The sequence below is a fragment of the Lottia gigantea genome (genome assembly GCF_000327385.1).
Source record: "Lottia gigantea unplaced genomic scaffold LOTGIsca_18, whole genome shotgun sequence".
In the NCBI taxonomy this organism is placed as follows: domain Eukaryota; kingdom Metazoa; phylum Mollusca; class Gastropoda; family Lottiidae; genus Lottia; species Lottia gigantea.
The window spans coordinates 2,297,554-2,369,642 of NW_008708301.1; the positions used below are offsets into that span (position 1 = coordinate 2,297,554).

The following is a 72,089-nucleotide window of genomic DNA, read 5'->3' on the forward strand; positions in this document are numbered from 1 at the left end:
TCAGAAATAATAAGATCTTTAGTGGCTTATTGATTAATTTTCAAATAATCTTAAAATCTTCTATAAGTCAAGGCAAAAACCTGAAACAGTTCAATCATCAACTTCAAACATGAACAATGTCTCGGCGCTGTACACATAAGTCTCTATCGGGCCTAGAAGGCAAATTTGACGCGTTTTACCAAGTCGGGGGCAATAACTCTGAAGCAGTTCATCCGATTAATACTAATTTCGAAATTGACTGAGATCTCATCAATATATGCATGCATATCAAGTTCCATCAAGATCAGATACAAACTGTAGTCTCTATCGTGCTCACAAACCAAATTTGACGCATTTTTAAAAAGCCAAGGGCAATAACTCTGAAAATGTTCATCTGATTATTACCAATTTCGAACTTGATCGAGATCTCATCAATATATATATAATAATATAAGTTTCATCAAGATCGGATAAAAATTATAACCTCTATCGCGCCTAAAAAAAAGGTGAGCGAAGTGACCGACGGACCGACGGCAATATGCGATGGCAATATACGTCCACATTTCCATGTGGGCATAAAAAACAATCAAAATATTGTAAATTTTGTGAATTTTTATATATAATAATCATTCATATGATAATATACTAATCAAATAAGCAGTTAGATGCACAGTAGGAAGGCTTTGTTGTTTTCCTTGCACCAATAGTCCAAATATAGGAACAGTGTCGACAAATCCTACGCATATCATCCGACGCATCGAGTCTAGCTTTAGATTTAATGACTAAAATGTCAAGGTTCGCTTGGGTTCGTCGTGTTGAAGGGCACCAGAAATCCTGAAACCCTATAATTCTTCTCCTACAATAGTTAGTCTACCTCTGGGGGTGGAAAGAAACCCAGACTGCGAACTAGGAATATACAGTATTATAGTTTGGAATTGCATAAAAAAAATCTGCCAAAAGCAGCTTTAAAATGTATATATAAACGAATTGAAGACTACAAGACAGCTGGAAATGCACCCAATGCCGGGTTAAGGTCATAAACACGCATTCCGTATGGTTCACATCATGTATGATTGTTGTCCAAAATGCCTGAAAACCATAGTCATCGATATTAAATATGGCGGATATTTTCCTTCTCTAGGGATATTACCCGCTTTCGAAAGTTAATAGAGAAATTCGATATATTACTGCTCTTCCATATTTGCAGACTGTCTTTAGGATGTACAATTCCTTCATATCCACATTGCCCCATAGTAATAATTGACTTGGCGGTAGAAAGGTACACCAGCGGCTAGTAATTTAATTGTTAAACCAAACGAAATTGCCAGGGCAATGTCGTTGTACAGTAAATCAGAAACTTGTTTTGAATGAATTACAGATGTTAGGCGACCCAATTTCTAGCTAAGTTAGTACACCTTTTATGTATTAAAGGAAGAATGTCGCATACTGAATATTTCGAACCGAAACTTAGATCCAATAGCTGAATGGCTTCTTTTGTTAAAGAATGGCTGCAGGCCTTTATTAGTTTCCTCGGATCAATGTACATGTATAATCATACAGCTTATATATATGTCATGGAAATGTAACAACAGTTTTTGCATAATAGAGACGATAGTGCCATTGGCATTCTGAAGTTCTGTTGTCGATTTGCCGCTCTTGACCATCATCGATCTCGTTACCGTAAATACAAAATAAACACAAGTACCAACAATCCGAACCACAAAACGAAAGTAGAAATCTAGTATAAGAGTTTGTCAGCAAATACACTGTTTATATGAAGAAGAACGCTTTTCATGGATTCCATCTATGCCCTTTTCTGCCGACTGCAATAACATTTAGGAAAAAAACCTGCATACTGGTAATTCGAGATTAGTCATAGACTACGTCGCAGTATTTAGTTAATGACATTCCACCTTCAAATTTATAAAAGTTGTTTAAAGTTTTATTTTTAGTTTGTCAACATTGAATCATTCTACAACGACACACCTTTTCCTTTCTTCCACTCTTATTCATTTTACAGACTTAATAGAAACAGCAAGCCAATTAAAATGAATTTTGGAAATTTAACGAAATCAGGTAAGATTTGTTTATATTTCTTTGACGACAAACTGGTTTCTTTAAGTTGTCAGGGGTTAAGATGGCACGTGTTAGTAAAAAGTACACAGATCGACTTTAAAAATGACGGCGTTAAAAATACTACTTAAACACACAAAAAAAAAACAAACAAGGCCCTTTACTTTTAATACGTACTGGAAACGAACACCCTGTAATGATAATAATATCGCGTATATCAATAAGTGATGATCGGTATATCATCATATGTGTCTATTGTTTTGTAACAAGTGATGATCGGTATATCATCATATGTGTTTATATTGTTTTGGTAATAAGTAATGATCGGTATATCATCATATGTGTCGATTGTTTTGGTGATAAGTGATGCTTTAATTAATGAGTCTTTACTAAGTCGGAGATGTCACCCCGTAAGTAATTATCTCGTTAAGTAAAGGGAGGGAAGGTATTATCTATTGTTTTTACCCAAAGAAGTTATTCAAATGTTTCCTTAATGAGGCGACCATCTGCCGTGGAGTATAAATATGTAAATGTTTTTGGGGATTCATTCTTTGGCTTGGTAAGGAATCACGTCGGAACTTTGATTTAGTATAGACTCCAAGTTAGTGAATGGAAATAAAGAAGTGTTGTATATTTTAACCTGTCTACAATCATTATGGGAAAGAAAATAAATACAACAAGATTACAACCTCAAGAAGGACTTATTACAATCGCTCAAATTTACCATAAGGCAGTCATACAAACGCACAGTACTCTGGACAGCTATATGCTTGTTTGTTCTAGTACTTAAAGAGATTGTAAAGACGTTTTCTATAAAAAAAATTAAATAAAAAATTATGCAAGAACCGCAGATCGCTGCTATCAGTGTCCCCTATACAAACAAACAATTAGGAACCCACTTTACAATCCCTTTAATGTTGTATTCATTCCCGACTTTCACCATAGTGCGCATTTCAAGTTATAGCTTACTCTGGGCATTTAAATATAACTTTTCTTCATCGGTACATAAGAAGTAGGTAGCAGAAGAGAAATAATGTTAAATAGTTCCCTTGAAAACGTCTTATACAATAACTTATCCAACAATAAAACATAATTAATCTTTTCAATAAGGCTTATCATAAAAGGTTCCTTGTTGGAAAAAAGTTTCCAAGGAATAGATCAAATTCTGTGGAAATAAAAGCGATTGCGTTTTGAGCAAGGCCTTCACAATATTGATAAAATATGTACAGCATTTGGTTTCCAATTAGGTATACAAATTGTTATTACATTCAGCAAACATCCTAGCACTTTACCGCCGGGACTAGAAATAACACTAAACAAATAAATTTCCATGAAAGGTAAAACAGAAACCCTTTTCTTAATTAGTAAAAAATTCATCGAGAACAATATTTAATTGCTAAATAATAACTAAATAATTCAGAGACGTAACTAATACTACATCAATATTTGTTTCAGTGGGGAATTCGGTGATGGGTGCATTAGATGATGTCGATAAGAAGGCTGACGAAACAAGTGAGTCTTTGCATGAAACTGGAAAGACAATAGACCAAGCAGCAACAGATAACGCAAATGCAATAGACCAAACTTCCAAGGATGCTGGTACCGCACTTGATAAAACCGCCAAGGATACCGTTTCCACTATTGATCAGAATGCCAATGCAGCCATGTCAGGAATAGATCACAGAGCAAAGGAAGCCAGCTCCGATATAGGCGAGAAGGCGAAGGCAAGTGGAGAAGCTGTTCAAGAGGAAGCAAGTGGTCAATCTTCCTTTTTGGACAACACTTTTGGTCAAATCTCTGATGGTGCGAAGGAAAAGGTCGGAGAAATTGTTGAAGAAGTAAGTAAAGTATGATTATGAATAGTATATCCATGATGTTAATTCAGGAGAATGTTGTTCAGTTTTAACATCCACGTACCACGATGATTATTGCCGTGCCAGAGGAGCGATAGTCCTAATCGTACTTAGTTCCTAAACCAATTTTGGAGTTGTCTCCCGTATTATAGTATTTTGGAATACATTAGACTCACTCCACTAATTCATTTGCCTTCTCTTCCCATGTTAAAACACGAAACTCAACCAGCTACAACTTTTTCAAGAAATCTTGTTGAAAGCTTTCCAATATGTCGAATGAAAGCCTGACCAATCCTTAATGTCTCCTAAAAAATTCAATATAAAACGATGACCTTGAAAATTTTGAGCTAGTCAAATGGAAAGTAGACTACTACAGGTTATACATAACCGCTAGAGTTTGGCACTTCACAAAACGACTTTTTTAGAATTATCCTTCCGTCTTGAAGTCTCTCATTATCTCGCCAATTCTTAAAGATAATGCAATTACAATTGCAATCAAATTGCAAATCTAGACCAAAAATTACTCAAAAATAGGCATGCACAATCATTTGCATGAAATGTTTTAGTGGAGTGAGTCCATGTAGTCTTAAAACTAGACCCGTGAACAAGCCAGCTTGCCAGGGAGTGGGGGGAGGGGGGTATATCAACTGGCTACAGCTAAGCCAACACCTTTGGTGGTTGTGGCTGGCTTGACATAACATAGGCTGGCTATCCGCAGCTTTGAGCAAAAAACACCTTTCGCACCACTAATACTAGACGTTGAATGATTCTCTCCGAATAAGACTGACCGGTTCCACAACCAAGAATCGTAATCTTCTAGTGCAAATTGCTAAATTGGTTGCAAAGGAATTTATCATCTCAAAATTTCAATGCTGAAATTCAACATTTTAATCCAGATCAAGTCAAATACAACTACAAGACAAGTGGGAAGTTGGTCTTAAATGAGATTCAAAATTCTAGAAATACAGACAACAATATTAATTTCAAAATGTGTTTCTCACTTTTATTACACATGTCCATGCTTCTAACCAAAATGCACCAAGTTACAAGACTTGGATGCGCAGTTTGAAAAGTAATTAGGTTCTAAGAAATACAATTTTTAAAGAGTCTTTAGCTGAATATATCTGGACTGCACTTTAACTTACCCAGCAAAAAAATTACAAATATTTGTCGTGAATAAAGACGATCTTGTTCATATTCAGAGCTTTCAAGTGAACTTCGTTTAGCCTTTATAATAAAAACGCCGACGACTGGCTGGAATGTTTAAAAAGCAGACCGGCGGCGGCTTGTGGCAGCAATAGTTGGAGATTTTCGGCAACTTACAGATCTACTCAAAACTATTGAAGATAGCATTGAAGCTTTAAAAAGGTTTCTTGTATTTGTAGGTGAAGGAAAAGGCTTCAGGAGCGCTCCAATCTTTTACGGGATCTGGTGATAAGAATACCAGCGAGACCAAACCTGATACCAAAACTACAACAGATGCCACAGAGTCATCAGACACGAAAGACAAGGACGGATTTGATATTAAGGAAACAATCTCATCTGGAATTAGCAGTTTCTTTTGATTTTGAGTCCATTTGATTGTTCTGGTGTATTAACGTGATGTATAATTAAATGTACAATCTTTAAAATATATTAAGATTTACATATAAATTTCAATGCATGCATAATTCAAATACTATATTAAGATGTAGTAAAATAAATATCTGCAAGAGGTAGCACTTTTCATAATTATAATGATTTGATTGATGCCAAATTGTCAATGCAAATGAAGGCATGATGATCCAGCTTATATGTGGATTGTCGTCACCTCCGTTGACGGTTGTTATTCAGTTACAAATCAATCTGACACTGCACTGGACTCTTCGTTCCGAAAATGATACGATGAGAAAACTTTTTCAAATTGCAATTCTTAGTGAACTGATCAATAGTTTGTGTTATTATTATTATTACTAACTCGTTAAGGTTCACAATATTGTAACTAGAAATACTAAGCAATCAGGTCTAAACGAGTCGGCACATTTCTGAATTATAATGAGTTGTTTATTTGATATTAAATAAATGCAATTTATACTCTTACCTCCCTTGAATCGACTTGAAACAAAGGAGTTACCAAGTAACTAGAGGACTATGGCCTATGATTGAGAAAAGATAGCTAGTTTCAGACATTGAGATCAGAGATCAATTTTAAAAAGTCGAACCTTGACGATATAATTATGATCATCTAACAGGACCTTGGTCCACGAGATCAAAATTGTTGATTCTGTATACAAAATACAGAACTTTTAGTACACAATAATTTGTTGTGTTACAAATATAAGATTGTTTAACACCATGTAAAACATAAAGCCCATGAAGCGGATGAAAAGCCCCTCAAATTTGATGCAAAGAAGAATACTATTTTATTCAAGAAACAAAAACGTCCGATTTTCTATCAATGTGTATAAACCCAATTTCGGCGATAACAACATTACAATGACTCCTAGTCGTGTTATCTGTTTTCACCAGGAATAGGTTTGTTAGGGGGATAAACTTTCGAAGTTGGTTGAAAACTGAACGATACGTCAAGGTACTTGAATTATTATACTCGAGGAAAGTAAAGCGAATTGAGGATCCATTTAGCCAATGAATTCTGGTCTGAGAAGGAATTTCTGATTTAACTCATAGCCAAACCGTAGAATCGATCGTTATATTATTAGCCTCATGCAGTTCATTCTTCCACATTACGTCTGAAAAAAAGAAAGAGTATAACCTACAATCAAGGTTCAACAACATATGAATGTGTTCTAGCCATTCCTTGTAAAGACAAATTTTCCATCATGAGTGACTGGGCTAATAAAAATAAATTTCCCAATCATGTTGTCACATGTGTTATATATATGAAGGACCTACATGACACTAAGTAAATATTCGGTCAACAGAGAGATTTATTGGTTATTAATCCTAGTAATAAAGATTAAATTTTTTATCAGGGATTAAAACTGTCTTCCCACTGGCGAAATGGGATCAGTTCTCGTCTTATAAAGAAGTCCATGTTTCCGGAGATCAACAGAAATTAATATTTCAATATTTGACCGTCAATTCAAAGTAGAGTGTGCAATCGTATGACATATTCATCCATTCTTTACCAACAGATCCAGAGCAACATGACAAGCACCCAGAACAGGTTTAGCCTCACTTTCACTATAATATTTGAATGAAATATGACCCAAAATAGTTACTTTTCGTACAGTAGGTGCGCTGTTCAAGTCAGAATTAGGCTTTAGGTTAGGTAACTATCATTTGCATTGTTTTAGTTGTTTAATTATCAGCCAAATGACGAATTCATATGTGAGGATTTCTAATGGCTAAACAAGAATGTTCGGATGGTTAACCACACACCATAGGAGTCATCGCAAAACCTTAGATCCACCGAGGTTTTTAAACGTAATACCAGGAGCAGAACAGGCAATAGAAACAGGTTAGGAAAAGGCGCAATGTTGAATCGTGCTGACTACACAACTCAGATTATCTAGCCATTGTCCACTTTTGAGTCACAGTATCATCACCAGTATGATCATTGTATGAAAAATAGTTATCTCTACGGGCAGGTAGGTGAAGTATTTCACTGGGTTTTCAAGTACATGTAATTAATAAACTCCTGGTTATAATTATTAAAGGCACTGTTCGACATTTTCGGGGATTGATTTGGGTTTTGAATGTATGTTATTATGTATGTTATTATGTATGTTTTTCAAAAGTACTAATACTGCACGAAAATGGCATACTCCTTTTCAAAAATACTATTAACTAGAAATTTCACTTCTGTCTCAAGAAAAGACGATTATTTTTGACACAGATGGATTTGAAGGCTCAAATTTGGACGATGAGCTGTGAACACTATTACTGATTAGTTTAACTGAAAAAAAATTCTTTCTGAGACAAAGGTTAGATTGGTCAAACGAATGGTGAACGTGTTTTTTTAATATTGTTTTAGTTTCCAAGTCTACACATTTCTAGTTTGGAATCTTTTTGTAGTAATTGTGCGATTTTCGTGCATTTCTAGTTCTTCTGGGGGCTATTTACATATATACAAAACCTAAATCAACCACCCAAACTGAACTCGTTTCAAACAGCAATAGAGAGATTAAAGTAAGCCGGATAAAAGACTTAATCGACTTTTGGACACTAACGTATGAACTCTCATTAACTGTCTTAAATTGGATCAATAAATATATCAGACAGGTCGCTAACCGCTGTGTTGTTAGTAAATTAATTCGGACTGTATACATGACAATCTAGGACAGCCTAATCTAGTTCTCAGTTTATGTTACGTACCAATATCAAACTATATTTTAGATTGATTATCGAATAATAACCATAACCAGGCCTGAATACCTGAACTGTAGCCTAGTATTATTGATAACATATTGGCTCACTTTGTCACTTTTTGTGCTAATCGGTGACTTGAAAAAAAGCCAAATAAATATCTATATATATATGTATGTGTGTACTCTGTTTGTACTGTCTGGTAATTGAGTAGAAATTGCTAAAATTGCGATTCAATACATCAAAAACAATGTGATACAGATCGATAAACTCAGACATTTTGTAACGTATCGTCGAAATTTGCAGACATCGTTCTATAAGTGGTAAGAGAGAACATCTATTTCTATATCGTCCTTCATCAATATTATTACGTTGTTACATTGATCGTTTGTTTTTACATAGTGCCCATAGTCTATGAAAACTTATCAACTCTGACTTATTTCTTTTCTCACATTCCTAGGAGCATGTTGGTGAGCCATACACCATCGTGTTTACTTTATTTTCACTTGACTCTTTCGTCTGCTCTATTTGGACAATGGACCGACCCAAATTCATATAATTTCAAATCTACGAGAGGAGAAAATGGACAAAGTAGATGCTGTATTTTTGTAAAAAAAAATCTTTTATTTTTACTCTAACGTCTTGAAAGCTACGCAGTACGCCGCTTGGTACATTTAACCTATAGCTGACTTATCTGTACTCAGTAAGAAAAAGATTGCTATAGTATTATTGACCCGGTTGTAGTACAATGACCTATTTTTTTCTATATTCAGGTTTAGTGTATAGCTACTTACACGCCAAAGAACATTCTACTATGCCGGTTAATATATAAGATTCGCTTGACTGAAAACATTCTAGACGTTTCATTCATCCTGCTTGACCTGAGGTGACCCCTTAAGAAGATATTTTACGCTGGAATGTCCTGCAGTAATTTAACAGAAGAATTGCATGGAGTTTTATGTCTTGTTAATTAACTCTCATAGTACATACATGCTCAACCTAGAAACTTGTTTTCCAAAGAAGTTCAATTTGGCAACAATTCTAAGTTGTTGACGACATCATTTGTATGCATACACATCAGTACGAATATGACTTCGAACATTGCAAGCGGGAAGGGAATGTATTTACCGCTACTGTGTTTTACCAAAAATTGTTGTTCTTGTAATCATTTTTTAAGTACAGTTGAACTGAAAGAGTAGACAGATAAAGATATCCGCACGAGTGATAAGTAAGGTCAACATTCTATGGAGTGTATTCATATATTATGCAAATAGAAAATTGCTTAAATACAATTGAATATTCGAAAGTACAGATTGGTCAATTTAGATTTAGAATACTGTAATGTTTTCCATTCTGATATATTTCCACAACAAACACTTTCTACTTCCTATTTCCATCAACATCGTACCAATTAATATATTAATGATATATCGCCACCTAATATTGATTGTTGTTAATTCTGGAATTGGAATTAGTCACATTAACCTTTGATACAGAACAGGATGTTACAGAACCTGTATAAAATGATGAGTCATAAATAAACAACTGAACCTGTTTTCAACAACAACCTACTTATAGAGAAGTTATAATGATATGTCATTATATAATATCGACTGTTGTACTTCTAAAGGTGGAATATCATCTCCCTCTTTTACCTCAGGACAACCTCAGTAGCTTTTCTTTGTGTGTTATATTTGGGAGACGGATATTATGGGCGTGTAACAGATTGATCCACATTTCATACATACACAGACATACAATTTATTAAGTTCCTATAGTTTATAAGGATTCAGGGTCATTTGAAATGCAAACTTACAGCATCAATAACAACAGAAAAGAATGTGATACAGACGATCTTCAGATAGATATAGCACAATTATCACAATACGATGGCAGATAGAGCAGCAGAGACTACAAGCTTCGCATTATGCTAGTTGTGAATAGGAGAAACATTGTTGTTAAAGATGGTGAATAAATGCACCGCACGTGTAAGACCTGTCAGAAATGGTATGTTCAAAAATTCAGAATGATAACTGGTTTTCTTTTCAATTTGAATTAGGGTTTCTAACGCTTTCACTTTTGTCTATCTAAATATAAATATTCATAAACTGAAACCAATTCTTGAAATAGAACAACAGCACATTGAATAGTTTGAGCTATCATACGACTATATTGATTTTTATACCAGACAACCACAGTACTGTGGCAATTATTATTAGTCTATGTTCAATATTCATAATAATTAACTTCTAACAACATAATGTAGTGATTGTCTTTTAACTGTTTGTTGATTACACTGGAATGTCTGACTTGAATTTTGGTGCAAATAAATGAAAGTAATAGAAAGTTTTAAGCTGTATAGATGTTTAACTAGAAAAACATAGAAAACACTCAGTGTCTTGGGGACATACTTTTAAAAAGCCATCCAACATTTTTCTTCCTCTTTTCTGGACACAACTCGATCAATTTACGTATTAGCACAGGAATGCGTCGTTTTTAGGTCAAATCCTGCGTTTGGAGGACAAGGTCGCTGTTAGAAGATCTTGCGTACCAATTCAAACCCTAATTCAGATTACGAAGTACATGACAAATAAAGGACAGGTCTGAGCACTATCTCTGTCTTGTAACTCAAGAGTAAGAAGAAGGGCCAGTGATCGATGGTGTTTATCTTACTATTTAAACACAATTAGTGTGACGTTACATACCTTTATAACAGTCTTATTATCTGACTGGTTAAACTAGTCTGCATTCCTCCCATCTCATTCATTCACTTATTTATTCATACATTCTTTGATCCATTCATTCACTCACTCATTCTTGAACATTTTAATATTAATGTTTTCATTCAATACCAATGAAAACGTGTATGTGTCTGTAACGTTAAGCACGTTGTTACGTGTTACAGAAGCAATGACTCAACTACCATTTGGGCACTGTCCTCAGAAAAAAAAAATACAAATTTGAAAAATATACATACCAAAGCAAATTAAGTATGTTAAAGGTTAACACACAATATAAAATGATTCAGAACTTATGCTTGAGCCCTATCAATGGCATTATTATATCATTAAGAAAACGATTTAAGTCGGCTATGACTGCCAATTAGTATCCTTATACTTGAAAATTCTATGCCCTTAGAATCCAGTAGAGCATATATGTTTTACATAATTATATATCTATGGTACCGTATTCTTCGTTATCATCGACGTAGTTTCTGGACTTGTTATTTGAAATTGGTTAGATAGTATAATGGTATAAGACTAGATTATAATGGAGGGAGCAAGCCTTGGTCAAGTTGAGTAATAATTGAACTGTTATATTAAGTTTCAATGATGATTGATAAGGCTCAGACTTATCTTTCATACAATACTAAACCTTGAAAACTGCGACAAAATCAAGACGAATGGAACTGTATATCCTATCGTGTGTATTTCGGGTCTAAGTGATAATACTTGGATAGGTCACAAAACAAGATCTATTCCTAAAATTGAGAAGTTGGAAGCCTTATTAAAAGCATTAACTCCCAACAAGATCAACATGCATATCTATTGTAATGACACTGAACCGGAGTTTTGGGGAATTGTTGGTACAGCAATTGCGAGAAAACTGCCCAGGTTTCGGTATGTTAAGCTACTTTCTACAGCTTGCAAATAATGTATATCAACAAGTCATGTGAGAACGATTTGGTTTGTGAACACAGGTAGACGAAAGGCGCACCACGACACATTTGTGTAGGGGTATTTACGCAGTAAAACTATTGCTGATACATCTTACAGACTCAAAATTAAACGAATGAAAATTCTTTCGTTTATGTCATAAACCTAAAATATCTTGCTTGCCTGGGGCTCAAATCTAAAAATTGCGCTGTAATGAACACTGTGATGCGTTCTCATTGGACAATTCTTTGTCTTATCAAAATAAATGCGCATATTTTCCCCGCCAAATTGGCTTTTAACAAGTGTTTGATATCACACGTAACAGTTACATGTATATTGTTGGAATTGTTTTCATGTGCTCATAATATGAAAAGCTCGGTGAGTGCTGATTTAACTAAATAACTGTCGATATGAATCATAAATTTTATTTTACGCACTATAAATGATATAAATATACTTTCAATAAAAGTTAGTCATTTATAAATAATCTTACGGCATTTTCGCTTCACCGAGATAATAAAAATGTACCTCATATAATAAGACGCAGTAAAATTGACTTATACATTACCTATATTTTACCATAGTCTGATGAAATTCATTGACATCATTTTGCCGCCAACCTTTGTACCTTTGCTTACTTGATTTAAATACTAGAAAGATGCCCCCCTCCCCCTTTACGTTCTCCAAATAAAGGCATACTCTACATACCAATTTAGACTGTTTCAGAATCTGTAATTGATGTACCATAAAATAGTAATTGTCGTTATATAAGTTTACGTTAAAACGACCTTGTTTTAAATTCATTCATATAATTTGTGGCCTAATGTGCATCTTTTCGGCACACAATTATGATGTAAATTATTCTGAATTGAGATTTTCGCGCCCGTTTATGACTTTGCTTATCAGTCTCGCGTGCTTTAATTTGGCAAGGAACTTCCAATGACAAGGGAATGGAATATCTCGGTCTCGATCAATAGGTCAAGTTACAGCGAAGAGGTCTATTCAGGACATTTACCCTTTCTGTACTGTGCTGCTTTATTTTTAACTCGCTCCCAAATCAATACAATGATGCATCATGGGATTACTTAATGCCTAATTTGCATACGGACTATAATATGATTGGGCCATGTATTCTTTATTTAATTAACACATTTTAAAAAACACAATTGAAAATGAATGGACAATAGACCTACATGCTCTATAAGAGCTGTAAGATACAGAGTTTTAATTTATGCAACTAGGACACATTACGCTAATATGAAACAGAATTCGCAATCATCCAGACAGGTCTTGACTATTCGAGAAATACGAGAAAATTCTGGATGTTCGAAAAACAATCACGCGGTTTTTGTAACCGACATTTTATGAATGTGACCTAAGTGTACTAAGCGAGAGGGAGTATTTTAACACGAACGCGAACACAGAGCGTCATTACACGATCTTCTACGAACAGAAAACGTCGAGTTCTCTAACTTGGAATAAATCTCAAAATGCAAGACTTTACTAAATCAGGTTAGTTAACATTTCATTTCTTAAAATACACTTTGAATTTGAAAAATATTTTATTTCCGAAATATGTTTTAGATATGCGGTAAATTATTCTTTTACGTTTGATCAAATTTCGCGCTGCAGCGATACGGTATATTCATTCAACTTTCAGTCATAAATATATTATATTTTGGGTCACAACTTTACGCTAGAGAGTAGTAATACATCGAAAAGAAACAAATATTGCCAAGTCATTGAAATGTTTTAGGAAAGCTTTAAAAATTTATTTGCGTTTCGTTTTAAACAATTTTTTGATAAAACATTTAGGGGCGTATACAAACGTGAGATGGAATTTTCGCTAGTTTTTAAATAGTCTTCGTGTGTAAAACACGTTTTTCGTGAAATGTAGCATATTTGATGATGAAACTGTTCTACATATAAGATGTACCGGTATATAAATAAGATGGAAAGGAATCAGATAGTACGTGACGCTAAGACAAATTGCAACCTATTTGCCAAAGCTTCAGCATGTGGCCTGTTTTAAAATACGAATTCAAAATTTGCGCTAAAATAATTCAGCTTGTTAACGTTAATGTATTGTACATTAAATCTAGAAAGCGTTTTATTGTAGCTGAGCTATATTTTGGGTTTCCAAAGAAATTAGCATTTTCGCACGGAGTATCGATTGTTTTTCAAGTAAATAAACATTTCTAGCTGTATTGTAGTAGGGTTGTCAACACTGCGTCTTGAGTCTGGTAATCAATCACGTTAACGCGGGCAGTAGTAAATCACCAACGTGATGTAAATCGTGAAAAAGTCCCGGATTAATACATGAAAAGTTACATCAAAGGTGATTATTATAGATAAAAAATAATAATGAATAATAATAAGCTTACTTTAGTATGAATAGATAACGTGTTAAAATACCTAAGGCGACAGACACTAGACTTTTAATCACGATTTTTTTAAGAAATGAAAAAAAATCTCATAAAATCAGCTTTAGGGAAAAACAAGTATTTTGTTTTAAAGGCGACATGCCGCACATACCACATGTCTTCTGTTATTTTTCCCGCCAAACTTCACTGGGAGCGTTTTTCTCTTGAAGTTTATATCAACAAATCTGGAATGCGGTAACGCCACCCGTGAAAGACTGATTTCTAATCAAATTTTACAGAGTCCAGAATATTCTTAATTAATTCACTCGAGTTCCACTGGTGTGAGAAAATCAGGTTAATCAGATTGCGGGCGAACATTATTATCCAGACACTTGACAACTTGATTGGATATCTTTATTGATATCTGTCTTGACTGCTAGAGGCTGAAGCAATTTATCTTATTAAATAATTCTGATATCTACTTTCTATAAGCTTTCAGAATCGCGGCATTTTCTTTTAGGACAGTCTTGAATACATAAAGGTTATTGTTTGCCACGAACTATTTTCACATGCGCACATTCTCGGTTTAATGACTTGTAGCCAATTTAGGAAGTGCTCACACATGCGCAGTGACTGCTACAACAAAACGTATAGACGAGACTACGCGTGACTCGCTCGTTGGTTAATCTCAATTGCCCGAAGGATGCGCTCTCGTCTCGTTCAAATACCTTAGTATATCAAGGTATAGAACCACAATTAGGTCGACGTATTATGTGGGCTAGGCTTGTTATCTAAATCTAACAATCCATTGTCTGGCTTTCACTTCTGTACATGGCTATTGTTGATCAAGGTCAAATATTCGATCAATGAATCCAGATGACGACTCGTGGTAGAACATTGGCACTAATAAACTTAAAATAGAAAGGTGACTAGACTGTAGGCTAGGCCATATTGCAGAAAGGTCACTCAAGACTATATTTACGCAAGTTTAAGTGCAGAAAGGTGAAAGGTTATATGGGCAAGATGATAAGTACATAGGCTTATATACTATATACTTACTATACACATAAACTTCTCTTACCTCGGTCTCTCTTTAACTTAACAAAATATATTGCTGCGATTTAAAAAAAAATTATAAAGATTAAATTGATTTTTTTGAACTGGACTAATTTCAAACGATTTGTGTTTTGACTTGACCGTGTCAATCATTATTGTTTTTACTTGCAGCTAAAGAAACAGCCGACAAAAAAGCCGAACAAGCCGGAAAGGTCATCAACGACGCCGGAAGCAAAATCGAAGAAAAATCCAAGGATGCTGGATCCGCAATCAATGACAAATCAAAGGATGCCGGTGAAGCTTTAGGCCATAAAGAAAGTTACTTAGATCAAGCTAAAGATAAAGTTGGTGAAGTTGTTGATGCCGTAAGTGTTCTTATTTGAGATTTTGATGGTGGTTGTAAAGTCGTTCGTTGATTTTCGAAAGTATATTCAATGATTTCATAGTCTACACGTTGACGAAATAGCAATTCAAAAAAAACGATACAACCGTCATTATTATATTATTTCTACACGAGAGGACACTTGTGTCTAATTGGCTAACTATTTTTATTGTCAACCATGTAGTATGAATTATTGAAATTTTTCACGTGAGTCAGAATTGAAATTAATTTTAACCAATTGGTATATCTAGAGATAGATAGATAACGTTCTTCGTATTACTTTAACGACTCTTGCTGTTCATTTTGTTGCCGTTCGACAACATTGACTATCCTCCGCCATTTTTACATCTTACTTTTTTTCTTCTTTCAGGTAAAAGACTCCGCCTCCGGGGCATACGAATCTTTAACTGGGGGAAATAAGAAATAATACGGGACACAAATCTATTCAAATTTCAAACACTGAACCAACCTCCAGGGCAGCAGACTTCTAAAATCCTAAAATAATGTTCTACCTCTCTCAGTATAGAGTCTAAATTTCAATTAGACCGAATATTTTATATTTTTGTTCTTATTACGTTTTGATATTTGTGAAAGAAAGTAGAATTAACTTGATGGTTTTGTAAAATAGTCTCGAGGAAGAGCAGTATTAGTTATTTACATTCGACAACTATGATGAGTTACATGTATTTATTTTCATTTTAAATGAAAGACTTTTTGTTTCGCTTGCCTTGGAGAAAAGTAAAGATGTGATGCACGTAGCCTTGCCAAGCATGTTGATATATACCTTCATCGCTTGAGCCCTTTGAATATATGAAAATTGGCTTCAACCAAGATCCACATTGATGTCATTCGGGTCGGTTTGACAAGAGCCTTTTGCAGTCTGATTTGACAAATTGCATCTGATCAAGTTCGGCATATCATTATTCTATTGAGTTCACGAGCTCAACGTTGTTGAAGGTACCAATAATGTACACGTTCAGTTTGATATATTATAACATTTGATGTTGAACTTCTGAAAGCTTTGTTTATAACGATGATAATTTTGTGGTATATTCTAATGTTTGGCAGGCCGTGTATTAACTTTAGAACTGTTTGTGTTAGTGTTTATATGTTATAATATTTTATTATTATTATTAATTATATCTTATTAGTGCTCAAATTGTTTGTTTTTATCGGCCCTCCCTCGAAGTACTAGAATTGCCACGAGGATGCCATATCATCTGACTCTTCCTTAAATCTTTTATATTTATTTACATGCAAACAATCACTTCAATGAACATGTACATAAACAGAAGACCAAATGAAACTTGACCATGGTTTGAAAATACCCAAGATAAAAACAACACAGTATAAATCAATTGAAATGGTTTTAACAGATTGATAAGTCAGCGAAACCAGAACAACAAATGGCAAACGTATAGCTTCCGGTTATGGCATCAAAGTCGCCCAATGACGGGTTACAGAACCGGGCTGTCAACTTTGCAATGCAAACGGAAAAATGGCCAATATCATTCACATTAGTGCTGTGTGACCACCCAGAGCTTCAATACAGGTGAATTCTCTCCGTTGCACAAAAAGTTAATCGTCTGATTAGGTCACGAGGGTGAGCTCGCCATTTCTCCTTGAGGTCCTCGAAGAGTTCTTGTCGATTGGCCGAAGGACGAGGCATGATGTCTCATAGTTGTTTTATGGGGAACATGTCGGGAGAACTTGTAGGCCACGATAGACAACACGTTAATATTGTTGACTCCAAAGAAGTTGGCTACGATTCTGTCTGTACAGAGTGTGGCGTTACCATGTGGCTGTTGCTGGTGAAATGGTAAGACTGTCGGACTGAGAATTTCATCGATGTAACGCTAGGATGTCAAGTTAACAATAACTAGAGTCTCTCGCCCACAGATACCTCTACACGCCATGACACTTCCTAGTACCACCTCTTAAACGCAACATTCACCCCTTCAGAGATAGACTCTCTGCCTCCCACCATCTCTGAAAAACAGTACCGACTTTCATCTGAAGACGAAACTCAACCAGTATGGACGTAAAAAGAGAGAAAACGGCAATTTTCACTATACAATCAACAACCTTCAACGAAAAAGCCGATCACAGTCACAAAAGTACTTCTTTATCGAACCCAAACTTACTGTACTCGCATGATCGGCAACGGAAGCCAATTACCAATTCGAGCACAAACAATGCAGATACCACTCGACTCGGGTGAGATTTCTTAACCTGTCTTGTCGACATCCAGTTGATCTCTCATACTTCAAAGGGCTGTGAATTATCTGAGATTATTTTAACTACCCATGTTGTTCGATGGGCCCAAATATAGGCCAATTGTTGTCGTTTGGTTTCCCATGAAATTGTGCACGCATCTGAAATTACTTTTCTGGGACAACAGGTAATAGATTAACAGAGTATAATTCGAAAAATAGCTAAATGAAAAAAGGTAAGATTTTAAATATGCAGTGGAAAGTAGGTATTATATTTAGACACTCAAATGAACCCCGACATTAAGAATCATAGCGAAAGCCACAGTCATGTTACCTATAATACATGTAAAGATATTTTAAAATCCACCAATTAAAGAACAACATCTGCCATGCATCAAAAACGATTTTACATAAACAACATTTCTTAAAATTTCTAAAGGTTTTATGAAGCATAGTGAGCTCGTAAATTTTTTAAATTGACAAGTGGAAAATTTTGGAGTTAAATTGACTCGATAGAAATTTTTTAAGAGCGCTGATATATTATTGCTATAGGCAGGTGAAGCAGGGCAATATGCATCTTCCTAGGTCATGGTCTCCTTATACATTTCATGTGTTCAAATGATGAACGTTGATATCCGACAGCTGGAAACCTTATCCTTCTATTGTGTCTGTCTTCTCAAACTGGCAAATGCGATCCTCCACATTCTGTGACATATAAACTGAGTTGGGAGAAACATTTTTTTTCTTGAACATCGACACCACGTTCATCAATGACGTTCACCTGGATTGGACCTGCTATATTTAAAAAAATTATTTAAATATTTGATGGTTTGACGATGGCAGATGTCTGCACTTCAAATATTTGATGGTTTGACGATATCAGTTGTCTATATATTTTTATATATTTGACGGTTTGATGGTTGTCTGTAATTTAATTTTTTGATGGTTTGCCGTTGTCAGCTGTCTACATTTTAAGGTTTTCTTAATTGCCAGATGATTCTGTATTAAAGACGAATTCGTCTAGCCGTGGAAACTTTTGGAAACTGTAAATAACTAGGTATATATTCTGTTATAAAACATAAAACTGGGTTGGCATTAAAAATAGTGAGCCGATTAACTGATAACAACTGAAGCATTTTGAAATCTTTATTTTAAAACAAAATATATCAAATTTTTATTTTGCAACGAAAACTGGAAATTCACAACTTGTATTTGTAGTGGGATCATGCTATTTGTTATGTTTATTTACAGAATAGGGTTTTAAGAACAGGCTGACATAGTAACACAGTTTTAAAAATACAAGACAGTGCACATATATCTGGCCTTTAAATTGTGTTAAACTTCTAAAATTAATTGTAACAAAAAAATAACAAAGCAACTATTTTAAGATTTTGAAATATATATATGATATTCTCTGAAGACCGTATATATTATAAAAGACTCATGCATGGTCAATAACACAACAGTTATGGCTCAATTTAATTCATTTAAATAATAAGAACCTTTTGTAATAATAATTAGAGATAATCAAATCCCCAATCCAGTAATGTTTCTTGTGTTTCAAATAGCGTATTCAATACAGTCGTTGACATACATTATTGGATGTAGAAATCCAAAATAATTGTACTAGTTTTCTAATAACGTTCTTACAATTATTTAAAAAAGTATGTGGAAAACTACCACTTAAAAATAAAAACATGGGAAGGTCATTGTGACTGCACTGACATATAGTGTACATAGTAAATTAAAAGGGTTGTTTTACTTTTTTTTAGAATGAACGTTTCACACATGGATAGATGAGAACAATATTCACTTTATGCAGTCAATTTGGGTGGTTGAGATTGACTGATTTTCAGCCAAATGAAAAAAAAACATTTTAATGAGAATGTAAAAAAGGAAATATTTTCACTGTGCTCAATAAACCATTGTAGAACTATATTGAAATATTACTAAGTAACAACATGGATCAGGTTCTGTTTTAATATTGCTAATCTGAATATACATCATGATTTTGTTTAAGCTTTAGGGGTTTGAAAAACAAAATTGCATTTTGAAATCAATTTGGTTGCAATTGAAGGTTTGTTAAGCAACAATGTTACAATATTCTACAATTTGTAAAGGTGGAATATATGCATTAGGTAGCAATAATTTATTGGATCAGGAAGGTACAATGTCCAAAAATGCCAGCTGGAATCCATGATGATAATATAATGAAAAGTGAAATAGCTATGTGAGTCTAAATTACAAAATGTCTCCTTATTAAAACCGCCCCAATATTTAAATCAAAACACAAATTTATTTTATAATATTTGAAATGCTGAGTAGGTATTGTAAATGATTTGGTTTTGTGATATAAATGTTTAAAGACTAGAAAATGGTTCTATTGCACGTATTTGATTCAATAGCTGAATATTCCATTGCAGTAACTATTGACTTGAAGGCTAATTCAAAAATATCAAACATTTTACATAGCTTTAAATTGTTGTGATCTCATGTCCTTGAAATAAACGATTGCTTCAATGCATTTAACCTTATTTTATCTCCAATATTAAATTGTGAAAAGACAAAAAAAATCTGAAAGTCTTGAATTTGTAAACAACAACTCTTAAATTAGTTTCTGGTTGAAAAAGAGCAATATTCACCACCACACCCTGAATGCATCTAACTAAATAACAACTTATAAATGTACTTAGCTATTAAAGTATATAAATTATAGCTTATGGATCAGTTTAAAATTTCTCTATTATATATACAAAGTATAGAGAATAAAATATTGCACTTGTCCGAATTGCACTGTAGTGTTAAAATAACAACCTGAGAATATCAATAAAGAAATAAATAAAAACAACATAGATTGTAACATACATGTAGTTAATTTAAAAATCAACCTTGATTATAATACCAGACTGTGACTGGGAACAATGCTTACCTTTTCCACATATTTGTAGAATTTTGGAATATACATTTTAGAATGTATTTAGGTTAAAAATGCCCACAAGAAGCCATGAAAGTTCACTTTTGCCAACAGACAAGGGCTCTGATATAGGTCTTTTCCTTTTCTTTATTTGGCATTTAACAAAGTTTCCTGAAAAGCATGATTTTTGATCTATTGTCAACATAAATAATTTTCACTTGCAGAATTAAACTAACCACTCTAATATATTCATGAAGTTTTTTAATGGCATAGCTCTTCAACCAACTGTAGCTCAATATGGACAAATGTAGACCTATAGAATTGTAAAATAACATTGTGAATTCATTTTCTTACATCATGAACAGTAAGAGAGAAAAGTAACAGTAAGATCAGAAACAATGGACCATATAGATCAAGCACTTTTTCCACTAAATTTAACAAAGATGATGCTGGAATAACTTTAAATTTATGCACATCTGCCTGCCAACAGAAACCACATACCACAAAAATAAAAAATGTAAAGAGATCTGCATGGAATCTCACATTAGAGAAATCCAGATCAAATTGTACACAGTTAGCGCTGCAATTACAATTCCATTGTAAACCAAACAATAACATTTGTGAAAGTTTGTGAGGTTAGAAAATGTATTAAATTGATTTGTAACAGAAATTTCATATAAATATACTTTATCTTATGTCACTTTCTTGCAAGCAAAGCTCAAAACATACACAAGATATAAAAAAATGCCCTATTAGGCCACACCTTTATAACAAGGTTTTAAGCTCAATGTATTTAAATTGCCAGCAAAAGTTGTCAGTATCCTTGAACTACATAGAAGAATATAACTCAATTTTCAGTATTCTTAAAAAGGAATTCCACCACAGCAAACCAACTTTACGCCATAATTTCTATTCTATTATGGCTATGACTTCTATACCATTTAAGTCATCATGTGAATATCAGCCTCAGACCTGATATTGAACTCTCATGTATGTATCACAAAGAACTTAACAGACTGGTATGATTGCCATACATCAATGCAAAACACGGAGATTTTTTCACAGGAACTGAATGAAGGGTACTTTTTATCCTAATCAATGGTAGGCCACACACATAATTTTACTGCAAACAATCTTTACCTGTCATTTATGGCATTGTGTTGCCTTTCTTATTTGTCAAAATGTCAACATCTCATTAGTGTTGATGATGAATTAGTTAATAGTAAGATGTCAAAAATCAAACTGTGTAAAAAATCAATCAGATGGAAAGAGTTTTGGAAGCTTAGTGCTGTGAAATTAAAATACTGATTCTCCACTTAATGTAAATATGTCTTCAAACCTCCAAATTTTGGATACAGCTCTAGAGTCAAATATTTCCACCAGATGACTCAGCTTTATGTCGCTTTTTGCTCACCGAATATTTCAACTGAAAACATTTTTCAGGTAACTAATATTACCATCATGCTGGTGAAGATTGTTGAAATGGTTGTATATCTGCCTCTGGTGATGAGGTGTCTATATATTTTATATCCTCTGTGTAATCTGGCGTACCACGATCAACCTGAATACTAGGTACAATATCTAACTGAGCTGGATTGGACAGTTTATTTATCTCTTCTTCACTATCATAATATATCACAGGGATCTGAAATTAGATTGAAGTATGATTGTGGTGAGTTCCATACACACTTTACATGATCAACAGCTATAGACATAATGATATGAATAAACTTCAAGGGAGATAATATTGAGATAAAAAAAAATCTCCTAAATGTAGGTCAAAAACAGTTCAAGGCAGGTAATTAGGTGAAATATTACATTTTTCTAGATGATCCAAACGTATGTATTTCAAATGAGATATTTTGTATGAAAAGTATTAATTTTCTTGATGAAGGTCTGAAATTCAAAGCATGCCACTTTCGAGTTACTTAAAAAGAAATGAAATTGTTTTGATAAAATATAGGTCATTAATATTATTCATTTTCAAGGGAGATAATAATAGTGGTTATTATGTTAACTGTTTGACACCTACCCGGCTTCCCTTATTAATATCATCTGTACTCTGAGATGGATTACCACTAGATGGCGTTCTACCATTGGCTAAATCTGAGTGTTCTGATTGGTTGTTTGAGGAAAATTCACGTAAACTCTCCTGTGTCTGTTCTTTCTCTTGTAATAATCTACGCTCATCCATCAGGGGGGAGGGTTGAGGTGAAAGAGAACTTGGTCGTATTAAGTACCTGAAAAGAAAAGGCGAATCTTTTTCTCTAAAATAATGACAAAATTAAATACATCATACATTGCTTAATATATGACGACATTAACCTTAAAGATTTCCTGAGAAAATTGTTTGAAAGTGCTTTTCCATAATGAAGTCTTTTAATTCTTCATGCTTATTAGATATAATTACTGCAGTCTTTATTTCTATTTTGTTAATAGTATTAAATCAACAGCCTTGATTAATACTTACACTACGTCTCCTAACTCCAGTTTCAGATCATAGTTAGGATTAATAATAGCATAGGATACTGATGTTCTTTTATCACTGGATTCATCTACAATATATATAATATTACAACACTTCTTTATTTCATCTGATGATATATTGTATATTAAACAGTATATGCTTTGAAATGTAATAATGCCTTGTACATATCCTAAATCTTTGAGATCTTATATTATCTTTATCAATAGAATATTAATCTACAATGCACACTTAATTTTATCAATAATCACAATACATAATATTTACATGATGATATCAAAAAATAAAATTCTGAGTTTATATTCAAAATAATTGAATTATTGTGTATTACTTTTCATGACTGTTTTATCATCATGTAAAATAACAGACTGTAATTTAGATTGTGAATTAAAGCAAGCCTGGCAGTTTTATTTATTAAATTTTTCAGTAATTTTCTAGAATTCATTAATTAAACTGACTTCTATAGTCTGGCAATCAAGGAGCTAAACTTGCATCTTCAACTCTCATTCTGCAGAGAATAAGCTGTCTGGGTTAGATTGATCCTACTCTCTAGATGTTGTCATAGACTGTTGATCTGATTTAAAATCGGTGCTTCAGATTTTTAGTTTTACTTTTACTTATTAACAGAATCTTTCTATTAGGCATATAGCAAACAAAAAGAATTTCACAAAATTCAAAATTGTGGGTTATCAAACAGACTTTTACAACTATTCCTCTTCAAATATGTAAGGAATTTGGTTATGTTTTTGGATCTACTGACAAATATCTTAACATTTTTCTATCATGTTATCTAGACTGATGTATATGTTCTTGTGACTTAGCTATGTCATTACCAACAATCTGTGATAGAACTAGTTCTCCACAATGTAACCCTAGTTCACCTAAATAAAGAAGAGTTCATGACCCTAAATGACCACTAGAAAATCCTGTCCACATCATTATATTGTGGTCTCTCATTAAATCAAATACTGACCGCAGGACATAATCAGAACAGAAAGCTTTTCATATCATGTTAATTTCAACTCTAAAGGTCATTTTTCTGCTTGATTAATGTACATGATAACTACTTGGTTAAATACAGTAATAAATACTATGATTTGATTCAATTATTCCCTTATAATTGACAATTAAGCCTTCCTAGCAGTCTGGTTATCATGAACAACAGAAAAAAACTAACCATATTGCAATTAATCTTAAAAGGTATTAGACAGAGTTTCTTAATCTTGAAATTATTTGAATTGGTTTGAACCTAAACAAATGATAAAAATCTGAACAAGCAAAACAATTCCATTTACCAGAAATCTCATCCATAGTATGACAAACTGGGGAGTAATAATTGTATAGTAGTGGACTCTACCTACCATATTCATCAAGAGGCAAACCTTGACTTTGCATTCTACACTTTACCATCTGAATAATCTCCTGCCTCTCTGGTGTTAGGTTAGCACCATTCATATTCATAATGTCATCAGGTTCAGCACCTAGACTTAATGATGCCTGAAAATATAACTTACGGTACTTAGTAATAAACTGGAGAATTTATGATCTGAGGTCTTATTCTTGAAAACGTAACCTCAGATTTTGAGAATGACTATGTCCTTGGTTAATAAAAATAACGTTAGAATCAAAGTGGAGAAAATGCTAAAATCTTGTAATGTTAATTAAATTCTGCAAAAGATATAAGCAACAGTTTCAATTACTATAGTTAAAGTCTGTTACAGATGCCAAACAGCTGATCCAAAGATCAAGGTATTGTTACTTTTGGAAGCATGTCACTGCCTTTGAGAGGTTGTCTTGAATATTCAACTTTATTTCATCTCTTGCCTCAAACTAATATTTGATATTTCTTTTCACTTTTCAACTAATGAATGTAAGTGGATGTTGGTATAATGATACAGCTTTATCATGTGAAAAGCTTACCAAGTAATGTTTTTGTATAACTGTCTACAAGATGTACATTCATTCTGTATGAACTGTACACCTCCTTGATACATCCTAAGCCTAAATTGTCATGGCATCTGTACACAATCTCTATACTTGAGAAATGAATGTGGATAGGGCTTTTTTTTTAATCATCATCTCAGTAATAATGGTTATAGTAAAGAAAAATCATTGAATTGCTGTTATATAATATTATTTAAACAGAGATACTAGGAATTTATAAAGTATGCAGAAGAGTCAAATGAGCTAAATATTGAAACAGGTGCTGTGAAAGTTAAAGTTGTGCTTTACTGTAAGGTACAATTTAAATAGACAACTTCATAATCATCATACATTCGATAAAATATCTGCTGTTATGACAAAAACATTGTGATTGGTTCCATTCAAAATATGGTCAGTTTAGACCAAAAGTGTTACGCAAAAATGTATGATGATGTATAAAGTCTGGAAAACCAGAGAATATAAATTTCAAATTCTTACCAATATATAATCAGTTAAAGTCAGAAGGATGGTTAAGATCTCTTTGAGTTTAAGAAAAACTCAGAACCAATCCGCTAATACACATTTATAATTTTTGTTTGAGAGAAAATTGTTTGAGTTAATCATTCCTATTATCAGAAAATAGTCAAAACTTAAGATGGACAATGACTAAGAATGAAGAGGTAGTAGGATACATTACTAGTTGATCAAGTCTACCAGCTATACTTACAAAGGAATTTCTAAACGCTACATTTAGCGCAGATTGGTCTCTGGATAGGGATGTAGTCTAGGTTATCACATAAATAAATCTATTAGTAAGGGGTGATAAAGTTCGAATGAGTGATATGAATGAATGACAATGAAAGGTGTGTTGAAATGAAGGTGTATGTAGATAATATCATCTTTGGTCCAGAATTTTTATCGTTAAAATTTGATTAAATAGTACATTATTTTATATAAATATACACATCAGTTTAATAAGAAATGAAACCAATTTTCACAAGAAAGAAAGGCACTTGAAGTTAATTACGTAAAGCAGTATTGCAGGGGAAATAACTCCATTATATTATTCAATTAATTGTGAATAAAAAAATCAGAACTTTTATTCCAATGTAGATCAAACATTATTTTCTTTTTTGAGGAATTTCGTAAGAATGATTAATATTTTCAAGAGAAATGAACGCAAATATCTGAGAAAAAAAAATTCTAGCAAGGTTTAAAAAGTAAGCAAGGTAAAGACTTTCAGCAAGCTTGTGAGAAAAATACATCAATCTGTCAAATCAGGTGAATTTGAGGAACAATTTCAGTAAAGCTAGTTTTAATTGTGATCTGCAATATTTTAAATTAGTGATGTAGGCTCAGACAATATCGACCTACAAGATGCTTTTTTCACTGCCTCCTTCATGGAAAGGAAGTACAATTTAATGCTAGTGATGAGTATTTTTATTGAGCATCAAAAGCTCTTTTCATGCAAGAAAGAAAAAACACCCATGTTTAACAAGGATAACTACTTAGGTTCAAAATGATCCTCTCTACCAGCTGATCTTTCCTGATTATCTGTATGTACCCATTTACTGAGTCGACTAGAACACATGACTGGATTAAAACTCATGACCAACATTTGCTTGAAATAACCAACAGGGCTATAATTTTGAGGCAAAAATTCAGTTATCTTAGAAGTCATCACAACTTTTTTGCTAAACGTTAACAACCTTAACCATATATATCAAATTCACGTTTTACATTTATGCTCCTAATTTCAAACAAAATCTTTTACAGGTCAAATTCGACATGAAGCAAATTTGCCTCATTGTCCTATATGAAGATACAGCCCTGACTAAGCACAGATGTCACTTTAAATGAACAAGACTTTTACCAGAATTCACTCTTAAAATTGAAGAATGATATATTACATATGCCTATAGTATGTTATTTGAGGATTTTGTCTGAGCCTAAAGTTGAAGATGGACAAGTGAGAGTGAGAGTGTGATAAAATGATAGGTGAAGGGGTGAGAGTTGCCATCAGGTTAACTCTGGGGCCAAGTGTCAGGGTGAAGGGAAGGGGGCAATTCTGTTTCACTCAGAATACTCACTGCTTTAGCAAGCCTATTAGATGAAGATTTTTTATTCTACAAAATGAATGTATGAAATGATTTGAGGGTATTTAAAAAATGAATGGATTTTGTCTAGCTAAATTACTAAAATCAGAAATTCATTGGCATTGTTTCATGCGAGGAACTAATCTAAGCAAGACAAAGAATGAGGAGCTATGCCTAAAAGCTCTGCAGCACCATAAACCCTGTAAACTTTGCAGGTGAGAAATTCCAAAACTAGCTTTAAGTTAAACAGTATCAGTGCCCACAATCTGTTCATGAAAATGACTTAACCGACTTAGACCTCAATAACAGGCCTTAATATATTGGGGGATATAAATGATTTGTGCATCAGTTACTTTTAAACTAAATGAACTTAATCAAATTAGTGACTACTTGGCAGTCAGAATATAAAGAGACTGTGAACATCTGATCATTAAATATAGAATATAGTAAAGTACAGTAAACATACCGAAGACAATTCAGGACAATGTTGATTCTGGGTTCTATATATACCTATAGGTATCTCACATGTGGTAGAACATAGTTTCTGATACAATCTACCATACGTTCGAATCCACAGATCTTCTTTGGTGATCTTCATCTATAATTATTTATTCTTTCTAAATTTAAAAAATTCTCAAACCCAGGCTAATTTTTCTTTATATAAAGACAAACATTTCCATTTCTAATTTCTAAAAGTTGCAGGAATATTCTTTTATTCTTTATTCTGTGGATCCGGAACCATTGTCTCGACGTGTCTTTTAATGTGCTTTTTGTCAAGTATAATTTCAAATATATCAATATAAATCTTGTCAAATCATATCACAATAAAGTCGCTTCTATTTACAGATGGCTACATTCAAGATATGATATATATAACTAAAGTACATGAAAAACTTACACAAGAAAGGTGTCCAGAACCAACAGCTTGGTCTATTCCTAGTAATAATCTTACAAATGTTATTAAATAATCTTTGACAAACGCCTGTAAAAAACAATTTAATTGATAAATAGTTGTGATTAAATGATTGTGAGTCAGTGATTGTACAACAATCAACTACTTCCATTGTACATCTAGCCATTCCTTACACCACAAGCCAGTCCCTCCTATCACAAGCCAGTCACTCCTATCACAAGCACAAGCCAGTCTCTCCCCCACAAACATGTCCCTCCAACACAAGCCAGTCCCTCTACCACAAGCCAGTCCCTGCACCACTAGCGAGTCTCTCCATAACAAGCCAGTCCCTCTACAACAAGCCAGTCCCTCCAAGGCAGTACCCCCACAACAAGCCAGTCCCTCTACAACAAGCCAGTCCCTCCAAGGCAGTCCCCCACAACAAGCCAGTCCCTCTACAACAAGCCAGTCCCTCCAAGGCAGTCCCCCCCACCACTAGCCAGTACCTCTACAACAAGCCAGTCCCTGCATCACATGCCAGCCCCTCCCCCCAAGTCAGTCACTGCAACCTACCTGATATAACAAGGTATCCAACATACTGGCACTAAACACATTACCAGCGGCAAATGGTAGTCGGAACATATAATAGATATGGGAACCTCGTTGTCTTTCTTTCTGAAATCATAAAATATTCCGTCCATAATACAGGGTGACAAGTAACATTAACATATTCAAAGGAATTACAGTTACTGAATTTTAAGAATATAAATCTACAATTTGACATATTAGACCAATATTTCTTGCCCTACCCCATATTTCAGACATGACATATTAGATGTGATAAGTATAATTCATATATTATAAAAACCCCAAAAAACTGCAGCAAATGTGGTTCAACTGGATTCAACTCCAATTAGAATTCATTCCATACCAACCTTCTCTAGTTTGGAAATAGCTAGAGCCACCAGATCATGTGCCCGGAACTGCATGAATCTCATATTAGATGACTGAGTTAATTCTGTTATTATGTTGGCATTGGGAAATAATCTGGAATAGATAAAATATCATATTATAATGATAACTTTGCATACTGTGAATACTTTCGATGGAAGTTTTGACTATTTAATAATGACTTAAACTGAAACTTAACATTATGAAAAATCAAACAAATTATAAACTTACCTAAATATAGTTTGAACAGAGACAATTGTATTACAATCAGACAGAGTATCTTCTTCTGCTGAATTGGAACTTTCTTTATTTACAACAACCACATTATCAGCAAGGTTGATTCCAGCTCGTAACAGATCCGATAAACTGAAAAACAACAACATCATTATCAGCAAGGTTGATTTTAGCTTTTAACAGATCCGATAAACTGAAAAACAACAACATCATTATCAACAAGGTTGATTTTTAGCTTTTAACAGATCAGATAAACTGAAAAAAAAATCATTATCAGTGAGTTTGAATTTAGCTTTTAACAGATCAGATAAACTGAAAAACAACAACAACAGCATGATAATGCAAAAAATATAACATAACAATATGTAAAAAATATCTACCAGTCTATAGACCCCAACATCCAGTAAATCATAGGAAAATAACAAATAGTCTCTAGAAAACCAATATCAGGCCTGAAATAAATACAATTATAAGAATGTAGATAATAATACAATATAAATCTATGATCTATGCAAATTTGTGAAAATCATATGTTTATAAATCAAAATCATTTACAAAAAAATTGGCGGCTCTTTAAGAAATATAGCAATATCAACTACCCTAGTGATTCCAATATTGGCTGTACATAATATTAAATTTGTACTTACTTTTGTTCAAATAGTAAAACTATAGGATTGAGAGAGTCAGATTCTCTAGCATGAGATCGTAATGGTACAATAAAATTATATAAACCATTACTAGCATAATCAGCAGCTACAATTATAATACGTGAACTCCAACAATATTCTTTGGCACTTGTATAATTACAATGATCACATTTCTACAAGAGAAAAATGATGAAATGAATTGAGTATATCTTTATAAAGTAAATATATCAAAATATATCACAGTTTAAAAGAAAAAGTGGAAATAACATAATATCAAAGTTTTCTTGAAATAGACATTCCCATAAAAATTGTTTGAAGAACAGACAGAAAGTACTTTGTGATGAAATTAAATTTGAATTTGAAATAAATGGACGTTATTCATCTTAAAATTCTGTATATTGCTAGGCTAATGGAAGAGATATAAGAGATAAAAGATAATCAATAAATTGATTTTTTACTGAAATAAAACTGGGTATAAACAGTAGTTAAAGGTATCAATGCCAGGTCAAGTCATAAAATAGAAAATGTTCTTGTTATTACCTGGCAGAGTTCCAGACAACATAAACTACGTTTTTCACGAGACAGATGACAGAGGGTAGGACTTGTACCAACATATGGTGTAACTGGAGGGAAACCTCGTACATATCTACAATAAAACACAAAATGTTTACTTTCAACATTCAAATATTTTTAATACATGTATTTCAATTTCAGTAATTGAATCATCATTTTGTATCATAAAATGCAATTCCTAATAGCTGTCATTGAGAATCATCATAGTAGTCATCACCCAGTAAGAGAATAGCTGAATGGAATAGATAGCTGAAAGTTAAGCTGGTGAAGAAAGAAGTAACAATAGCTATATCCCTTTTGGCAAATGAGTTGGAGGAATGGCATTCACTGCTTTACCTACTGGTATAGTATTATTATCATTATTACTTACTCAGGATTCGAACTGTCATCACTATCTATAGAGCTAGCATCATCATCATCATCAGAATCAGACTGATTATCAGCTAGTATATTAATACTAACATCATTAGTTTCTAATACAGCTGGTACCGGGGCAATACTAGGTCGCTTCTGTAAACTCTGTATATTTAAACCTTTGGGTAAGTTGAGATGGGTGCGTTTACTACCTTGTCTTTCTATATCACTATCACTACTTATCATTCTGGTGTGCTGTAGTTCTAAAGCTACAGTACCTAAAAATAGCAAAAGGCATTAAAAGGATAGTTGCTTGTGTTTTGAAGAATATCCAAAACCAATCACTAATCTGATCAATTATTTTGTTGAGTTCATTTAGCTTACCAAAGTATTTAATTTCTGTGCTTACTAATGGTATATATAGCTTCACAAGGTTTGAAGGGACACTTTGATTGAGGTATAAAATAAAGTAGGAGGTATCGAACATGCCTTCCCTCCACATTCATATACTCCCTGGGGATAACCTAACAGTAATAGATAACATACTCTTTAAATGACATTTAGAAATAGAGGACTGATAATAGATAACATACTCTTTAAATGAAATTTAGAAATAGAGGACTGATAATAGATAGCATACTATTTAAATGACATTTAGAAATAGAGGACTGATAATAGATAACATACTCTTTAAATGACATTTAGAAATAGAGGACTGATAATAGATAACATACTCTTTAAATGAAATTTAGAAATAGAGGACTGATAATAGATAACATACTCTTTAAATGACATTTAGAAATAGAGGACTGATAATAGATAACATACTCTTTAAATGACATTTAGAAATAGAGGACTGATAATAGATAACATACTCTTTAAATGACATTTAGAAATAGAGGACTGATAATAGATAACATACTCTTTAAATGACATTAAGAAATAGAGGACTGATAATAGATAACATACTCTTAAAATGACATTTAGAAATAGAGGACTGATAATAGATAACATACACTTTAAATGACATTAAGAAATAGAGGACTGATAATAGATAACATACACTTTAAATGACATTTAGAAATAGAGGACTGATAATAGATAACATACTCTTAAAATGACATTTAGAAATAGATGTAACATTTGATAAACAAAACACTAATATGAATATACTGCTTCTTCCTATATTTCTTATTTTGTAACCATAAACAATTACGATAAAGATTCCTGTATGTAAATTGAAACGTTGCTAAACTTAAAGGAAGAAGTAGTACATCCATATCATTGTTTTTATTTTCTAAGGCTAACATAAATCATGCTTCTTCACCAGCTACATTGGAAGGGATTTTCATTCCCGTATAGTTTACAATAATACTGTAACAACATTCACAAGTAGCATTAACATCAAATAACAAAATACTACATATATCATATTTACTGAAATTAGAAGGACTAGATCAGCCTAATATAATATTGAACCTACCTATACTTGCTATCATGTTAGCTACCTGGAAGGTGGTACTGTATCTAGTCCAGGCTGTCTATAAAAAAATACCTACCTATAATAGCTATCATGTTAGCTATCCGGCAAGGCGGTTCTGTACCAACATGTATTCTTGTCCAGGCTGTCTATTTTTAAACCTGCCTATACTAGTATCATGATAGCTACCCTGGATGGTGGTATTGTACCAATAGGTATTCATGTCCAGACTGACCACTATTTAACCTACCTATACTTGCTATCATGCTAGCTACCCGACAAGGCGGTTCTGTACCAATGGGTAGTCTAGTCCAGGCTGACTATTTATAAACCTACCTATACTTGCTATCATGCTAGCTACCCGACAAGGCGGTTCTGTACCAATGGGTAGTCTAGTCCAGGCTGACTATTTATAAACCTACCTATACTTGCTATCATGCTAGGTACCCGACAAGGCGGTTCTGTACCAATGGGTAGTCTAGTCCAGGCTGACTATTTATAAACCTACCTATACTTGCTATCATGCTAGCTACCCTAGAAGGCGGTTCTGTACCTGTGGGTAGTCTAGTTCAGGCTGACTATTTATAAACCTACCTATACTTGCTATCATGCTAGCTACCCTAGAAGGCGGTTCTGTACCTGTGGGTAGTCTAGTTCAGGCTGACTATTTATAAACCTACCTATACTTGCTATCATGCTAGCTACCCTAGAAGGCGGTTCTGTACCAATGGGTAGTCTAGTCCAGGCTGACTATTTATAAACCTACCTATACTTGCTATCATGCTAGCTACCCTAGAAGGCGGTTCTGTACCTGTGGGTAGTCTAGGTTGACTGTTGTTATTTTCTTGGTTTGGATGTGCCAATATAAATGCTGAATTCTCTTCCTTTGTTAAATTCATATAAAAACAGCAATCTGACTTCCTCATGATATGTCTTGGACCAGGATTCAGTTGAATAGTGGATCCTATTACATCTTTCTGTACACCTACCAAACTGACACCATATCTGGAAAAGAGGACAACATCTGTAACAATAAGAAACTTTTAGTTACACAACTAAGAAAGCTTAAGACTATATCCTGTCTACCAGATGGTCATTGCTTAAACCACTAGGAAATGGTATTTTACAGATTTTCTGTTTTCATAGAGTTTCTAGCAACATCTACCTCAATATTATTACTTAAGATCAAATTCAAATGTGGTTTCACTTTTTCTGAAGTAGGCAAATTCAAGAAGTCCAAAGAAGTTAAATACATTTGTCATCAACTTACTTTCTATGGGCATGGAATGATGCGTATGTAAAACTCTTTCCGATATATTCTCCAAAAAATTTACTTTCCCCACAACGTATATGATAGATTTCATTTCCTGAACATCTTCCATATAATCTCTGCCATTCATCACCTGACATCTGTCCTTCTCTACAATATGCGAGTATCAATCAAAAAAAATTAAATTATCCATCAAAAACAAATCCATTTGGACAATTAAGAAGATATTTTCACCTAAAGATTTTGAAACTGTTTGTAATTCAAATTCAGATTAAATATTGTCACGTACTTTACTGTTCTGTATTTATCTCTTATCCTGATACTATACAAGTGGTTGCCTAGCATGATATGCCCTCTTTCCTGATAAATTCTCAGAATATCTAAGGTGGTCACCAATCTGTGTCAAGTCAAACCAAAAATCTAATTTATGTAAGATATTATTTAAACAAACACAGAAAATTTAATAAAATTCTGACATAAACTGTCACCTCTATCGTGTTTACAAGCTAACAAATTTTGATGCGTTTTCATAAGTCAAGGGTAATAACTCAAAAAACATTCATTGAAAGATCATCAAATTTGAACATGTCCATGATCTCATCAATATAAATGATCACACCAAATTTCATTAAAATCAGATAAAAACTGTAGTCTCTATTGTGTTCACAATCCAATGCGATGCGACAACAATATACGACCACATTATGATAAAATCTACTTACTGTCCACGAGATGTATGTAATAAGAGAGTAACTAATGTTGATGTTCCTGGACACAAACAATTATTAGCCAACAAGGCATATTTAAACTCATCTTCACATACTACATGATCTATGATTAGAAAATACAAAATACATGATATTTCTTGACTTTATTTCCAGTTATCAAACAAAAAAGAAGAGAGATTTTTGATGTGGACAATTGTTAAAAATCATATCAGCTTGCTGGCAAAAGATGTTATCTCCACCAGGGGTCCTTTAGCAGTCCCTTGAAACCAAGCTGGATGGTAATCACTATATCCTGGGCAGCTATAACCCTGATCAAGACATTTAGTTGTCAAATGTCTGGAGAAATACTTACAGCATAGTTTACTACCACAATAAAAGAAAGCAATAATTGTATTTTCAATTGAATAACTCAAGATGTATGTAATAAAATATACCAGAGATCGAATGTACACAGACACATCTAATTAAAATAAGAGAGATGAGCCCTTCTTAAAAATTAGCAAACAGAATAATTCATCTCACCAGCAAATTTGACATGGAATTTATTTTCAGGGCGGAATATTTGAACATAAAGTGGACATTTTGGTGAGAAATCTTTTATAGCCCAGGATCGTAATATAGTATGTTGATCCTGAAATAAATTAAATATCTGATTATTATAAATTTGATATGTTTGTTGATAGCGCATCAGAACAGAAAAAAAATGAACACAAGATTAGCCCAGAATAGTGTGGCAGTCATGCATTTTATTTAATCACTCAATTATTGAATTCTTGTATGATACTTTGTTATGAATTCAATGACAAAACAGGATGCTTGTTTCATCAACATTTTAATTTCATTAACTATAAGGGCTATGAATGATAAATGAAACTTACTGCTGCTGTTTTATCAGCATAGTTTCTAGCTGCCAGAATAAAACAGGCTTCAGCATCTTGAGCTCTGTAATTAAATAAAAGTTAACAATCAATCTGGAAGTCTTATATATGTGAAGCTACAGAACATTCAAGACTCTTAGTACCAGGAAGAAAAGAAAAACCATTCTTGATACTATTGAGGTACTGCCACAAGGACAATGTAGAAAATCTGGTAATTTCTGGATAGACTCATTAATGGTATAGATACCAAAGTTATGCCAAATTTACTTCTTAGATAAAAGTTCTGTGAAGGTTGGTGGTTTAAAATGTGTAATTACCTGCACCGTGCCAAATCAGCATCTTTTAAAGCTGAACCTTGAACATAAATAACACGTTGAGCCCAGAGAGGAACTTGTAACAACATCTTCATAGTGGGATCTAATTCACATGGTGATAATAACACAACAAAATAGTCCTGTAAATAAACAAAGTACAACCTCATCAAAATTACAATTAACACATCTTGTAAAATCATGTTTTTGAGTTACAAGTGAGTTAAGAAGTCTTCCATAGGGACATCAGAGATTTAATCACAAGGAGAAAACTGACATGTACTGATGCAAATCACAATTAAATGATATGTCCAATAAAATCAAGGGATTAGGCATAAAATGAGTCCATTAACTATCTTTGGAAGGACAAAGACAAGTGACAGTCAAAAAAACAGAAAGTTTAAACTGGATTGACTGACAAGGGTCAATGAAAGTGTGTCTTAAAGTGCTAAAAATTCTTAAATCAACAAACCTGCAGCATGGGATGAGCGTAGAATTCATTTAGAAAGTCCATGATAGTATCAGACTGTAGAGTAGTAGTAACTACTATAACATGTTTTTCTGTCTGGGCACGATGACTACTGTATGTACCTCCCAATTTCTGACGTTCTAACCATGTACATGCTAACTGTTCAAACTGTAATATATTAGAAATATATGTGTATCATTGCTTCTATTTGAAACATTCTGATTTCGTACCCTTATGTGATAGCTGTGATTCCAGGAAAACTTGACCACAATGAAGTCACTATTGCCAAATTGAAAATAAACCCATTTCAGTATAAAAAAAAAGCTGTAGTTAGTAATAGAAGTCAGGGTTTTACTTCAGAACGTGGTCTATTAAAATTCTTTGCATTGTACAAACTGTGTCTTCTGAATTGATGTTTTGATCAGCATGTATCAGACGTGATCATGTAATATTAGTTTTACTAACTATAACAAGGTGTATAATTAAACTGAACATTACAATAAACTTCAGAAAAGAATACAGAATTGTACAACAAATGGTCACTTTCTGACAAAGTGTAAGATGATGTCTGGTGTATTTAAAGAGTGTACAATTATGGCCTCATATTTTGACTCCAGTTACAGTGTACAATTATACATCAGGTCTGTTTGAAGATTCTGCTATTTAGAAAAAGTATTGTATTTCATATCAATAAGAGATGCATAATTGATGATTTCCTTTGACATTCATTTCTAGAAAATTTTCTGTGGATCAATTTACTCTCCAACAGATCAATCTGATGTCAAGCCTGACATTTCATAATTCAAAGAACAAATTACGCAATACAACAGAAAGAAATGGTAATATTAAAAAAAAAAATTCTGGCTCTGAATATGAGATACAAAAAGATCAATATGAATTCATGAATGTTTTAAAACAATGGTAAAGCACAAAAAAATCTAGTCTTCAAGACAATGGGTTTTTTCAATAAGATCTACTAGTATAATAACTCATTCAATTCCACAGATAAAGAAAGCCATCGTGGTTCTGAAAGAAGAACTGGGTTTACTCTTCTGCTCCATAATTGAGTACTGATGTACTGAATTATTGTCATAGACAATTCAAAGAAATAACAAACAATTTGAATTAATAAATGGGTAACTATGAATTCATGAAATGTAAACTTGATTTAAGTGTTATGATCATCATCTGATTGGTTAATAAATATAACTTAAATTAAACTGATTCTAGTAGCCAACTAGATTATTGTATGTCCTAAAATGTGGGTTTATTTTCATTCAAAATGATTATGACAATTCTGAGGTTGGTTATATGTAGAGCATCAATTTCCTGTTGCACAATAATTATTTATATAAATATTTTAAAAAAAAGAGAACAGTTTGGCAATTAAATTGATCAAAGACACACTTTTGCTTTAAAGAAAAATTATGGTAATTTACTTTACAGAATTAAAACAATCTTCTCAGAGACAGAGACTTTAGCTTTGATTATACAAGTCCTTTGAAACGATTCTAATAATGTCAAAAAAGTTTTGTTTTTAGACAATCTGAGAATAGAAATTGTAAAATAAAGGCAGAAATTAGTTAAATCAAGAGTTAAGTATATTCAAAAAACTAAAAAGGCTATTTCCATTCCATTCCGTCTGATAAATTATACTTCTGCTTGACTGATAATTAAAGAAATGTGATGTCTTGTCAATGTCTAATTGAAGAAAGTCCAGGTCATAAGATACAATTATATTCATATACATCTTCTTTGTTTTACATAAAAATAAATTGGTTGTCACGGTAACTAATTATAAAATAGATTAAAAGGTGGTTAAATGCCATTATTACAAGATTGACTTATTTGTAATTTGTGAAAAAGAAAGTCATTTACATTCAAATATTGGCAGAAATGGTCCAAAAATAACTGTAATGTCTCGATAGACAAATGAAAGAGGTAATTTGCTTTTTACAATTTCTGTTACAATTTTTTGCAGTCAGAAGTAATGTATTTTACTCCAGAAAGATAAATATAAGGGTATGTAGGTATTGTTAGACTACATAATTAATGTAATAAAAACTAAAAAATCAATAAATTAGACAAGAAAACAACAAGATACCAGCTCTCAAAAGAGAAAGTCTGCTAGCCAGTTTGACATTACAGCTTGGTACAAGTAAACAACTTTAATAGAGAGTAAACAAAATATTCTTAGTTTAACAGAGAGTTTAAAACAGCCAAACAACTTTAAAGGGCAGTATGCAATATTATAAACATCTTAAATTATACCCGAAAATATTTCTCCAATGTGTTATTTATATCCATGTATCAACTTGATCAAACTGAATTTGTTATTAAAAACTTACTAATTAGTAATTAAGCAGTTTGACTTAGATTGGCTTTATAATGGCTTTTTTTTAATTAAAACTCTCAAAGTTTGTTTGCCAGATTGGTATATACAAACAGCTATAAAAGACATTGGCCAATATGATAGCAAGCTTGACAAGACAACTATAAAAGACAGTGCCCAATCTGCTAATTTGACACCACAGCTTGATTCAGCCACACAGCTTTTATAGATATACTGTTGGATACCACATCTGGATTCAGCCAAACAAGAAACAGGAGTAAATCCAGGAACTCACCTGTGTAGGCAAGACAACAAGGGCACAAATGATCATCACCAACATGAAGAGTTGACTAGGCCAAATATCTGGGTAAACATCACCATATCCAACAGTAGATAATGTGACTACCACTAACCAGAATGATTCGAACACACCAAAATGATGATTGCCCCCTCTCTGTAAGTGTTGAATACCACAGGCACTGAAAAAAAAAACCAAATTGACTGTGACTGTCAGAAGTCTTATGTAAGGCAAGATGTAATTATTTGTTAAAAAAAAAAACCACTTAGCATAACCTAATTCTGACTTGTTCCATTGTTGACTCTGCTGCATATTTCAATTTGATTTAACTCAATATTTTTTTATATATTTTTTAATTATAATTGTGACCCCATCGTGACAATAGTTCACTTTTAAATGTTGACCATAAAAGTTCATGTTTAACAGTAAATATTGAAGAATTTCTCTTTTGTAGTACATGAATCTTTTTTGCAACAGAGAATTTGAGATTGGTTGAATCAATTCAAGATCTAGAAATCGACAAATCTGCTTGCGTAGGCATTTGACACAAAAAAAATGTTCTTTTCTGATGAAAAAACATCAAATTTCACTCAAGTTTTTCATCTGTATTTTTTTTATTGATTATTGTTTCATGTGTCTTTGATAGAATGCAATGCAAAGTTTTTATCATATTAAGATTCCTTTAAATAGAAGTCTGTTTTTGAGAACTCTAATCATGAACACATTTCTTAAAACCTATTTATCGATTAGATTTATCTGCAACCATAGAATATAAAATCTGGAGACAAAAGATTTAGGTTGTTTAATTGTACCTGAAAAAACTCTATATAACAATTAGTCATTAATAATGTTGCAGTTACTCATTGTCAAGACCCTTTCAGATATAAAAATCAATCTTTCGTATATACCACCATTAAATCTTTCACTTGAATAGACGAGTTTTTTCTCAACGATTTCCTGACATGACAATATTCTCTACATTAACTTCTACTCAACTTATTTTAACGACTCTTATTTAACTGATCATGCTCAAAAATTAAAAACATTTTCTAATCGACCTCTACTTTATACAGCTATTAAACAGTCAATAACAGAATCTTTACTTGCTAGTTTGTACTTGACTAGCTACTACAGTTTTTACATCCTTGTGCTATTTACCTCATGGTCAAAATCATGTACATCACACAGGTCTGCATGTATCTAAGCAAACACAATGAAATGGGAGTTTTATATTCTATATAATGTTCTGGACCTCGCTGAACTACTCATGAAGTTTTACATCTTTCTGCATCTTATGTTCCACTGCAAGCAGTCCTACCACTATTAAGTGCTAAAAGGGGAACATCTTTGTTAATGTTAATAACGATAATAGGTCTATTTAGATCTATTTAACAAATCTGTTTATCCAACACAATTAGAATTCAAACCGAAATCAAAATCATTTTTCTTTTTTTTTTACTTTGAATAAATAAACTAAGTACTATGATCCGAACATCTTAGCGAAACCCAAAATCCAAACACCAACAACAAAACATTGGTTGCAGCGAATGAACTTTTGAGGAAGTATGTCAATCATTAGAAAGTATAATTTGACCATTCTTATACAATTTGAAGGGAGTTCATAGCTCAGTTAGACTGAAATCCATCTAACATTGTATACAGTGCTCATGTTAACATATAAACAGACTGAAGACAAATGTGATCAATTGGAGGCAACGTCAACAGTGATGTTTCCATTTTAAGTTGGACAAAATCGAGTAAAGAATCAGATTTCCCAGCTATTGTTGAGAATCTAATCTACTCCTGATACTTGTTTCACTTATGATCGTATTGTTCTTGTCATTTACTTGTTCAGTAATTACAAATCAATTATTAATTTAGCTTTTTGAATTGATTGAAACTCAGTTGAAATTATACAAAAAATATCCCTGAATTGATTATTTTTTTTATTTAGGCAATTTAAAAGCCAAATGCTATAAATATTTATTCTTTTCCAAATAGGGTCACTTTTTAAAGGATATCTACAAATCTAGTAGTAAATTTAGTTGACAGATAGATTTATAGTAACTGTATTGATATAATTAATGGGAAACTATAATATACTGTATCTGTAACAGTGTTGATAAAGAGTTATAATTCTAGATTAGAGAAGAAAGAAGAATAATGGATTCAAGTCAGACTGTTTATCAGAATATAATACACAATAATTCTCTTATATCATAAATAAACTTTACTCAGTATCTCTCAATAGTTTTAATACTGTCTGTGAATTTAAAATAGATGAGAGTTTAACGTCCTAGTTTACATCGCCTGATGGCAAATCTTATGTTTTCCGGTTCAAATTAAATCTTAAAAATGAGTTATTTTCAACTCGTTAACATTTCAAATACGTGCATGGATATCAACTTAGGTTCATGAGGATCCTGCCTACCAGCTGGTCCTTGGCCAAGTCTTTTGGGATTGATCTTTGATCCAAGATTATCCATACTCAACTACAGCTGAGTGACTGAACAATTTGTTCTAAAACTACCATTCTTCCCATCATTAAAATTTCCAAAAATATATTTAAAGTAGCATATCAGTAGTTTATCAATTGTTGAGAATTATTTCCAAAAAAAAAACAAACAAATATACACGTAACACTAATTACTTTAAGGGAATATAATTCAAGAATTCAATTTGAATTTCAAACCAAAATAAGACATACAATAAGTTCAATATTAGAGTTCAATTATATAATAAAGCCCATACTAAATCTTGCTATTTTCTGATTAGAATCTTGATTTAATTCATGGATTTCATAATTGCTTCACACCATTTTAATAACATTTCAAATTTGATTGCTAAATTTTACCTTTTTACTTTGAATTACTTTATATCTAGAGATAATTCATGTAATTACTTCTCTTTTATAAAAATTTCAGAAAAAGCTGTATTGTCCAGAAACAGATAGCTGTTGTTGTTTAATTTAAGAATTTAAAGTGGGATTATGAACCAGTATATTTAACCAAATGAAATTTCATAAAACAAGGATAACTCCCTTCATTGATATTTTTTGCAAAAATCAATATTTTATTTGATATAAGGAGATAGGGCTTAGACATTCATCTCTCTTTTGGCATGTTACTGGCACACACACCCACTTTAATGTCTTTTCCTAATCCATATTTATATTTTTGCGTTATGATTTCCCATTCAAGTCAATGAGCATTTACGAAACTTATAATAGAAACTTACCTGATGAAAACAAGGCACAATAAAGTAGCACAAAGTATTAATAATTGTTGAGCCAGAGCTGACTGATTCTTCTGCATCACTCGATGTAGATCACTCTGAAAAGACAATACATAAATATCATATACTTAATGTTCTTTTACAGTTGAAAGGGCTTGTTATCAGCTACTGGTACTGAAAATTTTCTTATGTCTATTGTTAGCACCAAATATAGTGAATTTATGACAGCTCTTAATTGCAGGTTACTGTATAGATTCTGGTGGCAATGGTAAAAAAAAAAACTGGAGGATAAGCAGTAATTTGAAAAGATAAAAACTTACAAATATTTTCTGCATGGATTGTTTGGCCAGCCAGCAGTTGAAAAATACTGGTATAAATAAATTACGTAATGGTTCAAATAACTGAAAATATATATACAGAATAATACACAAACTAGAATATAACATTCAACTTTTCTACTTGTCATTTAATTTGGGGTAAAAATATAAACAGTGTAAAAGAAAATTTTGCCATCTTTCACAATTACAATATGTAGCCTTTATTCAACTTGGGTAAAAATCAGATAGTACAAACTGAACCTGACCCAGGCTGGCAAGTGTCGTAGTTGCTTGGCAGCACCTTTTTGGTTGAGAATGTGCCATGTGTCATGTGATGTGTCTGTTTAGTAAAGCTAATACAGGCTAATAAAGTTAGTTTGTATTTGTGTCACAAATTGTGTGATTTAACAAAACACTTTCAAATTGAAAAAAAGAGACCATACTGGATCTCTAAAGTGACTTACAGTAAAAATAACTGGTATGGTAGTTACCAATTCTACTAAAAACTCTGTAGATATAATCTGCTGTAAAATATTACCCTGAAATATATCAAATAATATTACCAGGAAGATTGTATTCAAAATGAAGGCTACAAAAATTGACATGGAACAGCGTCTCAGATGGGACAATAAACCAAGGCTCTGTGTGCTACAGGCTGTGCAAGTTATACATCCTTCAACAGTTGGAAATTGAACCTTGCCCTTATTTATTAGCCAATTTGTGAAGAAATGTAGGATGTTTCATTTTGTCAATAGTCTAAATTCAAATATTACAATTTTCATTTTATTCCATGTTAATGTGACATTTTTTAAACTATATTCTGACAATGATAAACGAGGAAATGGCACTAAATGCAATAAACTCTTTTATCATTATCAAGAATAACAAATTTTGTCCAAAACAATTTCATTCTGAAGGTAATACCCATAAAAAGGTAATATTGTGATAAAGAAACAATTTCTACAATAACAATATTATCCTTTATTAAATTTAAAATTCAGAGATTTCATGCAGTTATTTTGTTCAACCATGTTATTGTGTATCCAAACAATCAAATGTGATTTAAGAGCAGTTGTAAAATGATGATGAGAACTCCTGAGAATTCAACACTAATTACCTAAAATAACAGGATATAACACTGGTTTTATTACACAAAAAACAATCTCAGTTACCTTATAACTTAAATATTGAACTAAAATTGTTTCTGCTAAACTAATGATTGCCACGGTAACTTGACAGATCCACACCACAAAATGTCGATCAACCCAAATAATAGCATCCCTGAAAAGTCAATATATTACACAAGATTTTAATCATATTCTATATAAACTACATATTTTAAAACACTGCTTTTAAACTTAATCATATACAAACAAAGAATTTTCCAGAAATCATCTTTAGTAGACCTTCACCCAAATTGTCAAGTAATGAAACATATTTGGTTGTGTTGTCAAACATTTCATATTGAAAGAGAGAATTTCATCTTTCCAATACTGTCTAGTTTTGTTAAGTTTGTCATTAATATTTATGATATGAAATTTGGAACAGAGGGTAATTTTCACCTAATTTAACTTTATCTAATCAGCTGTCTAAGATTTTTTTTCTATTTCCTGCGTCTAACTTTAAAAGGAGACAAATAAAACTAACCAGTTAATTTGAGGGTTGTCATGGAAATCAACCGGGTCTATTTTTCTGTGGGTCGTACCATTTACACAATGTCTTACTCCATATTCGCTGCAAAATATCATAAGTATGGTCAAACCACAACAATTTTCAAACAATTCACTGACTTATATAATCGTTTAGGTTCTTCTGTCTAGTTTTGAACAATAGTGATGGGTCTACCTACAGGGATTGGCTACTCCTTAAATGATGCAGAATTCCTATGCCAAATATAAGAGTGACAGCAATGTGAGCGTGATCCATTAGGGAAAGACAGACAAGACAGTCCTTAAATAGAATGTACAGTTGACAATCCCAGGTGCGGATTGGTGGTATGGTGTACTTACCAGGAATAGGAGTCGTCCATAGAAACACGAACCATATACAAAATACATGTTAATAATTTTATTATTAAATTAAATGTTCTAATACGTAAACCTGAAAAATTCAGAAATAGATTTAATAAATTCTTCATCAATAGCAAAAATAACATTCATCATTCATTACAACTATATCATTGACAGACAGGGGCAACAACTATATCGGTGACAGACAGGGGCAACAACTATATCAGTGACAGACAGGGGCAACAACTATATCGGTGACAGACAGGGGCAACAACTATATCAGTGACAGACAGGGGCATCAACTATATCGGTGACAGACAGGGGCAACAACTATATCAGTGACAGACAGGGGCATCAACTATATCAGTGACAGACAGGGGCAACAACTATATCAGTGACAGACAGGGGCAACAACTATATCAGTGACAGACAGGGGCAACAACTATATCAGAAAGATAGAAAGTATTACAAATTATCACATAATTCATGTTTTTATGTTAAGCAGATAGAAAAACCAAACAAGTTGACAACAATATAAAGTTGCTGCATTTGAATGGCTTTAGGTAGACAGGATGTTTCATGAAAAATAAATAACGAAAGCCTTTGTGGCTTCAGTTTGAATAATATTACATCTCATTCCCAGCCAAATTCATGTGTCATTTATGTGACAATTAACAACCATCCATTATAAAAATATTGAACCCCTAGGTTTAACAGGTTTGTAAGGAAGTACAAAAGTAAGTTGAAAAAGGAATTTTTGACATTTCAAGCAACAGTTTATGGTTTTGTTTGTCTAACACATTGTGACAGCATAAGAGAGTTTTAAAAAATCTTTGTCCAGATTTAACAAAGTAAAGTCATCATAATGCAATCTAAAATACTGTTGCTTAGCCTTAAGGGATAAAACTTATAAAAAGAAACTTACTAGATCGTTGGTTTTTAATAAAATAAAGTTGTAATCTCTCTTTGATGGATTTTTCATTGGTAAAAAACTCTACATGCACTCTGAAATACACACCAATACATGAACATAAATAATTATATTCCTTATAAAAAATTTACATAGAAAATATAAAAAAATATTTGTTTGTAAGCTTCAATTAATGGATGCTCAATTCAGATAAGAATTTAATACATTAATATCACATGTACACATTTGAAATTTTCATAAAGGTTTTTCAATGATATGTGTCATAACAGTAATATGTAATTTTTTCAGTAATACATAATTTCTGCAAGAGTTTTTGTCAGCATGATGTATTATTTCTACAGGTGTAATTTTGAGAGACATGTAATTTTTGTATGTGTAAATTTGAGAAATTTGTAATTTTCATATGTGTAATTTTCACAGCAATATGTAATTTCAATCCTATTAGTTATTTCAAACAGAGATAATGTAAATTCTACAAGTGTAATGTAATTTCTGCCTCACTGATGTGTTATTGATACATGTTAAATTAACAAAGTTAAACCTTTAAAATGTGTGAAAGATTACTATGTGGGCTTAATTTATATTGATACAGACACAGTTAACACTTTCATATTGAATATTACATAATCTTTACACTTGTGTTCTATATAGTAATCAGGTGCAGAAAAGTAGGACGTAAAACTCATTTCTGATATATAGTAATCAGGGAACAAACAGTAGTATATAAGTCTATGTATGTTATTTTGTTAACGTAGATATTAAATTAAATATTCTGACAAATAGCGATGTTATTCAGTCTTTTTGGTATTTCTTTAACTTTTTGAAAATTTGATACTACTATCTGATAGTCTAGAATTTTACATGGGGAAACATGGTATACCTAATTCTGAAGTTGTTTTGTTATTGTTGATGCAATAAGAATCAAGTAATAATACAGAATTTCATGATTCTTTAGCAAAAAGTCTTTTACTTTCAGCAAGCTTGACATTTTTAAAATATACAATATTAACTGTTAATCATAATGAATTAGATCTATAACAACCTTTTTGCACAGGTAGATTTTCTCTCAATTACCCTAAAAATCATACTCACTTTGGTGGAGGAGGTATGGTATCCCGAGCATCATTTAATCCTACCACACCACTAGGACGGTGTTGTGATAGAGCCCGTGCCCCTGGACGCCGTGGTTCTGACCGGGGAGGGTAATATCGATGTCTATAAAACCACAGATATGACATCTTTTAACCTCACATTATCCCAAGCACATATTGATTCACATTGTCTGGTGGTTTTGTCTAGAAATTCAATGTTCGGTTCATTTATATAGGAAACTTCTTATATTGTCAAAATTGATTCAGAAGTGCTTGAAACCTACTAACACAAAAACAATGTTAACATTTAATGTTGAAAATTTATAAGAAGCCATCATGTAGAACTAAAAAACAACTTCTGTATATTCCTTTAAGATAAAACTTTTATATTAAACTTTACAATTTTAAAAATAAGGCCTTGAATCAAATTATCATATGAATGCAACATCAATACACCTAAATCATATATAACACCAATATCTATGAAATTTTATGAAAAACTATGTTATCTACAAACAATTCTACATGAAAATAACTTGATATCTCACACTAATAAAAATTCAGAAAAAAAAAAATTGTGCACTTAAAATAAAATAACAATTCAACTCTTCTGTCACAAAACAAACTTTACTCATATTTTTACTGATAATCTTATTCATGAAGAAATAAAAGCAATCTTATATTTATCTTTTTAGTAGATTCCTATATAATCTTTTTCTCAGGAAAAATATCAAATAGTCAGGTATACTTTCTCCAATGATATCAACAAAATAGAGAACAACAAAATGTTAAATTAGATCATAATAATCATTCAATTATAACAAAAAAATATCACCTGATTCCAACGTTCATAATCGTTTCACCTGAATTAGGAAGCTCATATACAATATAAATCATAAAAGAGAAACTATCAGGTACAACAAAAATATACAAGATAAAGTCCATAAGTTGGTACAAGCACAGTCTAAGAGAAAAGTTCACCTTAATCTTATTCACCTGAATTAGAATTCACAACATAAATCATCAGAAGAAACTATCAGGTTTTCAGCAAAAACAAGAATATCAAAGTCCACAAGCACAATAGAACAAGCACAGTTTAAGAGAAATTCCCCCTAGTTGTACTAAAGTCTAGAGTAGAATACGGCTTGTGTCAGTCCCATGGTAAGCCAGAGATATAAGATGTGTTTAAGTCTGAATGGAACCAATATACTTCAATCTACTCCTCAATTATTGATCACAATCTAATGAACCCAATCAACTTCGTTACGTTTTTTACTGACCGCGTTCGTGATCCTTAATTGAAGAGACCGAAATGTCAGATATACCTGTATCATTCAGTATCGTGCAGATGTTTAAGTATTTGTTTTTCAACAGAATATTTGTCAAACTAATATTAAAGATTCAATTCTATCCAGAGACCAAAATATTAGGTAATGTTATTCCTGCACCATTTAATACCTGTACAATGTAAATTACAATTCTATATTGTTTTTCTTGTTGGTAATCCAAATGAAAGATTCAATTCCAAGTTGGAGAGATTTAACTGTAGATACCAGCCTGATTTGATAACAGCTCAAACATTTTGATGATTTCTAATAACATTATATTTTTCCTTAGTCCGAAACATCCAGCCTCTGATAGATATTTAGACAGTTATTGGCTGGAGTCAGAAAAACTAAGCTCAGTTTTATGGAGATATAGATACCCTTCAGAAGATGCATTTTTTCTAACAAAATATCAAATTACCTTTCTAATGATATTTAAATTTGTGTTGGGCATCACTGTAACTTTTGTTTTGTTAGTATTATGTGATACTTGAATGTTTGGCTGCCCATGCAGCTTTAAATGGCTGACGAGATCAGTTTCAATAAATCAGAATTATGATGGTATGACTGAACTACAAAAATCAATCTTTCCGAATATATACGGGTTTGGCGATCTGTTTTAAATAACGAGGGTTTAAACCCCTGCACCTTTGGAGGTGCGGGAAAATCCTCACAAAACAGTGCCTAGTTTTTCTGTCTCTTCACCAGCTGACAACTTTCAGCTAACTATCAGAGGCTGATGTTTCAGACTAGTTTTGCCTATGTTTTGGTCAAACTATACTGAGTTTAAGATATAGTAGTTTTAGTTCAATTGAATAGAATGTAAATTTTACTTTGTTAACATTTTGCATGAACTTGTTATTTCACAAGCATACTTGCTATTGAACAGAATAATGCCTGTATTATCCGATAATTGCTGACATTTTGTAGAATCCTACTTTTCTCTTTGTATCTTTTAGTTTATATTTTGCTGATGATCAGCATATCAATAAGTTAAATCCTTTATTTAAGAGAATAACACATCAGAATAATTTCATCATTTTCCTGATGCTTTGACATTTGCAGTGAAAATGCACATGGAAAAAAGGAATTTTCATTCATTTCATGAAAGCTTATACTTTCTGTAAAAAGGTTTGAGAGGCTTGGAATGACATTTAATTCATTTGTCACCTGACTAGTTCTCATACTTCAAGACATGTCACATTGTCTAATTTAAAAAAAAAAAAATCATTTACAAGATTAACTCAGACAGTTTGACCTAAAATGATAATAAATTAGATCAATTCCACAATTTTGAAAGTGCGTCAACTTGTCAAGTCAGCAGGTTCTGTACAATTTCTGTAATAAGAAAGTTGAGCAAGTGGCATAGTTAGACAGTACATGATCCTACCAGACTTAATTAGATCACTATTCACTCAAATTGACCTTTCCAATTCTTGACTAAGTTCCCTGTGCAATGATAAAGTGGACATGCAATGGTTTCAATAGCCTATATGTATAGAATTACTGATATATACAAACTTTCAGAATGACATAGGTAATGACTAAAGATTGACTTCAATTTCTTAATGACCAATATTAAAGCCCAATATTTTGATGCTCTTAGCTCTCATGGCAATAAAAACCAATTGATCCTAAATAAAAACCTTATTTGTCTGGTTCCATTGATATCTGACCTGAACTAGAAAGACAGTAGAATACTAACGTTACGCATTTCTTGAGGCATCTTTCACTACTTGATGCATCCTATTTCATTGACTTATCTGTTAAATTTTTTGACATTAACATTGTTTTTTGCATTAATACTAAATAATAATTTTGTGACAGTTCAGAGTTCATCACAGCTTGATTACTTAATTACTTAATCACAATAGAGCAATCTATACTGCAAAATGTGATCAAATATTGCCATTTAGATATACATTCCAGATGGTGGTTTACTATTCTATCGTATAAACCTTCTTAACTATAACTTTTAATATTCATACAATATCAAGGTGTCAAAATCTATACCCAAGTGACATTATTTCATAATAGTCTGGTCATAAACTATCAATTCCCTTCTTGATCTAATATAGACTATTATTTAGTTATTCCATGATGCCCTTCGTGGTCATTTGAGAATTAGGCCAATGCTTCTCTAGTAGAAGTTCTTCCATAAAATCAAATCTTTTTGAATTTGAATTAACATCCACAAAATCACAAAGAAGAAATCAGAAGAAAATATCCAAATCAGAAGATGATTTGCTAAACCAGTAAAAATGAACCTTAAAGTGGTATCGTTGACCAACTAGCTTTATAATTATATCTAGATTAACATTTGAGACAAATTAATAATATTAGTATTGATGAGCTGAATTGTTAACCAACTAAATTGGTAAATTAGTCTACTACTGGAGATGGTAAATTAAGAACTATCCATTTTCAATATACAGTATGATACAACACTATATATTTCACAAATCCACCATATATTGAATATCTCTTCACAACTGTTGATCACATATGAAATGAGGATGAAGAAGTCCCAATATAAAGTACTGACCCAGGTTAGAAATAAAGCAATCTGCTAGATATAAAAAAAACTATCAATGCTCGATTCAATAACATATACACCATATCACATTTTTCCCTCTAAAATCTACAATATTTGGAATTCTCCATCCAATCTGTGGCACTGATAATAAAAAATGATAGCTCAATCATCATTTGATTATTTATAGATGATAATCATAGAACTTCCGCCAGGTGAAATAATTACTGATAGGACCCTGGGGATAAAACCTTTTGACATCTCTGATAATTATAGGTCATCAACTAAATAACACAAACCAAACAGAGTCTAATTAAATCTTAGTTATCTAATAATAATGAGAATAATAAAAATAATAATAATAATACTACCTAAATTAAACAAAGAAATTGTTTCTTCAAGATGAAAAGGTATTAAAAAAAAGCTTATGAAATATAAAAATTTATATAGAAATAGAAATATTAAAACAGAACCTAAAAAAACATGTTGTTACTCAGAGTTTTTCGCTATGCAATCATATATATATAAATATATAAAATCTTAATACCCTTACAATGTTTATGGTTACTCAAATGATGGAAATTTTCAAATTCAAAGAAATACAAAATATCTTTGAAATCCAATACTGAAATAAAGACAGGCTTTAAATGATTCTGTCTGTCTGTAGTACAGTCTTCATTATAATTCCAATCATTATCTCAAAGGTAGTCATAATCCAAATTCACCACACAAAATCCACAGTTCATGTACAACATGTGAACAACTCAAGAAAACTGAGGTCAAATGATACTTTTACAATCTATAGAGGTAGAACTAAAAACTATGTAAATTCAATATACTGAATTTCTGATATTGACATTTTTTTACCAATCTCACAGCTGTGAAACCTAATTTAGTCAAAGCATTCAAAGAAAATGTCATAGTAGATATTCTTATTTAAAGAAATTGACAAATAAATGAAAAATCGAAAAATAGTTTGAAAGTATATTTCTTTACATGATAATCAATACAGTATCTTAGACATCGATGGACTGCAAATTCTGATAAATGATATAGCAAACTCAATAACAGCATTCAGAATACACAACACAGTACCAGTAAATAAATAATTATAATAGAAACAGTTATCCTGTTTGAAAAAGTCCTACAATTCTACACCTCTCCCTAACAAGATAATATCTATGACATCAGTAAATTGGAATTGAGCAAAAAAAAAAAATATGCTTTGGCACACAACTTCCAGAATCAGTAAGTTTGGTTCACTAAGTAGGTGGAAGACAAGAGACCCTGAAAACCTTCCAGACATATGTCACTGATTCTTAGTTCCAACTTCCTGGAAATTCTGTGGAACATGAAACAGCTGTCATTCTGACATTCTCTGATTGGTATCAAATATCATTCTCCAGTGAAAGAAGATCTGTCTAATGACATACATGACATAGACATTTCCTAGCCATCCTATTACCTTTTACAAAACTTGCTCTGAATTTCAAAACAATATGAAAATAGGATTGTGTGGACCCTCACATCTAACAAATTAAATTGTTATATTAAACTTAGAATAGACGTCTTATTTCGATATGCTAAGGTGACAACAAGTTATTCTGCTAGATTTTCTAATTTCATACATCATAATATCAAGTAAACATTATCAGTTCCATATATCATCAAGTAATCATATCAATGACTTTTGCGATCTACAAGAAGCAAAAGATATACTTATTTATACATAAATTAACTCAATGTTTCACATGCTCACACAGAGAAATATACTAAGAGTTGTTAATACAGGTAGCAGAATCATATTATATGAATATATGTAGCTTGAGATTGTCTACCTGGGACATGACAGTAGACTATAAGCAACTGCTTCAAGGCAAGTGATTAAAACACCATTAAACTAATGATTATAACTGATGTTGATTTATAGGATAAAATATATGATCAATATTTTATAAAGTTCCTAACATAGAAAATCTCCACAATAACATTATTCTTGTCAAATGCTCCTAAACAACATGATCACCATCCACACTAGCAAAGCTTTGTAGATTCACTTAACATTTGAAATAAATACATTTTCCTCCTGTGAAATTCCACACGAAATTGATCAATTCAATAATAATCTAAGTATACCTTTCTCAGATCTGATACTACTTGATTGTATTGTACACAATATTCCAATAGTTAAAACTATATATATACACATTTTAAAATATCTAAATCTTTACCAGACACCAGCAAAACTCTACTTCCATGGTCTAATATAAGTAGATCATAGAATATTACACATCATTAAAAGGCTTTTAATAGTGTAATTTGATTTGAAATTAATCAATATCTGAGAACAATATATAATATATTACGTTTTATTAGAAGATAGACCATTAGTTAGTGTCTCAGTATGGATATCTCCCAGTTCTATCCTGGTTACCTAGATTACAGGTGTGACTTAAATCTGTATTCTAATAGCAACTATGAACTGTGTTCCAAAGCTACCTGAATGCAATGCTGAATCCTCTTTTGAACATACCAGATATGTTATTACTGGTGAAAAGTCAAACCATGAAAGTAATACATAATATCCAAAAATATAATCCTTATGATGTTTCCAAATCTGTAAATAATTTCAGATTGAAAGTTTTGATGGTGTAGTAGACCTGAGCAGCCATATCATGTTTTAAGATGTGTCTGATGTTTGATACTGTCATAGGTTCAACTGAAATCTGACTTAAGTATGAACTGAAATTGAATTTGAATTTTGATGGCTGTGAACTTTCAACATATATAAATTGTTAGCCATTGTAGAAGATAAAAAAAGTTATGCCAATGTCGTTACATCCATTCTACATTGCCTTGATAGTCAGCTGTAAGATCTACACTTGGCAGGCAAAGTATATTTTCATTGCTCTAGGATTGTGTTTGTCAAATTGCACATTTTGAGAGTGATTGACTAGTGTTGTTCCATTAATATATCTATTATCCAAAACTATTCTCTTTTTACTACAGTAGACCAATATGAAATCAACCTGTGTAGCAGAGCTTATAAAAAGCAAACTGATAAAGGGAGAGAACTGAGAGTAGTTGTAATTGTATTAACATTGAAATCCTCAATAATTAGTTTTCATATAAATATACTTTAACTAGTGTCATATTCACTGACAAGAAAACCAAATCGTACAGTGGTGCCATGTAACAATTGTGACAAAGCGACATGGCAGCAGATATCAAAACACTTTTTGGTACCACACAATAATGAAATATTGTTCAAAAATTTCATCTGTAACATTGTTCTAAACTCTTTTTCAGGCTATGATACTATCCATATAATTGCACATTTATAATAAAAAATCTCTCATGTTTACCACATAATATACTACATAGCCATTTCTTAGAAAGTAGAAATCTATGGCTGTGAATAATTCATACAATTAATGACTTAGATTAACCTTTGACCTCCAACAACATCTAGAATGATAGGATTGATCAATCACATAATTACAAACAATTGAAATCTGAAATTCATTCCATACGCTGACAGATAAAGATGAATATTTCTCTGGTTTTACACATTACCCTTTTATGGCATATAGATTATAACCATAGATACCAATAACGCCCAGATCACCTTGACTACCAAGTCTGAATTGCTGTGTAGGTCCTATTGTTTATCCTTTTGCAGACTATCCTATTTGCATATTCTAAACATTCATTTCAGATAAGACTCTGGTATGTCTAAAGACCAGGAACAATAAAGATTCCCAGCTGATACGAGATCAAAAACAAAAAATCCAATCATTAAAGGGATTGACTTTCAGCAATTCCAACTGGTTCAAAAGAGTTCTGTAATTTGGAATCACTTTCACAATATTCTTCAGAAGTTAGAGCAGGCCAAGCTTAAAACTACATAGATACTGCAAATCCTTTACATCAAATAGACCATTGTCTTTTAAACATCTGAGTCCACATCTGAATCTATTACGTATTGAACATAAGAAGGTTAACCTCACATTTGGGACAGATATATTACTATTCATGATCTATTTATTTATAAGTGAGTGTAGGTTTCAGGATGATGGGTATCAGTTGCAAGAGGTCTGTCTGTTTTGTGGAAGGGTGTACCACACTGCAATATTTCTCAGATGAAGCCTTGATTCAGTGTTTACATTAAGTTCTATTGGTCTGACAACAAAGGACATAAAGATTACAGTCTAAGCCTAGCCTAGAGTATTTTCTGAACTAGAATGTTGAAAGAGATCTGGAAACAATGAGATGTTATAATAGATCTTTCAACATTAAGAAGTAAAAGAGATCAAAGTAGAATAAATAACTCAGAATTTCCGTCAACATGAAACAAGATCAGTTAATTGGGGTTATAATTAACGAAGTAAGACAATAATTAACTAATTACTGTGACATGTTTATGCCATTACAAATAATGTATCACATGACACCTGTCAATGTGACTTGTCTTTTAGTGACAAACTGGAGAGGGCACATTTAGGAGATGAACTTAAAAATGTCAGTTTATGGATATATTAGGTATTTCAGTGATGGATTCAATCTTTCAACTATGATGTTTATTTAATACTGGAAGTTTTAGTCATAATTTCAAGCAAAGTGTATAATGTAACTGTAGCATTGGAAGGGATGAAATGAAGTGATATCAATGAAGATAATGAATCAATCATGTATATTATTTTGGTTTTGAGTTGAAACTTAAAACATCCTCGTTTGTAAAATAGTAAGTGTTTAAGTAGATTGTTTATGAGAGTGAAGTGCATTAATGCAACATATATGTATGTATTATTATTATCTGTAAACTTTAATAAGGACACAGGCATAGATCAATCAGTTGTCTGAAGACTATGAAACTATCAAATCAAACTCTGACTAGCAACACATTTCAGATTCTTGTTGTTGTATTTCTATAAATTCATAATATCCATTATGTTTGAATGCTATTTTATCTATCACAATAATGTGGAACAGGTATAATGGTATACTAATTCTCCACATTACACAATTCTTGTTTGATATTACACAATTTTTACCATAAATAAAGGACACTCATTGAAATATGACTCTATTTCTATTGATTTCGTTTATTGAATAATAAAAGGTGTATCATATTCCATCATCATAGACATGTCTGTTAGTACATCATACAAGTAGGTTATTGCCAAATATTATGAAATAGCAAACTTTCAGTCTGTGAAATGAGAGAGTCTAGATATTGCTCAACAAAATAAAATGAACTGTTCCTGAATTATAAAGATAGCCTTGCAAAGCAAGATGACAAACACCCACCAGCAGCTTTGATTGCAAGTACAAATCATTGTTTGTTGTTCATTCACATTTGGTTCGTGTTTAGCCTATAGAAAATTTTAAGCAAACTTTATTGTATTGCATCTTGGCTAGTTTTTAACACATATCTTGAACACATTGCAAAACTTTAAACCATTCTTTTCACAAATGTGGGCATATAAAAATCAAAAGAATCCATTAGGAAAAGTGAGCATGAGTTGCACAATATAGCTAATAGAGTGAAAACGCTAAGTCGGACACGATATTTCGGGGAAAAATTATCCGATCATCACGAAAATCGACAGGGATCATCTTCATAATGACATTGAGCCACAAAATAAAAAGCAAAAGAATCTGTACAGAAATGTAGCCTGTAGCGTAAGCACTAGCCAAATGTGAAAAGACCGATGGACCACCAGGGTGATTACAATATACGCCCAAAAAATACTTGTGGGCGTATAAAATGGCTGACATCTAATTATCAGGACCAGCAGTCAGGGCACACATACCTTTTTTTTATCGCGACTTGCACACCTTCTTTCAGAGCTACCGTAATCTATATGTCATCCAGATTGAAAATGAAGTGGCAGAGGGGGAAACTCTTGTACTTTTTTTTATGTGATTATGACAAAGTGATACGTTCCTGGAATTCTATTGGTTGACCTTCAACTTGGTCACAACAATTTATCAGGATCACCAGCACACTTGCCAAAAGGGTACGCCAGGATGTTTTTCGATCAAACATGCCAGATCACTCCTGATTTTGTCCTCAGGCTCTCATGGACCAATGCACACTGGCAGATTTTTGGAACTCTGATATTATCAGCATAAAAATATAGGTAATTGTGCACCAGCCTTAAGACAAATGGATTATTAATCCTTCTACTTTTCTTTTTGCTAATAAGGTGAACTTTTACTCGAATGGTTAATGAAGTGAAAGAAAGTTTAACGTTTTAATTATTCAATGTACAATAAAATTTGGACAAAACACTAGCACTAGCCATCTTAATTTGTTTGTTGTGCAAGAAGCCATCTTAATTTGTTTGTTGTGCAAGAAGCTTTTAATATAATGTGCTATCTTTAATCAACAAAACCAAGTCTTTTTATTCCATCACAGCTATAGATAGATGCATTAAAGAAATATAAACATGTTACATCTATTCTAAGAAAGAATTTCATTGCAGACTTCATAGCATTACCCATCATCATTAGTTGACATAGGTTGAAGGAAAGTGGAACAGTATCAATTCAGTCATACAATAGATGAGCTTTGATAACATGTTTCAATTAATTTCTAATCATCACCAGGTTTAATATTTAATAACCCTCTCACGTATTGCCCTCTTTGAAATGATTTACCCTTATATCAGTGTATTTCAACAGGTATATTATACTCTAGAGAAATGATATACACTGGAATAATATGATATATTGATTATTTTATTATCACCCGGAAACCAGAAATAATAAATCATGAGACCAATATTGACTCTTCAGATACAGATTGAGGACACTTGTTCAGTTATATATTGATAGTTTTTAATGGTATAAAATTGGACATTTGTGCTCCATATAGCAGCAGATACAACATCATCCTGACAATTTGCCTCCTCTTTTTCAATTTATAGCTTTATCACAACTTTGGTGATAGTGGTTGAAAGTCGTCTCTTGGAAGCACTGGCTTTGGCTTCCAAATATTTGAATCTTGAAGAGGATTTAAATCCATGGTAGACAATTAGCTGCAGACTGAGCCATTCCACTGTCACTTTGAAGCTGATTATTTAAAATATTTTTGATCACAACTCTTGCATACAGTTTAAAGGAGCACCTTCACTATCTATTTGACATAGAAAACACTTATATAGAAATAGACAGGGAATTTCTAGTTTGAGGTATATTTGAAGGGATTATGCTAAAATAGTTTAAAAATGCATTATTTTTGTCAGATTTTTAAAAAAGCAGATACTTTAGGTCTTTGGTTAATGAGCTTACTGCATATCACTACGGTACCTTGTCTTTTTTTAGCTGCATCAAGTACAGAAAAGGTTCTATAACCCCATTTTATTTCCTATATTGCCTGATAAATTATTAACTATGTTAACAAATATAACAGTAGACTTGACCCTTCCTTGGCAGTCACAATATCAGTAATAATATTGTCAGTCATTTTCTGTGTAAATTGATTACTTGAATGTGTTTAATCAAATCTTTTCATAACATGTTGATTATTTTTCATCTCAATATCTTATATAAATATTTCCATCAAAATCAATATTCATAACATTATACACAATAGACATTCTAGGTTATTTTTTTATAATTTTATCAAATAACAAGACAATGGATCTGTTTGCTTACTAGTTTAAGTTTCAAACTTGAAAAGTTTTGTGATGTTAAAACAGAGCACCTTACACAGATTGCTGTTATTATTATGTTATATTATTACCTCATACATTAGGATAGTATTTTTAACAACTTACTTACACAAAGTTAAAATTCCCTATGTTTACTCAATTTGATGGGGGCCCTTAGATTCATTAGTATTATAAGTTAGACGATCCAGGTATAAGTGCACTCAAAAGAGACCTCCAGTTCTTTTCTCTAATAAGGATCTGGTATTAGTGAAAGTATTTGGTAATATGATTCTATGTTTACAGTATTAACAATGTTCATGGTAAATACACAATATGTGGTTAATCAATATCAATTAAACATTATTAACGATTTATATATAATATTAATGACGGAAGGTTAATTAGGACAAGGTGATTTTCATTAAAAAAAAAGATCTAAAGTCAAAAGTACTTTCATCAGTACTAAAGAGAAAAGTCATTTAAGGTCAATGGTGGTCGAATCACTGCCATTGCCAAAACTTGCCAAATGATTGGATGCAGCACTGTTGCATGACAACAACAAGTTCGGTGACTTTGGAGTGATTGTCAAATATAATTGACTACACAGTCAGAACAACACATTCAGAACAACACAGTGGAACAGCCCTGAAACATCATCATATAGCATACTATATGTCATGTTACCTCGAGGAGATGTTCTCTGAATTCTGTTCTCAGAGACTGGTGTATTGTAAATCGTTTCATAAAATATTATCAGCACTTAAATCACAACCAACCTTCAATCATTTCCACAGACTTATATCATATTCAGTACCATTTTAGCAGGTGACAAGAAGAACTAATTTTAAAATTTGTAAGAAGAGTTCCATACAAAAAAGTTTTGATAACAGAAAAGAGCACATTTTACCCTGATCTTGTCTAGAACAGGAACAAAACAATTTATTGCAGCCTGCTGAAAGGTGATATACTTCTTAATCTAAAGAATAGTGAAATATATTTTGGATAGTCCACATAATGCTCATTTCAGTTTTTTTATGCCTTCGGGTGTTTTTCTATTGGAACTGCTAAAGCAATAATTAAATCTTAAATAATTAGATTAAATAGTTTCTTCTAGACCTAATATATTTACCAGCTCACTAATAATAAACAATATTAACCTCTTTTCTATTTTTACACCTCAATTCTGTGTAAGTTATTTTCAAGTGAAAAACATAACACTGAATTCTGTATATATTAATAAAATAGTCACACTCTGTTTACTATCTTCTGAAATTAATTATCAGGTTACTGGGAATCATAGACTTGCAAAGTAAAAGTTCTTGAAGTTCTAATCCTCCCCCTCCAAATTAGAGACCAATAACAGCACTTCTGCTACCAAAAAAATGGGTTGTACCCATAATAATTCATCTAACCAAAATTTGTGGTGTTGGGGGGTTTCGGGGTGAACCCTTTTAAATGCTCCATGGAAGGTTTGCACCCGTGTACTTTCACAAAGCTGCAACATTTTGAATCTCAAACTCAAGAGTTGCCTCTCCATTAAGTCAGTCTGCTCCCTATTTCCATCCCAATTGGCACCCACTGCTTAGTACACCTCCCCTACCCCTTTTGCCTGTTTGGAAACTGTGAGGCTACTGCTTTACGGTATGGACTGAACTTTGAAACAAACTTGACACAACAAATTTTGATAACGATATTGGAAAAGGCAAAAGTTTTCTTGAAAAACATATTTGTGACCTCTGCAAGCTAAATTTAAAAAAAGATATAGAACCCACAGAAATAATTTGGTCTTAAAGATCTATTTTGTTCTTTTACTTTGATCTGTTTAAACAGATACCGACTTTGTGTATCTACAATAGATTTTCATCATGTCCGATATTGCTCTCAGGTATTTTCACCTGTTACAGGTAATGGCAAAGTCATCCCAGTCACCGCAATACCTCTTCCGAACCTAATTACACCTGTTAATATGATGTTATCGGTACATACATTTACATTTCGCCAGAGAAGTGTTTTTTGACGTTTAGAACGAGACTAACCAGTTGTCATCACTTTCAGGAATAGCTGGCACCATTGTCAGAAATTAAAATTTAACTCACCTATCATAATCTTGTGGAGCGGTATCACCCAAAATTACGTCTCGGAAACGATATCTGGGGGGGAGGGGTGGAACAATGGTATTGAGGAAGTCATCATCAGACATATTGGTCAAATTTCTTCATACAACAATTAAAATATAGCCCCATTATTCTGGGCAATATACACCATTAAATATGATTTAAAATACGTTCAATAATAGTTGATATTAGCACCGAGCCTCGTTTTAGCACCAATAACCTCGCTTTAAACTATAATATGGCAGACGACACAAGTTTAAAACACGAGCAGTTTGGAAGTATATTATATAGTTTGTGAGTTATTGAGGAGTTAATTATGAGTTATAAGTCATTGTAAGTGGTTATTGCTACATAGATTACTCATAATAATCATTCACAATGCAGGATATTTACGGTAAACGAAATAACAATATTACTAGTGTATAAGAGCTAGTCAGGGCATTATCAACTTGATATACCACACTTCACTACATGATATATTTATACACTCATTCCATTCGTTACAGTAGTTTGTGATACATAGTTATACAACGACCTATATTCCACTGCACGAATATATTAATTGTTTCACCATGTTGACTTGCAGGATTCACTGCACCACAGAATCATTACTGTTTACAAACTTTGATAATTAAGCAGTTAAAGGGGAACAACTCCTTTAAAAATGGCCTTCCTTACTTTCTTTTTATTTGTTACCTGGATTGGGTAAACTTGTTATGACATCAAATACTAAAAGAGATAGTTCAGCAGAATTGTCCACTTTGACCTTATATTGTTTAAATCCAAGTATGAAATTCTACAGGGTAATGTCAATGATGGTAGTAGAGTTGAAAGAAATCACAAAGAATATCTAAAACAACAGATATGATAGTAATTTTCTTTTGACTTAAATCAAACATAATTCTGAAAACAATTTTGTTACTCATTTTGATTTCAAAAGAAATATCAACTCCAATATACTGATTCTCTTTAATCTGATGTGATAGGCCTAGTGATCAGCATGTGATTGGTTTCTGATGAAAACTGTTTTCACAATATTTTGTTGATTGTTGCTTTTTTTTATTCGTTATGTATCTTGAATTAGTACAAAATCATCCAAATTGATTTGCAAATGTATTCAAGTAGAGACTTCTTCTTATCCTTATGTATAATGACAAGATATTGAGTTAATTGGATTTTTATTTGTTTTAGATGATTACTTTGTGAGAGAGTAAGAATAAAGTTAAAACTTATGAACATTCTATTTTCTATATTCAGGTATAAGATAGAAGAATGAAGAGTGAAATAGTAATAGAACTGAAATCTGAATTAAACTATGAAATTGAAAACTCGCCTGGTTGTCATAGGAACACTATTATTTATCTTCATTATATCATACAAGATTTTGGAACCTGAGATTTTCTATGGAGGCAAAAGGGACATTGAGGACATTTTACCATTTGAAGATGAGAAACACAGCAAGGAGAAGATAATTCAGGATCTAGTTAAGAAATTTAAACCTGATTATAACTATAAATTGACAGAGTCCCCATGGAAGATTGCTGCTTCATGGGTCAGTGAGAGACAAATCTTACCAGAAGACACCCCGGAATTGGGTGAGTTGAAAATTTATAGTTTAGAATGAACATACTAATGTAAACAATGTCTTGATTGCTGGTTTGAATTTTGACAACAGACTAAAACTTTATCAAGAGATGAGAAATGCTCACTCTATTTACAGCCTTTTCTTTTAAAACTGAATCTGAACCTAATGTGGGTGTGGGTGAAATTCAGGGGTTGTAGTCTGATTATCAAAACAAGATTTACAATGTCCAGACTATGCTATGTAAATCAGTGCAAACAGCCTATATAAATCTTTGGAACATCCTTATATTTCTAAATCAGCTGATTAAAGTTTATGTGTTATGTTAAAGATTTAAAGGCAGTCTGACCTTTCAGGAGAAAGCCATAAAAATAGACTGGGTATTATTTTACAAGTCTAGAACTCAACTGTGTCTGGAAGTATAAGTCTCAATGGTATCTTTTAATCCTGGGATTAACTTACCATTCATTATAGACTAAAGATAGTTAGAACTATTAAGGGTTAATCACTTGATGTGTCTGAACCAGAAAACCCAGTTTGACTTGAAATTTCTTTGAAATGGAACAGTTTGTGGGAGAATGATGATAATAAGTCTGAGAACTTCAGTTCAAATCTTTATTAATTGTAGATAGACCTGACACCAGAGTTTTGTTTCTTCTTTTAGAAGTGTTAATAGGTAGCTGAAATAAAGTTTTATTGGTTGGATAAGCAAGGCTGGATATGTAATGCCAGTAATCAGTTCCAAAAACCTTAAATTTCTAAGGGTTGATTTTGTTGCCTGTCAAATTATATCCAGCCTTGTAAAAGCAAAAGAGACTTTTGTGGATCATTGCATATCAAGTGCAATAGTGATTTGAAACCTGACCCCCTCTAAAAATTTATACAAAATATATATTAAAGTACAAAGTCTTATATTAACGAATCCGAGATATGTTCATATCAAATTAAAGTGTCAAAATGGAATTATAAATTTTGGTAATTTTCTTGGTTTTCAGATTCATCATACTCACATTTATACTATAAGTACAATTTGATTTTTTAGTAAATTCTCAAGTGTGCCCATGCTTGCACGACAAGATTGATGTTTCGCAGTTTGATAATTGTCTCCGATAGTTTTATCGTCTGCAAGATAGACCGTCATCATCCAAGTAGCTTCCTTTTCCTTTCTTTTGCATGCTCTGCTCGTGATTACAAGGTGGAAAACGACCAACTGGAGATTTTTGTCTTTTCGTGTGCCCGTACCAGTCTTTGAAACTCAAGACAAGACTCTAATTGGCATCAAAAGTCTCCAACCAAGACCGCTTGTATGCCCGCACCTTTAGAGATCTTGGTTTTTGACCTAAAACTAATTTTTAAAGATTCTTTTGTATAAGACTTTGAACTTTAACATTTAACATAACTCGACCATTAGTTTTGATGAAAATACCCAAAAATTCAAAATTATAACTGAAATATCATAAGTTTTCCAGACAGTATCAGATATACCCAGATTGATAGGGTTGTTTATAATAACAATATAGGCTAACTATAAAGTGATCTATAACAACAAATCATGTAAGTGTCTGGTAACCGTTAGTTACTGATGACAGTGATTGAAAACTGGGTAGAAACCAACGGAAATAATTTTTGATTAAAATCTGTCAGCTTTAGTTCCTTCCGCTGGCTAAGATAATTGCTGTGTTTTCATTTTCCTCTAGATTTGTATGGCTTTAAATATAGATTAACCTTTTTGTGTCAGGTTTTAGTCATAGATCAATACCGATGGGAATTGTGTCAATTAAAGAAATCAAACATTTTATGAAATGTTTACTTCAGCACATTCAAATTTCTATGAATAAATATGTCAGCCATGACATGGATTTCATTCATCTTTGCTAATTGAGATGAAAACATAATAAATAGGGTGCCTACATGTTTCGCAATTATACAGTCATAGAAAAATTATGACAATCATGCTAAGAACATCCACTAGAACATTGGGAAAGATTGAATGCAATGTTTGATGCCATATTTCTGCAATTTATCCATTATCCACTTATGCCCATGTACATCAAACAGTCTGATGTTCAATGATAAGTTAATTTCCTGTCGGATGAAATGGCAGGGCTATATTTTATCTAAACTGTTTCTATTAGATGATGGTGTATTGATTTGATCTATTAGAAGCTGAAATTAGGTTAAGTAACCACGTAATAGCAGCAGTGATTGTGGAAGGATTTTGAGACGTAAATTTCAATTTATTAGTAGCCTACAGGAATTGACTTAGTCAGTTGAAGTTTGAATTTCACTCTGTTCCATAGCCAATCAGTTATTTAATTTAGAATGGAAATCAGGCTAGTTTACTTTCTGATCAGAAATGATGTAGGACATTTCCAGCTAATACTGAGATTGTAATATAATATGAGTGGGAAAAATAATAGTTGAATTTTCTCTGTTTTTATTATTACATTATCTCATCTAAGCAATAGAGACATTAAGTTACAGATTTCACTGAGATTTTTGTAAGCTTATTAGATTGAGACTTAAAAACAAGTTCTTAGTTGACAAAGATGTAACAAAATGTTCGTGAGTAACTGCCCTTGACTAGTAATATTATAGTTCTATGACTGCTATGAAAACATCAAAAAAATGAAACTGATGTTTGCTGTCTGGGGTATATTATAGTGTTTCTACACATGACAACTGGCTGGACATCAGACATCATTTTCATTAAAGAAACAAAGCTACATGTCATTATTAGAAGATGAGTGAGACATGATAGGGTATTAAATATCAATTACTAGATTCTATCTTACTATTAGTTTTAATAATATATGAGTGGTATTTCCTGGGAGAAATCTTCACAATTATCATTAAATCCCCTTCATCTTATAATATCTGTCGTGATAAAAGCTAATTGTTCTAACTCTTTCTCGTATATAAAAAACAAAACTTGGTATTTTCATAGTGTTTTATTACATGATCATCTATATTGTCTATGTCTCGGAAGTTTCTCTTGAATGTAATCAATGCTGTAGCAAAATTTAAAATGAGACCAAAGGGAATCTGCATGAATTTAAAAATCTTAATTGAAAGATAAGGATACTTCTAGAGTTATGTCTCATTGCCACTGTTACGCTACAAACAAGGTTATACATGAAAATTAAAAATTTATAGATTATAAAAAGATAGAACATGAAATGCTGTTAGCTTTAATTCATTTCAGATTTGACCCAAGTTGTTCATTTGATAGTTTTACAGTGAATGCTAGTCGTGAAATCATTACTCATTAAAAGGACATTCAGAAAACATTAATAATGAATTCTTTGCAACATCTTACGTATTCTGCATATTACTTCAGTAATGATAAATTTTCTGTCATTAACACTTTTTCTGAATGATTCGGATTTGATGTCATTAAGCAGTAGACAGTAATGGAGGAAGTAATCATTCATATTTTTTATGTGAAGAACTCGGACAAGTTTTATGATCTATTGAATTTTTGCTGACCTAGATACTTTTTTGTTGTTGCCTGTGTTGAAAATTTTAGTTTAAGTATCCAGCCGATATAACAGAGCTTGAACAAAAAGCAATCAATAATGCAAATGTTCTGATATAAACTTAGAAGCTTACAGATCATCATTTCACAACCCTTTGGTTGCCTGGTACTCTCTTATCATCATGAAGTACCCCATTATAAGCCTTCTTTATATGAATGCAATACGCCCAATGCATCATGATTAAATTTGACTGAAACAGCCATGACTAGTATAATGAGGATTATAAGGTGTATTTCACCTATTTTCTATTTTCAATCAGTCTATAGATATGTATGGTATGTTATGACCCAGTATTGTCAAGGGAAATAACATGCATGTCTATACATCAGAACTAATGGCAGCAAAGTAAATTGAATTGTTTTTTATCAGGATAGTGTTGAATTAATTGCTTCCTTCTTGATTACCAGCATCTATCTTGGGATCTATTAACTTTCACAGATTATTGTTTTGCTTTGGGTTTTTTTTTAGTTGGTACAAAAACTCACCTTGAAAGTCTGAGGTTTGATGCTGGTGGAAGGGAAACTTGTGGAATAGAAAAACAGCAATTTTTCTTAGCTGCATACAACAGGTCCTGTGCAATGAAGCAAGACTATGTATAGTATTGCCCTCAATATTGTACAAGTCAGACATGTTATGGTCCAAGAACACTGCTTATGTTAATACAATTGACAACATGAGATCCCTAGACAACTGACAGTGAAAAAGAACCTTGTATTTCTACCAGTATATAGTGCTCAAGGGAAATAGATGAAAGATGTCTAGATTGTGTAATGTTTATCTATGGTTATATCATTAAATGTTTTGTATGTAGTTATATATGTATGACAGTGAATTTCTAGTGATCAATACTCTGCGATGGTTGACTTGTCATATTAGCAGTGAAGACTGAGCATTTTCATTATTCTTCTCTCTTCTAAATAATCATCATTCGATTGCTATGCTTTGCTATTCTTAATCAAAATAAACTGATTCAATTGAAATTGTGGCATTTTGTGGACAGAAAACATTTTTGACCTTAAAATCATTTGCAAGATAGAAAGAAACCATATTGAGAACAACTACCATTCTTTTGCATTACCTATCAAATAATGTTTTGATACAAGAAGATACTTTTTTTCACTACCTTTTCTGTTTAAAAAGGCCTTAATTGGGCTGTTTCTGTTAAAGGTGTAGTGTAATGTTAAGGAATTCTTACCTATTGTGCTCTTTATCTGCCTCAAGATCAGGTATCCATTTATAATCTTTCTTCCGGCGAGATCTCCGTGATCTTCTTGATTCACGTTGTAAAGCACTGAAATTACAAATAAATGATTTACAGGAATTGGATCAACAGAAATAATGGCATAATTATACTGCTTAAGTCTTCTACAATCCTTTCTACCAGCAAGATCTTGGCAATTGATCTTCACTTAATTATCCATACTTATTTACAGTCAATTAGAAACATGTAGATTGAAACACTAATATATGATGCCCATGGCAAAATTGTTTAGTTTGCCCATAGTTCTAATGGTCCAGTCTGTCAATGGTCTGATGGTCTAGTATCCTCATGGTTCTGATGGTATAGTCTTACCATGGTTCTGATGACCTAGTCTTACCATGGTTCTGATGGTCATGGTTCTGATGGTCCAGTCTTCCCATTGGTCTGATGGTCCAGTCTTCCCATTGGTCTGATGGTTTAGTCTTCCCATTGGTCTGATGGTCTAGTCTTACCATGGTTCTGATGGTTTAGTCTTACCATGGTTCTGATGGTCCAGTCTTACCATGGTTCTGATGGTTTAGTCTTACCATGGTTCAGATGGTCATGGTTCTGATGATCCGGTCTTCCCATTGATCTGATGGTTTAGTCTTCCCATTGGTCTGATGGTCTAGTCTTACCATAGTTCTGATGATCTCGTCTTCCCATTGGTCTGATGGTTTAGTCTTTCCATGGTTTTGATGGTTTAGTCTTACCATGGTTCTGATGGTTTATACTTACCATGGTTCTGATGGTCTAGTCTTAATGTGGTTCTGATAGTCTAGTCTTACCATGGTTGTGATGGTTTAGTCTAACCATCGTTCTGATGATCTTGTCTTCCCATTGGTCTGATGGTTTAGTCTTACCGTGGTTTTGATGGTCCAGTCTTACCATGGTTCTGATGGTCTAGTCTTACCATGGTTCTGATGGTCTAGTCTTACCATGGTTCTGATAGTCTAGTCTTACCGTGGTTCTGATAGTCTAGTCTTACCGTGGTTCTGATAGTCTAGTCTTACCATGGTTCTGATAGTCTAGTCTTAACATGGTTGTGATGTCCATTCTTACCGTGGTTCTGATAGTCTAGTCCTACCATGGTTCTGATAGTCTAGTCCTAACAGGGTTGTGATGTCCATTCTTACCGTGGTTCTGATAGTCTAGTCCTACCATGGTTCTGATAGTCTAGTCTTACCAGGGTTGTGATGTCCATTCCTACTGTGGTTCTGATTGGTCTAGTCTTACCATGGTTCTAATGTTCTCATGGTTCTGAGAGGCTTGTGTTTAGATGGGTTTTTTTTCTGATAGTCTTGTCTTACCTATTATTAAAGATATTTTGATACATTGTTATGAAGAATTCGATGATATCATGGATACATCTGAGTTTTGGTATTAGTGAAATATGTGATGACACTTGTAAAATTCATAGTAATAGTACTAAAGTACCAAAAATTAGTTCATGTTCAAATGTTTATTGTTGAAGTATGATGTTCACAGTTATTTTGTTCACTACACAACATGTCATAAATTTCTGAACACTATCACAAAGTAGTCAAAGAAAGTGTACAATTCCATATACTGGGTGGAATATCAAGAATGAAATCAAACCCTGTGAGTTTGCATCCTAGAATAACCTGATGTAGGAGAGAAGAGAAACTTTTCCACTTATTAATCCACATAATATGGTTACAAATTTAATATATCAATGCATATCCTCTGTCTGTCCATTGGAATTGATTTTTTATTTCTTCAGAGGCATTTCAATCGTGCATTCACTTCCAACATTCCAATTCACTTTATTCCTTGTTACTTAACACTCAGAAGTGGAACAATACAAAATCTGTCTTACAGTTACAGCACAAACTTACAGAATAAGACAATGATAAGGAAATGTATTGACAGAGTTATAATAGGTTTTCTGATGAGACCAGAGAGAGAGGGAATAATCTTCATCATAGAACTGTATGATTTTCACCCGCAATAATTTTACAGTAGCAATCATATTCAGAGTTCTGTATCAAATTTTACTACACTGGATGATCTCGGCAGAAATTGCCTAAATATGAATCAGAATCAAATCAGGCATAAATGTAGTCTAGCTGTTATTATAGTAAAAAAATCCTAGAACACTAACATTAAGTTTAAGTCTGGGAATACTGGTATAATTGAGCTCAAATACAGAAAGTAGAGCTCAAATACAGGACGAAGAGCTCAACTATTGGAACTAAAGCTAAAATGTAGTCACTAGAGCTCAAGTAACTAAGAATGAACTGCTGGAACTAGAGCGCAAATACTGGAATTTGAGCTCAAATACTGGAACTTAAGCTCAAATTCAAGTACTAGAACTAGATCTCAATAATGGAACCAGAACCAAGGTTCAAATACCGGAATACAGGCAGAAATTATTCAACCTGAAGTCAAATACTAAAATACTAAAATACTAAACCTAACACAAAAAAAAACGATTTCTAATATTTTGTATGTCTCAATTCAAGTTACCAAGACACAATTATCATTGTTAGAACTGAATAGCACAATTCCAATCTCTCTAAAAAAACTAGTCATTAAGGTGTATTTGAGCTCAAGTTCCTGTATGCTAGCTCTAGTTCCAGTATTTGAGCTCAAGATTCTGTTTGCTAGCACTAGTTCCAGTGTGAGTTCAAGATTCTGTATGCTAGCACTAGTTCCAGTATTTGAGCTCAAGATTCTGTTAGCTAGCTCTAGTTCCAGTATTTGAGCTCAAGTTCCTGTATGCTAGCTCTAGTTCCAGTATTTGAGCTCAAGTTCCTGTATGCTAGCTCTAGTTCCAGTATTTGAGCTCAAGTTCCTGTATGCTAGCTCTAGTTCCAGTATTTGAGCTCAAGTTCCTGTATGCTAGCTCTAGTTCCAGTATTTGAGCTCAAGATTCTGTATGCTAGCTCTAGTTCCAGTATTTGAGCTGAAGATTTTGTGTTTCATCTAAAGTTTTTGTTTTTGACCTCAAAGTTCTGTATTTGATCTCAAGTCTCTGTATTTTAGCACTTGTAGATGAGTTTATGTTTCTGTATTTGAGATTAAATTTTTGTATTTGAGTTCTTGTTTGTGTATTTGAGGTCTATTTCTCCTTGTATTTAAAAGCTCTTATTTCTGTACAATTTCATATACAAAGGAATCAATCACTCAAATGAATTCTATCGATTTCTCAACATCTTTAACTTAATTAAATTACATTCACATTTTGCTGGTTATTTTTTCTTAAGAAAGATATATAACTCAGTTAAATAACATTATTTATCCTTCTTTAAGTTCAATTTAACTTCAAATGTCTGTTAAAAAATTGGTTTTACAATAAATCTGAAATCCCATGATGCTTGAAATATCTTCAAGACTTAAGGCCTAGTAGGCTATCTATCTAGACTTCAATAGTGAAAAATCTGATACAAAGTCAATGTTTTTATATGAGGTGAAGAAAAGAATTCTGTAGGGTTACCTGTTGAATTAAGATAATTACAGTCTAAAATCTCTTTCATCATATTACAATAATAATATCAAACCTCTAATTTGTTTTCCTCTAAAATTGGTGTTAAAAAGTGAAGAACAGAACTTTAAATAAACTACTGCAAATTATTTTCTATCTAGAATTGAATGATGATCGAATTTGGAGTAATCTAGTAACTCATTCATAGAATACAGTTCTTTAGTAAGCATTATGTTAAAGATCAATCAGATCCTTATGGGAAATCGTTGATAGACAAATTCATTTTCTAAGTCTCTAAAGATGTTTTGTGGGACAAATTGTTGTAGAAAAACTAGTGAACAATGAATACTATTTATCACTATCTATCTTGAATATACAGTAGAACAGCAATACAAATATTATGGAACTGGATTTAATGTCATGAAAATTTCTATTGAGTCATTACATCAAATATGTAATTTATTTATATACATTTTCTCTCATCTGAATAGACAAGTTCTATTAATGTAATTGCATAAAATCCTACACAATGTTCTTGACCTGGATATTCAACCCTGGTGAATCTAATTTGATTATTGATATAGAAAAAAAAGGTTTGTAAGTTTAATTCAATTTGGATTATGTTGTTTTTAATCAGTTTAATACTTTTTTTATTTTATCAAAATGTCTGTTTTCTTCACTGTATCTATTTAATTTGCTGAAGGACTTTAGAGAAACCTTCAAGCAAGCAGCATATTCTGGAAACAATTCTAGTGCTAGGATGTCCTAGAAACAGTCCTAAAAGTTAAGACCTTATAATATCTATTCTCAAAAATGATCGTAAGCAAAGGCAAATAGGGAGAGCTTTATTCATGTTAGGTATGAGCAATCGATTGTTTTCTCACAGCTGGGCTAATTATTATTATTCTTTAGAGTTATGTAGGGTGGCAAGTGGCCTGTCCTAAGTTACATTAGGATGTTTTATTTAAGATACAGTAGGATTTTTTATAGAATTAGAAGAATGTTATATTTAGGATGTTTTAATACCTGTCCCAAGAGCCTAGGATTGATCCTATCTAAGATTGTTCAAGAATGGAACCAAGCCAGCAAATCAACAAATTGTTTATAAATGAAACTGCAGTGTCTGATAGAGAATAGAGAATGATATAATCACTTATAGTTACCTGTCATCAGTAAATAAATAATCCATAGTCAATCATATTCTTTAACTTAATATAGTAATTAGATATTCTAGTCTTAATCCAGATAGTTAATTATTTATTATATTGACTTCATATCTACCAGTCTTGATCCACATAGTTTACTTAGTAGTCTACAGTTTTCAGGTCTTTTCCAAATAGTTTAAAGAGTACTTAATATCCAATAAGGTTTACACTACATGTATCACATTTATAATAAGTTTAATCCTTATAGTACATTATTACAATATATTCTAGTCTTTCCAGATGTGTTTAAGAATTGGTAATAGGTTAAATTACATATCCTATTACCTTAACTTGGCAATCAGATTCATTAACCAACATGGACAGAGTGCAGTGGAATTACTCTTAATTCTTTAGCTGTAAATAGAGTGAAGATTCTGTAATGTTGAAGATAATTGAATGGAATGTCTGTGTTTTCCTGAGATAGTACAGATAAAATGAGATGTAGTTTAACTTTGAATAGTTTGACAGGTTCTAATCCATATTAACTTTAAAACATGTGATTGTGTAAACTTGTGTCATCCATACAATTCTAGAAATCAATTTTGACTTGATGAATTAAAGTTGTCAAGAACAGCAGTCTTATTTCTCTAGTTAAATCACATTCTCTTTCATGATATTTCAAGATAACCTAAATTAATTTCAACTTTTAAATCTAAAATTCACACAATCTTGATAAAATGGAATAAATAATTTGGAAGTTGCATGACATTCTAGTTAATTAGATGCAGTCATCTGGGTGTTTATAGGCTTTTTTTAATTAGTTATTAGTTATAACAATAACAATATCTTTCTTGAAATTTCAGCACCTGCGGTAAAGTCAATTCTGTCAAGGTGAAAATATTTTCTAAACAAGTTCTAATTCTAATGAATGTTGTATAAATTGAATGTGACTTTCACATTATTTCAGCAGTTTATAGTGAATCCATAATGAAATAATGAATCTGTTAATATAAAACATTCTAAATTTACATCTGAATTATTTTATATTGATGTGTTTATTACTATATGTTTTAATCTCAATTTAATTTTACATGATAGTTCATATTCAATATTTCTAAACCTTCCAAAAATCCTTGTATAAATATTTCAGTAAATACCAATCCAAACTACAGGTCATAGTTATAGTCCAAAATGTAACGAAA

General features: G+C 32.3%; 2 protein-coding genes across 2 annotated transcripts; one reads left to right on the forward strand and one right to left on the reverse strand.

Moving 5' to 3' along the window:
* Nucleotides 1-2,015: 2,015 nt before the first annotated feature.
* Nucleotides 2,016-5,975, forward strand: LOTGIDRAFT_231240 (hypothetical protein). The gene is made up of 3 exons (XM_009052285.1): nucleotides 2,016-2,055; nucleotides 3,508-3,890; nucleotides 5,291-5,975. The coding sequence occupies exons 1-3, from the start codon at nucleotides 2,028-2,030 to the stop codon at nucleotides 5,468-5,470; spliced, it is 591 nt and encodes a 196-aa protein (XP_009050533.1). The 5' UTR covers nucleotides 2,016-2,027; the 3' UTR covers nucleotides 5,471-5,975.
* A 17,028-nt stretch (nucleotides 5,976-23,003) lies between these two features.
* Nucleotides 23,004-45,285, reverse strand: LOTGIDRAFT_91366 (hypothetical protein; the record flags this gene model as incomplete). Its single annotated transcript, XM_009052093.1, has 30 exons — nucleotides 23,004-23,037; nucleotides 23,268-23,352; nucleotides 24,644-24,704; nucleotides 25,059-25,106; nucleotides 25,240-25,318; nucleotides 26,711-26,798; nucleotides 27,764-27,899; nucleotides 28,179-28,283; nucleotides 28,767-28,868; nucleotides 29,129-29,240; nucleotides 29,376-29,510; nucleotides 29,759-29,830; nucleotides 30,026-30,198; nucleotides 30,566-30,671; nucleotides 30,969-31,187; nucleotides 31,383-31,476; nucleotides 33,184-33,437; nucleotides 33,703-33,852; nucleotides 34,425-34,533; nucleotides 34,953-35,061; nucleotides 35,309-35,372; nucleotides 35,626-35,762; nucleotides 36,092-36,256; nucleotides 38,716-38,899; nucleotides 41,956-42,050; nucleotides 42,273-42,353; nucleotides 43,442-43,550; nucleotides 43,917-44,003; nucleotides 44,279-44,369; nucleotides 45,204-45,285. Coding segments are annotated over 30 exons (3,366 nt in total), but the record flags the coding sequence as incomplete, so codon positions are not given.
* Between the last annotated feature and the right edge of the window lie 26,804 nt (nucleotides 45,286-72,089).

Coding starts and splice junctions, on each gene's coding strand:
- LOTGIDRAFT_231240 (XM_009052285.1), top strand. CDS start 2,028: ATGAATTTTGGAAATTTAACGAAATCAG. Junction 2,056..3,507: donor TGGAAATTTAACGAAATCAG/GTAAGATTTGTT, acceptor TATTTGTTTCAG/TGGGGAATTCGGTGATGGGT. Junction 3,891..5,290: donor TCGGAGAAATTGTTGAAGAA/GTAAGTAAAGTA, acceptor TTGTATTTGTAG/GTGAAGGAAAAGGCTTCAGG.